Source organism: Meles meles, chromosome 8 (genome assembly GCF_922984935.1).
Source record: "Meles meles chromosome 8, mMelMel3.1 paternal haplotype, whole genome shotgun sequence".
Classification (NCBI taxonomy): domain Eukaryota; kingdom Metazoa; phylum Chordata; class Mammalia; order Carnivora; family Mustelidae; genus Meles; species Meles meles.
In genome coordinates this window covers 10,418,185-10,472,190 of record NC_060073.1, presented here as the reverse complement: position 1 = coordinate 10,472,190, position 54,006 = coordinate 10,418,185, and the positions used below count along the sequence as shown (strand labels likewise).

General features: G+C 51.9%; 1 protein-coding gene across 3 annotated transcripts; it reads left to right on the top strand.

Moving 5' to 3' along the window:
* The first annotated feature begins 8,517 nt into the window (after nt 1-8,517).
* Nucleotides 8,518-48,877, top strand: CD6 (CD6 molecule). 3 transcript variants are annotated; one of them, XM_046017848.1, is made up of 13 exons: nt 8,518-8,727; nt 37,086-37,154; nt 37,775-38,125; nt 38,559-38,870; nt 39,602-39,904; nt 41,103-41,168; nt 43,328-43,468; nt 43,798-43,896; nt 44,951-45,073; nt 46,640-46,711; nt 46,918-47,172; nt 47,475-47,576; nt 48,106-48,877. In XM_046017848.1, the coding sequence occupies exons 1-13, from the start codon at nt 8,667-8,669 to the stop codon at nt 48,168-48,170; spliced, it is 2,019 nt and encodes a 672-aa protein (XP_045873804.1). In that variant the 5' UTR covers nt 8,518-8,666; the 3' UTR covers nt 48,171-48,877. The 3 variants fall into 3 exon arrangements, with proteins under 3 accessions (XP_045873804.1, XP_045873806.1, XP_045873805.1); XM_046017850.1 differs by lacking the exon at nt 39,602-39,904; XM_046017849.1 differs by lacking the exon at nt 44,951-45,073.
* Nucleotides 48,878-54,006: the final 5,129 nt, after the last annotated feature.

Here is a 54,006-nt window from a genome sequence, read left to right as displayed (position 1 = left end):
ATTTTAAAAAAGCTCTTATCTGCCACCGTGCGCTTGACAGCTTCCCAGGACTTAAAAGTTTTCTGATGAGCTCACCGATGATATTAATGAATGTGATTGTTTTGATACCGTATAATGAAATATGTCAGCCTTCAGAAGATCCACGTAACTTTATCGAGCCAATATGTTCCAGAATGACCAACGCATGTTATTACAGAAACACGCGTGGATGAAAGACCCATTCAAAGTGTAAGATAAGCCAATGGATTTTAATTTAACCGTGGCTTAAAGTTCACTGATACAGTTTCAGATCTCATACTGCAACGAACCTTTAGAAAACATCACTTGTCAAATTTTGTTGCAGTATCAGAAATATCTAAAATTACCTAAAAAGGGTATGAAAATATTCCTCCTTTCCCCAATTGCATATTATGAGGCCAGATTTTTTTCCGTATACTTTGACCAAAGCAACACCATTCAACAGATTGAAGAAGCTGATATGTGAATCTAAGCGTCTTCTATAAAGCCAGACATGGAAGAGATTTGAAAATGTGTAAAACCATGCTCCTCTTCCCAATAATTTTTTTGGTTCGGAATATAGAGTGATTTTTCATTAAGTGCTATTTACATTGACATGTGGTGAGTTCGTTGTTACTATTTTTTTTTAAATATTTTATTTATTTAGTTCAGAGAGACACAGACGGCAAGAGGTGGGGGTGGTGCTCAGGGAGTCAGGGAGAGGAGAAGCAGGTTCCCGTAGAGCAGGGGGCCTGACTCAGGGCTTTGTCCCAGGCTCCTGGGATCATGACCTGAGCTGAAGGCAGATGCTTACCAACTGAGCTGCCCAGGTGTCCCGATTGTTGCTCTTTTTCAAATGAATTAAATAAATGTTTAAAGTTTATCAGTTTAACTTCCAATATGATAAGTATCAATAGACGCAAGCCACATAAACCACAATTCTTTGGGTCCTTGATAATTTTTAAGAATATAAAGGAGGCTTGAGACCGACAAGGTTGAGAACGGCTGCTCTCTGTGTGCTGAAAGGGGGAGACACGCCCCATAGAGATTTATGTGGTTGCTGTATTAGGGAAGATTTTAGGTATCCGAAGGTCTGGGCCATGCCGAGACACTGCCTCTATGGCGAAGACCCAGACCTCGTGCCTTGCAACCTCTCCCCAAGAACAGGGCTCAGTACGCAGTGGGCCTGTTTAGAATTTGGAGCATAGACTACCCTTAGCAATTCTGCTCTGACCCATTGATCATGTGACTTGAGGGGCTGCTCTGGAGCTGCCATTGATGGGAGGAGGAAAACCTCAGGCCTGGTTCACAAATGGGACAGTGGAGTAGGCAGTTCCTAACCAGAAACGGAAGTCCTTCCAGGGGTGGGAGAGCAGGGCAGAGATGTGAAAGTATGTTGGGTCATCTGCTGCCGGTGGAAGGAAGAGGGGCTGAAGACAAGGTTATTCATGACCCCCTGGGTGGGGCCTGGAGACCAAGCATGCAATGCTCTGTGTCTTATGTTAATGCCCAGCAGAGAAGGTTTACCCATGGGAGGCTCCAGCAAGCGGGGGAACAGGATGCCAGCTTCTCTCTCCCTCAGCGGTGGTGCAGCAGGAGGCAGGAATGGGGGCTGTCCCTGGGGCAGACCATTCTGAGAACCATCTCCTAAGTCTGATATCCAGTACTACCCGCTAAAGTGGGGCTAACTCAATGGTGTGCCCTTTGGCTGACTGTCCTTCTTCTCCTCTGTCATCCCTCTGTGTTCCTTTCTGTTCCCCGGGATTGCATTCCTTAGTGACCCACCTGCAAGCAAGGCTCTTCTGAGAGGGGCAAGCTGACCCCCTATTTACACACCCTCCGAGTACCCGGGACTCAACTCCACTCCTTTTCTTGTCTAATTTACTTATTTGTTACGTCTGTTGTTTATGGTATGACCAAGGACAGCAACGTTTGTCTGTTTTTTTCAGTGCTGTGTCCCCAGCACCTAGAACACATGACATCTGTGTTGAATGAGTGACCAAGTGATGACGGTTAATGTATGTACATTTAGGCGCTGGATGTTTAGACCGTGGAATAAAATGTTGGACCTCAGGAAAGACAAGGAACTGGCTGTGGCTGCAGTGAGGACAGTTTCAGGACTCCAGAGACAAGAGTTGGGCTTGACTCAAGCTGGGGCAGGGCTTGGTCCAAGATTCAGAGCCCCATACGGCCAGAGCCCTCCTGCCAGAGAGGCCATGGTTCAGCCAAAGCATTCATGCTGAAGGCTGAACTGCCTGTGGTTAAGAGTTCAGGGTCTTGGGGTGGACAGACCTGAGTTTGGAGCCTAACTCTACTCCAGGTCTTAGCTGTGGGATCTCGAGCAAACCGCATCTCTAACTTTCGTTTCCTGATCTGCATGGGCGTGTTAGGAAGAGCCCCTGTTTCCCTGCACTGCTGTGAGAATCAGGGCAGACTCCACACGAAGCATGGGTCACAGTAGGGTACACTCACTAGAGGTCAGTCAGCACGAGGCTTTCCCCTGTGCCATATGGGGGAGGGGGATGCAGGTCTAGGGCTCCCATTCCTTCTGGCCAGAGAGGCAGACTTACATCCCTCAATAATGTCACATGTTCTACTTTGCTGGGCCAAGGTCAGGAGAAAGACACAGTCTGGATGAAAGATGCCTGGGCTGTCCACAGCATGGGGGAGCACTAGGTGTCCTTGCAAATTGAGTTCAAAAGGGCTTGGCTCCGGGGTACCTCGCTGGCTCCTAGTTAGAGTATGTGACTCTTGATCTTGGAGTTGTAAGTTCAAGCTCCATGTTGGGCACAGAGTTTACTTAAAAAAAAAAAAATCCTAAAAAAAAAAGTATTGGCTCTAAGAGTTATACATAAAAATGAGCTCATTAAGGGGCACCTGGTGGCTCAGTCGATTAAACATCCAACTCTTGATTTCGCTCAGGCCGTGAACTCAATGTCATGAGATAGAGCCCCACATTGGGCTCTGTGCAGGGCGTGAAACCTGCTTAAGACGTAGAGTCTTGGGGCGCCTGGGTGGCTCAGTGGGTTAAAGTCTCTGCCTTCAGCTCAGGTCGTGATCTCAGGGTCCTGGGATGGAGCCCCGCATCAGGCTCTCTGCTCAGCAGGGAGCCTGCTTCTCTCTCTCTCTCTCTGCCTGCCTCTCTGCCTACTTGTGATCTCTCTCTCTCTGTCAAATAAATAAATAAATAAATAAATAAAGAAATAAATAAATAAATAAATAGACTTAGAGTCTCTCCCTGTCCCTCTGCCCTGCCCCAGTCACCCCTTCTCAGAAAAATAAAAAGAGTTCATTGAGTTGGGTACCCAGCCGGATGTGTCTTACTCTTCCTTCTCAGAGCATCACGTCCATGAAACACAGGTGACTGAGGGATGTCACATCAGTTCCCAGGGATGCTCCCCCCATGTTGTCCTGCCTCGACTTACCCTGTGCCCTTTTCTGGGAAACCTACCATCATTCTGTTTGTCCTTCATTTCTTTTCCTTTCCTGTCCTGACATCTTATGGCATTATTTTTTCTTAAGATTTCATTTATTTGCCAGAGAGAGAGAGACAGGTAGAGGGAGAAGCAGGCTCCCCATGGAGCAGGGAGCCCAACGTGGGACTCAATCTCAGGACTCTGAGACCATGACCTGAGCCAGAGGCAGAGGCTTAACCCACTGAGCCACCCAAGCACCCAACTATTTCTTGATCCATTCATTCATAGACGGATATTCAAGTTGTTTCTGTATCTTGGCTTTGGTAAATAATGCTCAAAGACTATGGAGCTGCATATACCTTTTTGAGTTAGTGTTTTCCTTTTCTTCAGAAAAATACCCCAAAGTGGAATTTCTGGGTCATATGGTACTTCTATTTTTAATTATTTGAGGAAACTCCATATTGTTTTCCATAGTGGTTGCAACAATTTCCATTCCCAGCAAAAGCATACAAGGATTCCCTCTTCCCTACATCCTCTATATCCTTTGTCCTTTTGATAATGGCCATTTTGACAGGTGGAAGGTAATAACCCATTGTGGTTTTAATTTGAATCTCCCTGGTGATTAGTGATGTTGGGCATCTTTTCATGTGCCTGTTGGCCATTCAAGGATCTTCTTCAGAAAATGTCTTTTCAAATCCTCTTCCCATTTTTAAATCAGATTTATTTTATTTTATTTTATTTTATTTTATCTTATTTGCTATTGAGTTGTTTGAGTTCTTTACATATTATGGATATTGACCCCTCATCAGATATATGATTTGCAAATCTGTTCTCCCTTTCTGTAGATTGTTCAATCTCATTCCTGGAGCATACTTAAAATTGACTGTTTTCCTAGCACTTTGAGATAGTGTTCCATTGTCTTCCAGCTTCTCTCTAACATGAAAAAGTCAGCTGTAAGTCTACTTCGCAGTTCTCTTTCCAGGGAGTAGCAATCTTGTTTCCACAAGTGACTGGTGTAGATCTATTTACTGATTGATGTGTGTATGAAACATTTTATTCCTTTTTTTATTATTCCACCCCCCAAGTTTTTTGTTTGTTTGTTTGTTTGTTTTTTAAAGATTTTATTTATTTATTTGACGGAGAGAGAGATCACAAGCAGGCAGAGAGGCAGGCAGAGAGAGAGGAGGAAGCAGGCTCCCTGTGGAGCAGAGAGCCTGATGCGGGGCTCGATCCCAGGACCCTGAGATCATGACCTGAGCCGAAGGCAGCGGCTTAATCCACTGAGCCACCCAGGCGCCCCCCACCCCCCAAGTTTTATTGAGAGAGATTTCTTTTTATTTAACAAGGCGGGGTTGGGGAAGCTTCTGGGATCTGAGGGCTATGTGTTTCATCAGTTCTGGATTTGACCTACTCACCTTGTTCCATCCTCTATGTCTCTTAACTTCTGTTTCATAGTCTTCTCTTAGACACTTCTTTGTCACTCTGTGCAGCATTCTGGGAAAGTTCTTCAGACCTACTGTCCAGCTCACTGTTTTCTCTTCCACTATATTAATCTGCTGCTTAATCTGTCATTGGATTGCTAGTTTTAAAGATTATATTTTTCATTTATAGAACTATTTTTTTTTTCTAAATCTTCCTGGTCACTTAGTTCCTTATCTATAGTCTCTTGTTCCTTAACTGCAGCCTCAATTACCAACTTTATTTTTTTAAGCATATGAAACATCCTTATTTTATATTATGTATAATATATGTATGTATATGTAAGTCCAGTAGCCAAAGTGTTTGATGGCCTGGATCTGTTGCTTACTGCTTTGTGCAATTTTCACTTACAGTGCCTTGTTGTAATGGTTACTTTTATGTGTCAGCTCGACTGAGGTGGGGTGCCCAGATATCTGGTTAAACATTATTCTGGGTGTGTTTGTGAGGGGCTTTTGAAGTGAGATTAGCCTTGAATCAAAAGGCTGGGTAAAGCAGATTACTCTCCCCACTGTGGATGAGCTTTGTTCACTGAAGGCCTGAATAGAATAAAAAGGAGTAAGAAAGAATTGTCTCTCGCTGCCTGTCTGCAGGTTAACACCCGTCTTCCCCCTGCCTTTTGACTTACACTCTGACTGGAACTTACCATTTGTTTTCTTGGTTCTCAGGCCTCTGGACCTATACTGAAATGATACCACCAACTCTCCTGAGTTTCCAGCTTGCCAAATGAGATCTTGAGACTTCATTTCCAAAATGACTTGAGACAATCCCTTATAATATATTTCATATGGGGGCTTCATGGGGGTTCAGTTGGTTGAGCATCTGACTCTAGGTTTTGGCTCCGGTCATGATCTCATGGGTCATGGGATCGAGTCCTGTGTCACTCTGTGCTCAGTGGGGAGTCTGCTTGAAGATTCTCTCCCTCCACCCCTCCCCAGCACACACACACACACACACACACACACACACACACACACTCTCTCTCTCTCTCTCTCTCTCAAGTAAATAAATCTTTTTTAAAAATTTCACATAAATTCCATTAATTCTGTTTCTCTGGAAAACCCTAATTAATACGCTTATGTCCTGTATTTTATTCTTTCTTTCTTTTTTTCTTTCTTTCTTTCTCCCTGTACATGTGACCTTATATTCCTGGGAACTTTTCTGTGGGAATTCTTTGAGGCATAAGTTTAAGGCGAGTTACTTTACTTCATAGAGGATTTCTGCATTTGTTTCTACAAAGTGCCCTGGGAACTGCTCTCTGCTTTATTTTATTTTATTTTAGATTTTATTTATTTGACAGGGAGAGACAGCAAGAGAGGGAACACAAGCAGGGGGGTAGTGGGAGAGGGAGAAGCAGGCTTCCTACTGAGCAGGGAGCCTGATGCAGGGCTTGATCCCAGGACCCTGGGATCATGACCTAAGCCAAAGGCAGACAATGAATGAGCCACCCAGGCTCCCCATGCCACCTGCTTTAAATTCTCCTGTCGTTCTTTGTGGTGGTGGTGGTGGTGTTTCGGCTCACGGTGGTGGTGTTTCTGTGAATTCCCTCAGACACAGTTGCAGGTGGATTTGTGGTTAAGAGCATTTAGGGTTAGCATTTCTTTTTCTTCCACTCAGAGTCAATGCTGAGCCAAGCACATTCTCTGTCCGATCCCTTTGAGAGTTTTTTTTCTGTCTTCATTTATTCACTGTGGGTGTTGTTTTTCATTGTTTGCTGTAGGAGGTAGGCCTCTGATTTTACTTTTCATTTGCTTGGGCTCTAGGTTTTGTCTCATTACACTGAAAATCTTGGCCACGTGGGATCAGCAGACACCTCAGGGCAAACTCGGCTTCTGCTCTCAACGATCTCTTTGGATTTGTGCTCTCCTGTTATTTTAGGCTCTGATAATTATCGTTACTTTCTTGCCACCTCAACTTTGCATTTCTAAAAATTCTTACAAATATTTTTGTTCCCCCCCATTCTTTTTTGTGTGTTTTGTATCAGGAGAACTTTCAGTATATGCTGCTTATCATATTGTCAGAAATGGAAGCCTAGCTATCCTCTCCAGCCCCTTCAGCTGTGTTCTCTTACACTGACCTGTGGTTTGGTCACCTGGGTTTGTGAATTCCATGCTCCTTGAGGGCAGGGATACGGTCTCCTGTGTTCACCTTCCACAGAGCCCATGCTAGAGTTCCCCACATCAAAGTCTACCCTAAGCATCAGTTGAATGGAAGTGAACCCAGGGGATGGAGGTCCCCATTGGCGGCTTGTACTACCAGTGACCTTCCACAAGAGGGCAGCCTCCACTGGTTCCAGAGTCAGGTTCACCCCACAGGTCTGGACCCGGTTTAAGGCAGAGGGCTTAGCTCTCTGTGGCTCCCAAACCTGCAACATCAGATGGCCCCTTGGACTGGGACCCAGTGGAGAAATCCTCCCCATTCCACAGATGGGGAAATGAAGTCAAACGGGGAGGAAGCAAGTGTCAGGCCAGGACAAGCAAACATGAGATGAGATCCTGTAGAGAAGGGCCAGGACGGAATCAGTCTCCTCTGGACTCAATTTCTTTGAGGGTCCTGCTTATACAACCAGACTAAGTTAACTGTCCCTTCATTCACTCCACAACATTCATTCAGCATCTACGGTGTGCCGCACAGCAGTACAGTGGTAAATTAAACATACGAGGGGCACCTGGGTGGCTCAGTCTGTTGAGCATCCGACTCTCAGTTTCTGGCTCAGGTCATGATCTCAGGGTTGTAAGATCGAGCCCTGACTCGGGCTTCGTGCTCAGTGCAGAGTCTGTTTGGGATTTTCTCCCTCTCCTTCTGCCTCTCCTCCCACTCATGCTCTTCCCCCCCTCTTTAAAATAACAAATAAAATCTTTAAAGAATAAAAACCCGCACAGTATCCACGGCAGACCAACTGAAAAACTCAGCGTTTCCCCAGCAGCCTGGCCTTTTGCTCCTGCTGTTCCTTCTGGCCCTTCCAGAGGCCTTCCACCACCTCTGTCTGTTGAAACCCTGCTCGTCCTGCCTGGACCAGTCCCCATGCCTGAGGAATGAACACCCAGCCCAATGCTCACCGGGGGGGGGGGGGGGGGGGGTGTCCTATAGTCTCCTGTCCCTTCTCAGGGAATACCTCCAGCCTGTAAGGAGATGGGGACCAACCATCTCTCAGGTCTTCTCCACTTAACAATTCTCTTAATGGAATCTGAGGCTTTCTCTTCTCAAAAGTATGAGACCACACCCTCCTGCCCAGCCATTAACACACTCAAGGACGAAGTTAAGTCTTGGGGTTTTATCCCAGAAGAGCTGGATTTCCAGGGACCAGGAGAGGCCTTGGGTCATGTGTCCACTCTTCCCACATGCATTGATTGAGCATCTACTATGAATCAGGTCTCCAGAAAGGAAGCATGCCCTCAGTTCCCTTTTCCTTAGGAGACACTAGGAGGAAATGTGTGTGTGTGTATGTATATGTATGTGTCCTACTCTGTGACTCCTGGGCTCAGCCAGTCTGGGTGGGCTCACAGCTGAGGCAGCTGGGCTCTCCCTCTCAGCCCCTGTGATACCAGCCTGGCTTCCTGGAGACCAAAACCACAAGTAGAGCGCAGAGGCGTGAGAGACACTCACAGACTGGGTTTGGTCGCATGCATGCAAAGGAGTGCTCTCTCTCTTGCAGACAGAAAGTTATAAACAGGAGCAGCAAAGGTCCGAGTGGGTACGAGGAGCTCATAGCAGCCACATCCCCCTCCGGACCCCAGGATGGCCCTTCCCATGGGCAGGCACGCATAGCCGTCAGAGATGGCATCGGACATGTGGTTCTTCTCCGCGATCGTCGGGTTGCTGGCAGCAGGCCTCTCAGGTAGGGCCCCTTTCCCACCCCTGCCACCCATGCTGGAGGACCTGGGTCCTGGCCTCTTGGCCCCCTTGCTGGTCATTTTCTCACTCACGTTTCTAGCCTTCTAGCCAAGACTGTCCCGGGGAGGCCCCAGCTCTGGCAACGGCGACTGGGACCTGGAGAGGGTCCAGGAAACTCCCGGAGGGGCCAGGGCTGTGCCTGGACAGTGCTAGAAGACTCCCAGGCATGAGATGGTGTGGGCAGCAGAAATGGTGTCTCCACAGAGGGCCCCAGGGCCTGAGGAGGGAGACGCCTCCCACCATCGATTTGGGAACTCCCCCAGCCCTATTTCTTGGCAGCTCTCAGTAGGGAGCAGACTGTCTTTCAGAGAAGTAGAACCACTGGTGATTGTATTCTCAACCCCGAAGCTGAGGCTCTCGACTCACGAGGCTTCTACCATTCACAGTAGAACTGTCCAGAAACAGAACTCAGGGAAGCCAACAGACATTGAGGACAGCCGATGGCTCCAGTCAGCCAGAGTAGGGGTAGTTTCGGGCAAACATGAACAGGATAGCTCTTCCTCCCCCATCCTGAGCTCCTCCTGGGTGCCAAGGCCCTTTGCAATCTGGACTGGGACATCAGGTGGCCAGAAAGTTCAGGGGCTGGCTGTGCTCATCGGAGGCTGTTGGCCTCTCTGGGCTCCAGACTGGCAGGAACTGAGCAGGGGCCCATCCTGCCTCTGTTAGAACCTTGCATTTGGGGGATGGGGGGAATGCATGGAAACAGAATTCTGGACCCAGGAGTCTGGGTCCACCTGGCAGTGGAGATACCAAGTGTTTTCACTTTACTTTCAGAAGGAGACTCAGAAAGTCCCCATCGGGCAGGGCACCCAAGTCAACTAGGAGAATGGGGAGAACTGGGGAGCTTTTTAGGGTGCAGGCAGCTCTTCTCTCCACCTCTACCTAGAGGCATGTGCTCCCGACCCCACCCTGATTCAGGGAAAGCCATTTCACTGTGGGAGCGGGAACATGTGAGCCTTCGGCTCCATGTGGAGTGGCTTGGCTTCGGCTCTGCCAAGAGCACCTGGAACTCAACCACCTTCTGCCCTGAGCTAAGACAGACAGATGGTCAGAGGGGCGTCCCTCCTTCCCCACCTCCATCACCGCCACCCTCTGTCCTTTTCCATGAGCCCCAGCCACCAGCCTCGGCTCAGAATGAAGTCTGGGACCGAGGGGTCTGCTGCCAGAGCCCCGGGGAACTGGCCTTGAGTGGTGCCTGACAGCAGGTGGGAACCCAGGGCCCCAGCAGAGCTCAGGAGGGTGGGATGAAGGGTCTCCTGGAGCCACGGTCCCTAACCCCCAGTCCTTTTCATCCCTTCCTCACACCCCTGCCTGGCCCACCCCACTCCCTGTACAGATATTTACTTCATGTTTCTGAAACTACGTTTATAGTCAATGGCCTTCCTTGTTACTAACAAGTGTTGAGAGGAAACTTTATGTCACTGTTGTAAGTGGAAAACTGACATCATATGTCATAAGGAAGAGGTGAAGGTAAACATAAAAATAAATGGGGATGGAAACCAATTTCTATTACGTGCTAGCAGAAAGTTAAAAGGATGCAAAGACCCTGAAGCCTGAAGCCTACACCTGAGCTCCCTGTTGAAGGGGACATGGGGGATGGCGATAGAGACACCCTGTCCCCAAGCTGTCATTTTCTTCTTGACTTTCCAGGGTGACTGATAGCATTTGGAGCAGGGAAGAGCTTCCCTGCCATGGAATTTCTTTTCACTACATGCTGCTTCTTTAAAGCCTCTGAAGGGCCCCCAGTGGTGTGTGTCTCCTGCTGAGAACTACAGCCTGGCAGGAAGGGCCTGGAAGGCGGGACCCTGTGCTCCAGAGCCCGGGGAATGGGGCAGGGAAGGCAAGGGCAGGCCGCTGTCAGGAGGGTGGTTCTTCTCTTCCTCCCAGGTCCAAAAGGCCCCAACCCCAGCAGAACCCAGCCCTCGGCGGGCAAGGTGGACCCCAGATCTGCTTGTGGCGTTCTCCCTGGCTAAATCAGTGTGCTGGGCAGATCAGGTTGCCTAAAGGAAGCAAGGGCCTCCCAGGAGAGAAAGAAAAGGAAAGAAAAACAATAGAGAAGAGGGAGGAAATGGAGCGGGTTATCCTGGACCTCCGGGCCCTGGCAGACCCGGTCATGGTCTCTCCTCGCCTGCTCTCCTTTGCAGTCCCAGTGTCAGGCTCCATCCAGGGCCTCACGACAGCTTTCTTGGGCCAGGCTGGCCTGGATTCTGGGCTGTTCTCTTCCCAGGCTTGGGTGTGTACTGCTTGATGAATGACGTGCGGGTTGGGGGGACCACATTGTCTCATTCTCCTGGTGCTCCCTGGAGGCCTGGGTCCAGGACCAGTTTGTCCCCCTACCCTCCAGGTTTGTGCATCCATTTCCTGATCAGCCAACTGGGGACAAAGAGGCAGAGAGAACAAACTTGAAGCCCTTGGTTGGGGAGGACAGGGTGGGGTCAGGAGACCGGGGCATTGCCTGGGCCTGGCCTCTAATTCACCGCGCGTTCTTCTCTGATCTGGTTTTTGCACCAGTGAAATGGGTTGCTTGGGGCAGAAAACTGCTAAGGGCTTGGTCAGATCTGACATTCTGTGTGTGAAATAGTAACAAATAACCAGACCTTTCCTCTGAGGGCCATGCCAAGGTCGATGACTCTAATTCCATCTGAACCGTGGTCGGTGAGGTCCTTGGGGGATGCCGTTGGGCACAAGGAAGGCCATTTGTGACTACTTTAAAAGTTTCTCGAACAATCAGATTTTTAAAAATCTGGTTTTTTCCTTCCCTTGTAAATTCATGATCCGAAACTCATTTTTATTTATAAGTCCGGTAATTTTTAACAGTGACTCTCAGGGAGCCTTTGATTAATATTTCAGCAGATCCGTTCGAACAGAATAAGCGTCCTTAAATAATAAATACCGCTCACAAAGGCAGCTAATTAAGTGCCCTTAGATCTGTGATATCCCGTGCAGCGACCAACAGATTAGGCATTTGAAACACGGTAGTCCGAGTGAACAAGGGTTGGGAAGGTGACATACAGAGCAGATTTTGAAGATGTGTTCAAAAAAAGAACATCAAATGTGTCATTAATAACTTATTTATGCATTACGTGTTGAAACGATATTTTGCATAGGTTGCGTTAAACACATTTTATTATTAAAATTCAGTTTGCCTTCTTCCTTTTTGACTTGTAAAAAACATGGCCACCAGAAAATTGTAAATGACCTGTGTGGCTTGTGGTTATGTTTCTACTGGAGAGCACTGCCTTAGATCGTCTGAACTGCATTTGCAAATTTAATGAATCTGATTCTCCTATAAATGCTTCAAATACCTCCAAGAAAAAGTGTTTTCTACGGATTTCAGGGAATACTTTCCACTCTAAAAAAACTGACGTTTAAACAGAGTGAATATTAAATTCTCTCAAGTGTTCTAATGTTTACAGACATTGCCAAATTTTCTTAAATTTTTAAATTAAAATTTCAACCGAGGTCAGGTACGCGGTCACACACGTGAGAAATGCCAACAGCCAAGTGTTGGTAAACATCACCCATCCAGGGCTCCATGCAATTGATCTGACACTGAGCATAAATGTGTAATTACGGGTTTTCATGCACTTCCACCACCTTTATTTTTAAAATCAAATCTTCTCGGGCTTCGAAGCCACTTACCATGGAGAAAAGGATTGTCCCACCCATAGCCATTAACTTGGCTGATCGCCAGCCGTTGGGAGTGTCTCTATCACCGTGGACTGCCGTGAGGTCAGCTTTTTTATTGTTTTGCTCTAATGTAAGAAATAATTCCCATGTGCGGTTGACTGGTATGCACGGCGCTTCTGGATAGCCTCAGGCCTCGGCTTGGGCTAGTCCCTCAAACCATGACCTCTGGACTCAAGTTCTACAAACCTAATTCTCAATGTCCCCCACGTCCAACTCAAGGGGCTTGACCACTTGATTGGGTTAAATGAAACAAACGTGTTTATGATTCTCTTCTTCTCTCCTTTCACTTCTTTCCCTGCTGGCAAGACTGCAACTGACAGATGTGTAAATAATGTATGACCGGCCTTTGTGTATTTCTTCCTGCTCAGTCTGGATCTCTGGTCCCGCGTCAGTGACTGGTGGGGGCATTAGCTTGGCGGTCACCCCCGTGGTGATGTGGGACGAGGCAGCTCCTGGGGTACTGTGGGTTATTACAGAGGCATCTAGAGCGAGTAAGAAACACTGTCCACAGACTCCCTCGTTTCGTTTGTATTGATCGAGGCCCGCTCTGAGCCAGCCTCACTTTCTGATAGGAAAGCTCAGGAATTAAACTGGGCCCCCAGCTGTTGGAGTCCAAGGCTGAAGCATCAGCCGTCTTCCTGGAGACAGGGAGGGATTCAGCTAACTGAGGCTCTGGGGCAGGGGCTTGGAAGAAAAGACCAGGCTTCCTCGACAGTCATGAAACCATCAACCACCACCCTTGCCATGCTCAGCCCTGCACTGGGGCTGGAACCCCCAGGCCCACCTCCTGTCTTCTCACTGTGTCCTCCAGACCCTCCATCCCACCCTCGGCACTGTCTCCCACCCCCACTCCCGGCCCTCCGGTGCCAGGGCAACCAGAGCTACTCAGGGCAGCACTTCTTGGGGGCCCTCGTTCCTGCCCTTTCCTTGTATTTTCGAAACCTGCCATCTATCTGACAATTTACTTAATACTTTTAATTGTTTTTTAAAGTGTAAATACACTCATTTTTAGAGAAAACTTCATGTTGCTCCCTTAAAGATAAAGCCATTGTATATCACTTCACGGTAGTAATGGTGAAAATAAATGTCATGGAAACAAAACAATGTCACTAAATTCAGATGTGTGGCTGCTTTCCCTTTGCTCAAACGGGAGGGTTTCTAGATGTCAGGCATTCAGGACAAGTGCCCTGGGAGATTTTCTCCTCAAATTCTCAGAATGGCTGAAAGGGAAATACAGGGCATAAGTTCCTTCATGTTGCTAACGTAAGACCAGGTCAGCGACCCCCTAAACCATTTCTCAAACCTTTGTGTGTGCGCCTCACACCTTGGAAACAGGGATCCAGAGAAAGGACAATGGGGCTAGACGGTCTGTTCCTCTTACCGGACACAGCCCAGGGAAGCCTTCTGTTCACCTTCCCAGGGGACAACACCCTGGACACGGGGGCCCCATATCAGGCTGTCCCCAGGCCCACTAGGAAGCCCCTGGATTCCTGGTGAGCCTTGAAGTCAGGGAGGGTGCCCAGACTCACGTCCCCCAATTCAGCTCTGGGAATTGAGCCCCTGCAGCATGGGGAGAAGGAAACAGGAGGACGGGTGAAGTGGGGGTGGATTCTTAGAACTCACTCTCCTCTCGATTGCTGGATAATCTTGGGCAGCCTCTTTCCTTTCTCTGGCCCTACTTTCTTCATTGAACACTAAAGACCTAGCCGAAAAATCCTTGTACTCTGTGTCTGTTCCTCAAGGCTTTTACCATTTATGGGCAGGGCAGTGGAGATCCGGCTGTTAGAAACCAGTCTGCGGGGCCGTCTGGGTGGCTCAGTTGGTTAAGCATCTGCCTTCTGCTCAGGTCATGATATCTGGGTCTTGGGATCGAGCCACAGGTCTTCCTGCTTCACGGGGAGTCTACGTCTCTCTCTCTCTCTCTCCCTCCCTCTGCCACTCCCCTCTGCTCATTCTCTCTCTCTCAAATAAATAAAACCTTTTTAAAAATGAAGGAAGGAAGGAAGGAAGGAAGGGAGGGAGGGAGGAAGAGAGGAAGGAAGGAAGGAACCAGCCCGTTTTGGCGCAACATGGTAACCCCAGCCTGCATTTGCCACGTAGAGTCAGGGACCCTGGCATCCATCAGATTTGGGTTCTCAGTCCCAGCTCTGTGTGACCCAGGGGTGATTTTTAGCTTCTGTCTGCCTGCCTGCTGCAGATAAAAACACACACCTCGGAGCACCTGGGGGCTCAATTAGTTAAAATCCGCCTTCAGCTTGGGTCATGATCTCAGGGTCCTGGGATCAAGCCCTGTGTGGGGCTCCCTGCTCAATGCGGAGTCTGCTTCTCCCTCTCCCTCTGCTCCTCACCATGGTGTGAAAGTTAATTTAGATAATGTGTCGGAAAGTGCCCAACCATAGCAGGGCTTTAAAATGTTAGCTTATAAATGCTACAGAGCAAGGAAAAGGCTCTTGCGTATGTGAATACAGGACTTAGTGGTTAACACGCAGTTTGCACGGCAAGTTCATTTACCCACATCAGAACCCCATGTATAGATGAGGAAAGGAGGGGCTCTCAGGGCTGAGAGACTGGCCCAAAAGTCTGTAGCTAGTAAGTGTCAGGACCTCAGCTTACGTGTCCCGACTAGCAGCTCTGAGTCTTTCCTAGCGAGGAGTGGCCTGGCCTGTTGCGGGGCTGGCTGCCCTTAGGGTTCCATGCAAATATGAGGCATCTCCCCCAGCTACTACGGCCCCCCCACTTGCAGCCAGTGGGGGCTCTGAGGTCCCCTGGAAGGCTTCTTGGGGACAAATGGGGTCAAATGGGGCTGTTCTTATCAAGGCCCAGCCCTCACGGGGTCTGCTGGGCACCTACCCTGCCTATCTGGGCCAGAAAGGAATGAGATCATAGCTAGAGAGGCTCCATGAGCCCCGGGAAAACCTGCCCGGCAGGAAGCTCCATCTAGGTCCATTTATTGAGCACCTGCTGTATGCCAGGGCCAATACGGCAGTGAGATGTGAGATACGAAGGTTTGCCCTTGAACACTTGAAGTGTCATGAGGAAGACGATAAAACTCCCAAGGGTCAGCCTGGGATAGGTGCAGCGACAGGTACAATCCCATGACAGCTATAAGCGCCAGCCACTGCAGGGCACTCTCCATTCTCTGAGCAGCAGCTACGCTGAGCCCGTCCCGCCCTGACATTGGGGCAATCACCCCATTTTACAGGTGGGTCAACTAAGGCTCAGAAGTTTATGTATTTTGTCCCAGGCTGGTGGCTGATGTGGAGTTTAAATCCAGGTCTGTAGGTCTCCAAAACCCACATTCTCCATCACAGGGCTACACTGCCCTCAGGAGCTGGGAGTTCGAGGAGGGAGAGCTCAGGCCTCCTGGAGACACAGGGTGACTTCCCAGACAGGGAACACGGATGTCTCAGAGGGCTAGACAGATAGAGAAGGACGGCACAAAGGCAGTTGGAAATGAGAGCACGCAGAAACTGCTGGGGTCTGAGTGAATGTATGTCGGTTAGTTGTGTTGCATCAATACGAACTTCCTGGTTTTTGTCATTTACCCTAGTTAGTTCCCTAATATGTCACTATCAGGTGAGGTCAGCCAGTAGGTCCATGGGCCTTCTCTGTGCTGTTTTGCAGTTTCTTGTGAGTCAAGTTCAAGAGGGGAGAAAAGCATTCCAGGCAGAAGGGCTGATTTGAGTAGGAGCCTGGAGGTCCAACAGGCAAGGCAAAGTGTAAAGGGCTGACTGCAGGGAGGGGTTGGCCAGCCCGCCCCGCTGGTCCCGTAGGGCCCGTCTTCTTCCTCCTGACTCACCCGCACTGCTGTGTGAGGAGGCTTTGAAGAGCTAATACTCATGAGAATGCCAAGCACAGTGACCGGCACACAGAAATCACACACATAAACTATACATCTCAAGAAGTTTGCTGGGCGATTATAGGCGTAACGGCCTCCTGGGCCACACTCTGTAAATTCGTAAGTATCTCTTCATGCAGCCCTATGACATGTGAGTCGTTACCTCCATTTTACTGAGGGAGTCACGGTGGCCCAGAGAGGTGAAGTGACTCTTCCGAGATCACACAGCTAATAGATGCCCAGCTGGTAGATGGTTAACCGGACCTTATGACTCCTAATCCATGTTCTTTCCCAACCCTGGAAAATAGGCAGAGTTTGGGCCACGGACCCCATCCACCTTAAGATTTCTCAGGAAAGTTCTCTGCATTCTCTGGAGGCTTTCATCTCATCCACCGCCCGCTGGGCTGTCATGGAACCGGGATAAAAACAAACAAACAAACAAAAAAACCTTGAAGCTACTCTTGAGTCAGAAATCACTTCCTGGATGAACAGCCTCTCTGAACCTCAGTTTCCCCAGCTGTGAAACAGGGTTGATGGAAACCTCCAGAACCCAGGTCTGAGATGAGGCTCCATGAGACATTGGCTATGAGGTAATTTGGGGGGAAATCTGTGGCTCCTTAGGGGTATTGAAAAGCCCCATGGCCATAACTGCTGCTGGGCTTGGGGCCACGGCAAGAGCTCACGGGGACAGCAGAGAAAGACGAGAGGGAAGCCCCAGTTTCCGCCCACCATTTTGTAGATTTCTGTGGCCTGACTGCCTTCTGCCAGAAAATGGCCGCCAAGGGAGACTCCGAGAGGCCGGCCTCAGCAGGAAGGCAGCGTGGAGGCAGCATGGAGGGGCTGTGAGAGCCCTGGGGAGACACAGACTGGGATCCCATTGTAGGAAAGTGACCCCCTGGCTTTTCCCTGGCCTCTACCTGTGTTAGGAGGTGGTGGGGCACATTAGGAGGTCCACCCTGTGTTCCAGGCTTCCCCCCACCACTCCATCATGGCCGAGTTGGGCTGGGCTCTCCCGGCAGTCCTGGCAGATGCCCAGGGCGCCTCTGCTGGGGGCCACAGGCTGTGTGGGCAAGGAGCTTACACAGGTCTTGGGGATCTCACCTGAGCACCCCACTTCTAATATGGAAGTCACCTGCGGAGCCCTGAGCGAGGGAGGACACAGAGAAGTCACTCTGTCCTCACAGCTCTGCACAAAGCCCAGCACAGCTTTGGCCTTTATAGAAGCACATTTTATAGAAGCACTAACTGGTGCTCAGAGAGCTCCTGCCATGTCAGAAGTGGGACCAGAGTCACGTTCTGGTCACGGCCCATCCTCCCACCACCCCACTGCCTCTTTCTAAATGGAGCTTAGGGAAAGGATTTTATCCACGCTTTAGTATGAGTTTTGGTAGCGTGCTTGCCTTGCCTGGGAGAAGTGCACGGGGGAGCTGGGCTGGGTGGGGGGGCAGAGGTGGGAAACCATGACCCGGACGGGGAGGAAGTCCATCCCCCGCTCTGCGCCCAGAGATTCACTTTCCCTCCTTCCATCGGCTGCATTAAAGTAAAGGCACTCTCCAAACGAAGTAAACTCCTTAGAGAAATGTGCCACACTCTCCAGACAGGATGCTAGAAATATCATGACAGTATCTGGGTTGGAAGAAACCCCAGAGGGCTGCCAGTCATTGACTCCTCTTTGTCAAAGGAGAAAACCGAGGTGCAGAGTGCGGGTGGGGGGGGTGGGGATGACTCACCCAAGGTCAGAGAGCCAGAGCTGGGGTGGGCAGCCTGGTGGGCAGGGGCTGTTTTGGAGGGGGAGGGGTGGTGCTGTGCTATGTTCTTGCTGCCTCGGGCTGTGGTCCACCATGGTCTGAGGTGAGTATAGGTGACCTGGGCTCTGAGATGTCAGCTTGGTGAGGCGAGGAGCTGGCTTCCTACACCCACTCTTCCTGCACACCTCGATGGCAACCCGTCCTCAGCCTCTGTCTTCTTTTTCTCTCAGGTTTTTTTTTTTTTCTCCCCAACATTTTATTTTAAAATAATTTCAGACCGGCTGAGAAGTTGCAAGTTCCATATGCTCGTCACTCAGATTCCCCAACTGTTAACATTTTACCACAATTGCTTTACATTTTCTCAGCCTACCCGTTTTTTGGGTCTGTCTGTCTCTTACTCTTGGCCTGAATTCCTTGGGAGTAGGTTTTAGACATAAGGCCCCTTTCTCCTAAATACTTCCATCTGTCTTTTTTTTTTTTTTAAAAAAAAAGGACAGTCTCTCATCTAACTGCAATACACATGTCAAAATGGGGTAGTTGACATCAATACAACATTAGTAGATAATCCACAGACCTTTTCAGATTTTTCCAATTGTCCCAATAATGACCATTGAGGCAAAAGAAAATTCTAGTTGGTGTACCATGCTTTATTCTTGTCTCTCTTTATTTTCCTTTAACCTAGACCATTTTCTCAGATTTTCTTTCTCTTTCATGACATTGATCCTTCTAAAGAGTATAGACCAGTTACTCCTTTTTTTTTTTAAATTTTATCCATTTATTTGAGAAAGAGTACGTGGGGTCAGGGGGTGGGGAAGCAGAGGGAGGAGCAGACTCCCTGCTGAGCAGGGAGCCAAACACAGGGCTGGATCCCAGCACCCTGGGATCATGATCTGAACCAAAGGCAGACACTTAATGACTGAGCCACCCAGGCGTCCCAATAGTCCAGTTAATCCGTGTGGTATCCCTAGTCATATTTGGTTTGATGGTTCCTCAGGATTAGTCATGCCTCCTGTGGCAGGAATAGCACAGACGTGCTCAGTGTTCTTCTCAGTGCGCTCTATCAAGAGGCATGCCGAATCAGCTTGTCCCATCGTGGTGTTCTAATTTTGAGTGCTTGGCTAAGGAGATGTCTGCTAGGTCAAGTGACTCTGTTCTCCTTTGTAACGCATGTGTATCTTGTGGGCACATTCTTTGAGACTATGTAAAAATTTTAGCCCCCCTGCAAACTTTTACCCACTAGTTGTAACATGATCGGTGATTCTGGCCTGAGCTGGTTATTATCACCATCATTTCTGGATGGTGATGTTAGATCTCCATCACTCCTAATACAAGTTTAGTCACTGACTGGCTTGCTTTGCTGATTCAGGGGTAGGAGCCAACTGGCTCAGTGTTTGGAAGGCTGGAGCTGATGAGGCCCCTCCGGTCGAGCCTCTAGTGGCCGCCATCTTGCCCAGTCTCAGACACTGGCTCTTGGTTCACTCCTCTTTGCTCCCAGGGCCACTTCTCTCCCCACCTGCAATTGCTGCTATTGATTTGTTGAGCTCCAGCTCCATGTGGGGCAGCATTTTCAGTCACTAAAGATACAGGACAAAGCCTCAGACTTCAAGGAGCTTCTATTCTAGTAGGGAAAGTAGAGAAATGAGCAAGCATGTTTTAAACCAGTATCATATCGGGACGCCTGGGTGGCTCAGTGGGTTAAAGCCTCTGCCTTCAGCTCAGGTCATGATCCCAGGGTCCTGGGATTGAGCCCCGTATCGGGCTCTCTGCTCAGCGGGGAGCCTGCTTCCCCCTCTCTCTGCCTGCCTCTCTGCCTACTTGAGATCTCTCTCTCTCTCTGTCAAATAAGTAAATAAAATCTTAAAAAAAAACCAACAGTATCATATCAGAGAGATATATGCAGCAAAGGAAATAAAACAAAGCAAGGCAGACCGAGAGTGAGTGGGATGGGGGTCCCCATAAGGCTTCTGGGAGGCATTTGAGCAGAGATGTGAGTAATGAGATTAGTCTGGAACCCCGAGAGATGGAGAGATCGGTGAGAAGGACCTTCCAGGTGGAGGGAGCACAGGCTGGAGGCCCTGAAGTGGAACGGTTGGTTGATGGGCGTGTGGGACGAGATTGCAGAGAGTGAGGGAGAGCAGAGGGGATGGAGGTGGACAGGCTGCAGGTGTCGGCGGACACAGAGCACATAGGGGCTTGGAATGAACCCTTGGGAAACGGGAAATTATTGGAGAGTTTTAGGTATCGAAGGACGTGATCTGATTCGCCTTTATGCATATACAATTATTAAACGACCTTTGTCTATGATCAACTCCATATTTCAGCCTAAGTCAGTTTATTTAAGCCTAGAAACCTTCTATCATCATTGTACTGCTCCAACAAATATTACTTCAGTAAATAGAATAAGTCCATATAAACAAAATACTGGAAACACGGTGGTGTCGAAGAGCCTGTTCCCCAAGCCTGGGCCACTCTCCCCTTGCACAGGGTGTTGGGTGTTCAAAGGTGAGCCGCACCAGCCCGGACCTGTAACCCCAAGCCTTGGAGAGCTGCAAAAGGATGAAGCTGCTTGCCGTGGGATTCAGTGCTATTTGTTAACCCATCTTAAGTTGTCTGGTTTGGGAAACGAGGCGCTGGTGGCAGGGTCGGGTCAGGCGGCGGCAGTGGGGACAGAGGAGGCAGTGTTGTGACAGAGGGAAGGGTAGTCCGTGGAGGACCCCCAAACCAGGAGCAGGCAGAGGCCAGAGAGCTGCCTCCTGCTCCGGCAGGCAGCCCGCAGCTGGCCCATTTTAGCCTCGAGAAACTGAGGCCCCCGAAAGGGGCAGGGATGTCCCTAAGGTCCTAATAAAGGCTGATCTTAATTCCACCATCTCCCCTTGTGGCTCCCACCCGATTCCAGCTGCAAATTCACACCCGCCGTCCACACCCCTCATCCTGATTGTAAAAACGTTCCCACACCACTTGTAAAGAGATCTCGCACAGCTCGGCGGCTCATTCTGGATGGCGGGAGTTTGCAAGTCCCCCGAGCGATGGGGGCGTTCAGTCCCGTCAGCCTGAGGGTGGGGGCAGGGTGTGCGGACCGGCATGGTGCTGGCCTCGAACCATGTCCGTCAGGGTGGCGGTGATAACGTGGACGCTGGGGTCTGGCAGACGAGTGTCTGATCCCAGGAGCCAGCACCTTCTCACTGGCCTGGGGCAAGTTCCTGAACCTTCCTGAGGGAGAACGGGTCCACCCAAATGCCAGCGCCTCCGTTCGTACACTCTGGATGGACTGTACATCCTCCCCGTAGAGCCTCACAGGCCCTTTCCAGCCACCTGTCCGGTCTCGGGTCCAGCCACATCAGCATAAGCCATGAAACAGTCCCAGGCAGCGCTTGAGAGGTCAGAGTCTGTCCATCTGAAGTGAAGGAGGGGTTCATGCATGCGTCTTGCGAGTTCCTCTCTTCTCCCTCCCAGAATTCTCTAGAAGTTCTCACGGGGTCTCCCCAACCCCTGCCTCTTGCAGGCAACCTTTGTTACAAGTGTGGGTGACTCAGTTTTCTAGAGCCACAATAACTCAGTACCACAGATTGGTGTGTGAGCAACAGAAAGGTATTGTCTCAATTCTGGAGGCTGAGAGTTCGAGATCAGGGCGTCTGCTGGGTTGGTTCCTTCTCAGGACTGTGAGGGAGCGTCTGTTCTGGCCTCTCTGCTAGCTTCTGATTTGCTGGTGTTCCTTGAGTCCCTTGGCTTGTAGAAGCTCCATTCCGATCTCTGCCTTCTTCTTCACACGGCATTCTTCCTAGGTGCACACGCCTGTGTCCACATTTCCCCTTTTCATGAGGACCCCAGTCCTGTCGGATTGGAGCCCACCCTAACGACCTTATTTTAACTTGATTACCTCTCTCCAAATAAAGTCACATTCTTAGGTATTGAGGTCAGGATGCCCACATATCTTTTTTGTGAGACACAACTCACTCCATAATTCAACCCAGCAGTGTGTGTGTGTGTGTGCGTGTGTGTGTGTGTGTGTGTGTGTGTGCGTGTGTGTGTGTGTGTGTGTGCGTGCACGCCTCTCAGGGGTGGCATTTCTGGGCCACGACTAAGTGGTTGTCCCGACTTTGCTTCCTCCAGCAATGTTCAAAGTCCCTGCTGACCTCCATTCTTAACACTCAGTGTTACCCCACTTCTTAATTATAGACAGTCTAGTGGGTGTAAGATCGTATCTCCCTGTGGCCTCACTTTGCATTTGGCTGATGACTGTGAGGCTGGATACTTTCTACAAGTTTATGGGTCTTGTGTGTTTCCCCTTCCCTGAAACACCTCTTCTGGCCGTTTGCCCATTTTTCTATTGCTTGCCTTTTCCTTATTGATTTATACACAAACTTCTTTTTGGAGGAGGGTTTCCATTAGGAAAGGTAAGGAGGTGGGGGCAGTTAGGGCAAATTTCCTGGCCTTAAATTTGGAGGACTGACCTGCACAGTTACTCTTTCAGTAACTGTGAAACAGAGAACCACATCAGGTCCTCCACCTCTCTCTCTGGAATCCACGCAGCCAGGTACAACGCAGAATCTACAATATTTGGATTTCAGAAAGGGGACACGGTGTCCTTTGGTTTGCTTTGTAATTTCACAGCCAGAGCCTGATCAGCCACTGGAACCAAATACGTTAATATTTCTGCAGCAAAATGTATGATTTTCCATACCACGTGGAGTAAACAAAGACTATGGGTACCTTGCATCAGGAGTTGCCGCCAACAGTTACGAAAACACTTTTACTTTGAGGGTCTCTGGGGCTTTTGAATGGCAGTAAGGGATTGTGCTTGCAAACCTGTGCCCCCTTTCTCTGCTACTCTCTTGGCTGCTCCATGAAGGTGATATTACCACCCCCATTTATGTGGAGAAAGACCACCGGAGCTCAGAGAGGTTAAGAAATCCAGATCCTGGTATGAAGGGGAAGAGATGGGATTTGAACACACATCAGTCTGACTCCAAAGCTCCCCCACCTCCAATTTTGCCGTGCTGCCCCCCAACCCCATGGGGGTGACTTCTTGGTTTCTCTGATCCCCAAGACTCTGGAGGTTGGAAACAGAGTCACAAGCCAGAGGAATGGATTGGGAAGGCAGAGTGCGGCTGGGAGTGAGTGGGTACGAGATGAGCTGGCTGAGCCAGACCCTCAGCCCAAAGCAGTGGGTGCTGGTGACCTGAGCCTGGGTCACCTGGGTCAAACCTCTGCAAAACTTTCCAAGGGTCCATCATACCTTGGTACTGATCAAACATTCAGCCAGTCCTCTACTCATCCTGGATTGAAGTCTAAAGCCATGACACCATGCAGAGAGGCACTGACTGGAGATCTTAGCCATCAATGGGGCAGGGGGCTGAGGCTTCCCTGTATTAAAGTCAGGACTTGAGCACCTTTGCAGAGAATGATGGGGAAGCCCCGTGATGCTAGGCCACTGGCAGGGAGAACGAGTGGTGTGGAGAGAGAGGAGGGTCGCTGCTGCTTCTCCTGACCCACTCACCTCTGGAAAGAGGCAGGTTAGGTCTCCCAGGTCATCTAAGCCTTGGATAACTCTGTCTCCATCACTTTCTCATTCCTGCAAACTCCTACTCATCCTCTAAGACCCTTTCCAACTGTCCCCCTCTTTGGACTCAAAGTTATTTTTTCCCACTTCTACTTTTCCGAGAGTCCTTTGCTCTGACCCCTGTGATCGCCATTATACTTGAGTATAATCAGCTGTGAGAACATCTGTGTCCCCCACCACAGTGGGAGGTTTGGCACGGAGCTGGGCCGAGAGTGAGAATGAATAAAGGAATGAATGAATGCACATTCTTGATTAAGGGTTAAGATAGGCAGAAATGTGGGAGGTCTTATGAGCTGCCTCAAAAAGCACCTTGCATGTGACTTGTGGAGGGGGACATGGGGCGACCGTGATGTCTGGCAGTTTAACAATGTGGGCTTGGACTTGGACCTGAAATCATACTCTGGTCCCAGCCTGAAGTCACCTGCTTGGGAAACCCTGGTTCCTTCCTCAGAGGGAGGCTGATGACTCCCAGCAGCTCTGGGGTCTAAGGTTCTCCTATCTTAGGGGGCTTTAGCCCACCTCTGAAAGTTCTTAGCCCCGCCCCTAAGAGCGGGGGGATTTTCATCCTGTGCCCACACTTGAGCTTCATTCACCCAGAAACTGCTGCTCCAGCAGCTCTCAGAGACTCGAACCAGAGTCCCTCCAGAGAGCCAGTGGGTGGGGACAGGCCCCCTGGAAAACCCTGTGTGGCCCAGCAGGGTTTTGGCTTCCACTGAAACCCCGAAACCTAGCCCTGCCCCTGCACATGGGGCCGAGCTCTGGGGGATTTTATTCTTGAATTTCTCCCTAGCTTAGCACACTGGTCCCTGCCCTGCCTCCAGGCTCGTGCTGGAGATCCTACCCAGAATGCCATTCTGCCTCCTCTCAGGGAGGCTGCCCGCAGTAGGGGAAAGAGAGAATATGGGGAACAAACTTGGATTTGAATTCTGGGTCTGTCAAGTCCCAGCTTTGGAACCTTGGGCAGAGATTTCACAGGGCTGTCACAAGGATTCTGTACAACAATGTCTGTGAAACACACGGCACAGAGGAAATCCTCAGTCACTGTGGGCCGGGTCGACTCCCCCTGCCCCCGTGAGACACCCCTGGACCATTAAGGCCTGGCCCACAGGTCGCCTCCCCAGCAGTCACTTTCTGGACTCTCTCTCCTCTGGGTTCCTTGAAGACCCTTCTTGCCGCCAGAGAGATAGGGGTTTAGCTAGCTCTTGGCACCTGGGCCTCCTGGCTGGGCTCCTAGCTACAGGCCAGCCTGGGGCTCCCTCACCACCACCACCCGACACCCCCCCCTGCTTCCCACAGCAGAGCCCAGAGCAGGTCTGGCCATGGCACGATCCCAGAACTGTGGGTGGAGGTGAGTCTCTACAGAGACTTCTATTAAAAATAACGGTAACTGGGATTTGTTGAGCACTTACTATATGTTATGCTTCCAAGGTCTATCCAAGTGGATACAGATCATGCTTTTAATTAAACAATGCTTTTTAAACAATGCTAATTAAACAATGAACAATGCTAGTTCATGCTTTTAATTAAACAATCCGGTCTATGAATATAATATCTTTAATTATTTCCTGCTGGTGGGCTGTTAGATTACTTTCTTTTTTTAAGATTTTTTAATTCATTTTAGAAAGAGAGTGCATGAGCTGGGGTGGGGGGGTGGGCAGAAGGAGAGGGAGAAGCAGACTCCCCACCAAGGAGAGGAGCCCCATGCAGGGCTCGAGCCCAAGACCCTGAGATCATGACTGAGCCGAAGACAGACTTTTTTTTTTTCAAAGATTTTATTTATTTATTTGACAGAAAGAGATTGAGAGATCACAAGCAGGTAGAGAGGCAGGCAGAGAGACAGGAGGAAGTAGGCTCCCCGCTGAGCAGAGAGCCCCATGCGGGGCTCGATCCCAGGACCCTGAGATCATGACCCGAGCCGAAGGCAGAGGCTTAACCCACTGAGCCACCCAGGCACCCCTGCTAGATTACTTCTAATTTTCTTCCAGTACAAACAGAGCCACAGTAAAAATCAATGTGCACGTCTGCATGTGAACACACCAGAGAAGTTTTTCTAGGATATATACGGAAAGATATAGTTTTGGGGTCCAGGTGTGACCGTCTTCAACTTTTTAAGGTATTATTGGCCGTGTTACTATTCATTCTATTTTTAAGGATATGATCTTCATGTATAATTTCTTTGTAATCTGCTTTATCCATCTACTACATGTATGTGCACACACCCAAGTCTATCGCACACACACTTTTGTACACGTTGACTCAGCAAGATCTTGGAGACTTACTGTGAGCTGGGTGTTGGGTCTTTCTTGTCATGGGACTTCAGTCCTGGGAGGGTCTCGCACCTGTGAAGCAAGCCTGGCATGTAATGAGATTTGCCCAACATCCCCATAGCGTGGAGGAAGCTGGGTGTCCAACCCGGGCAAGTTTGATTCAAGCACCCCACCCCAGACTGCTGAATCAGAGTTCTAGAGGAGGGGCTCGACACCTACCTCCTGCACTCAGTGGTCTGAATTCTATGGGGAATCAAGCAAATGGGGCCCGTGAAAAGTCAGTGTCTCTGGCCCACTGGTCTCTCTTGGAACCCCATCTTTCTGTTATCCCTTGGGATTTATTTATTTATTTTTAAAGATTTTATTTATTTATTTGATAGAGATCACAAGTAGGCAGAGAGGCAGGCAGAGAGAGAGAGAGAGAAGCAGGCTCCTCGCTGAGCAGGGAGCCCGATGCGGGGCTCCATCCCAGGACGCTGGGATCATGACCTGAGCCGAAGGCAGAGGCTTTAACCCACTGAGCCACCCAGGCGCCCCTCCCTTGGGATTTATATTGAGTTGCCCATGATTCTCTATTCTCAGCAGTGTCTCGTCTCACCGTCTGGAACCTGCAGAGAAGGTAGAGTCTGGTATGGGAGCCTGAGCGAGCCTTGGGGTCAGAACCGCAGAAGCCTTTGCTTTTGGAGGAACTCCTGTTCCCATGGCAACCGCAGGCCACATCTCATCTCCAGGACCACCGGGGACCATGCTTATAGAGCCAGGGCAGAGGGCCGCCAGATGTGAGTGTGGGACAGCTCTGTGAAGGTTCCTAAGAAATAGGGGGAGGAAGGAAGAAAGAATGCAGTCTCTGGGGCAACTGGAATAGTCCCTCTGGTGAGGAGAAGCCTGAAGGGTCCTTGGAGTCATCTTTATGCCTGGGATGGAATGTGCATCTGAGGACCAGATACCTTCCCCTGTCCATACACGGCACCATACCTGCCAGAAGTCTGGCAGGGCTCAGGGACCTTCCCAAAGTCACACAGCCAGTGATCAGCAGAGAGGGCTTGGGGCACTATTCTGTCTGTCTCCCAAATCTGCATTCCGGATAATGAAAAAAAGAATTTCTGGAGAGGTGTCCTCGTGCGTGGGAAAGGCCACGGACCCTCCCACTCCCAGAATCTTCCCGGCCTCACACATCTTCCCGGCACCTGCCCTAGTCACACACTTGGTGAATGGTCCGTGGGCGTTCATGGCATTGAATGCAGGTCAGTCACAGACTCATTTCTCGGCTCCCAGCCTAACGTCACTCACACTCCCTCGCTTTCTTGAGCAAGAGAGACTAGGCTAGTTCCAGAACTCTGGCAGACCCCGGAGCTGGTTATGTTGCGTTATTCTTATGATAGCTCTTCTCTTTCGGTGAAGGTTATGAGTTGCTGCTGCCCTTGACCTCCCCTTGGATTTGGTGGGGGAGGGGATGGAAATTCCACCCTGGGCATGCAGGGAGGATGCCAGCAGGCGAATATCCTCTGTCGTGTGGCAGGGCGACCCAAGAAAGGTAAAAAGGCTGGATTTCTCTGCAACCCAACCCTGCTTCCCTCCCAAAGGCCCCCCCCCAATCCCATCACACTGGGGAACAGGGCTTCAATATATGGATTGGGGGGGACACGAATGTCCCATTCATAGCATGCACATTGAGTTTCCTTTGTGTCCCCAAGCTTTTTCGAGGTAGAAGACAAAAGAATGAAAACAACAAAAACTGTCAAATAAAGTAACCTAGGGCCAAAACACCAAGTCACTAACTTGCCTCCAGGTTCCAAGGGGAGAGAGATCACCCCAACCTTCCTGGGCTTGGAGATTCCCAGCAGGTGCAGCCTGGTCCATTTCTCACAGCTGCCCAACACCAGTCACCTCTGTGAACAAGGACCATGCTGTCCAGCCAAGTCTCCCAGCCAGCCTCAGTCTCTGGGACAAAGTAAACTCAGCCCAGCTGGGTGTCACAACTCCTCCAAGTTCCTTCAAAGATAGAACCCCACTGGCTGTTCAGGATCAGGTTCGAAGTTACTTGTGTGAGTCTGCACCACACTTCTTTCCAATTTTAATGGAATTATACATTGTTCCTTTTTCTTTTCAATTCTATGGATCACCCCCCATTAACAACCTCAAGGAAAGTTCTTGAAAGAAAAACATGCACACGGTCCCGGCCCCCTCCCTGTCAGGACACCTCCCCCGAATGCCCTGCTTCTGTTGGTGGTTGGTTCTCTTCTTTTTTTTTTTTTTTTAATTTTTATTTGTTTATTTACAGTATAACAGTGTTCATTGTTTTGGCATCACACCCAGTGCTCCATGCAGTACGTGCCCTCCCTATTACCCACCACCTGGTTCCTCAACCTCCCACCCCCCCACCCCCCCACCCCCACCACCCCTTCATAGCCCTCTGGTTGTTTTTCAGAGTCCATAGTCTCTCATGGTTCATCTCCCCTTCCAGTTTCCCTCAACTCCCTCTCCTCTCCATCTCCCCATGTCCTCCATGTTATTTGTTATGCTCCACAAATAAGTGAGACCATATGATACTTGACTGTCTCTGCTTGACTTATTTTGCTCAGCATAATTTCTTCCAGTCCCGTCCATGTTGCTACAAAAGTTGGGTATTCGTCCTTTCTGATGGAGGCATAATACTCCATTGTGTATATGGACCATATCTTCCTTATCCATTCATCCGTTGAAGGGCATCTTGGTTCTTTCCACAGTTTGGCGACCGTAGCCATTGCTGCAATAAACATTGGGGTACAGATGGCCCTTCTTTTCACTACATCTGTATCTTTGGGGTAAATACCCAGCAGTGCGATTGCAGGGTCATAGGGAAGCTCTATTTTTAATTTCTTCAGGAATCTCCACACTGTTCTCCAAAGTGGCTGCACTAACTTGCATTCCCACCAACAGTGTAAGAGGGTTCCCCTTTCTCCACATCCTCTCCAACACACGTTGTTTCCTGTCTTGCTAATTTTGGCCATTCTAACTGGTGTTAGGTGGTATCTCAATGTTGTTTTAATTTGAATCTCCCTGATGGCTAGTGATGATGAACATTTTTTCATGTGTCTGATAGCCATTTGTATGTCTTCGTTGGAGAAGTGTCTGTTCATATCTTCGGCCCATTTTTCGATATGATTATCTGTTTTGTGTGTGTTGAGTTTGAGAAGTTCTTTATAGATCCTGGATATCAACCTTTTGTCTATACTGTCATTTGCAAATATCTTCTCCCATTCCGTGGGTTGCCTCTTTGTTTTGTTGACTGTTTCCTTTGCTGTGCAGAAGCTTTTGATCTTGATGAAGTCCCAAAAGTTCATTTTTGCTTTTGTTTCCTTGGCCTTTGGAGACATATCTTGAAAGAAGTTGCTGTGGCTGATATCGAAGAGGTTACTGCCTATGTTCTCCTCTAGGATTCTGATAGATTCCTGTCTCACGTTGAGGTCTTTTATCCATTTCGAGTTTATCTTTGTGTACGGTGTAAGAGAATGGTCGAGTTTCATTCTTCTACATATTGCTGTCCAGTTTTCCCAGCACCATTTATTGAAGAGACTGTCTTTTTTCCATTGAATATTTTATATGGAAAACCCCAAAGACTCCACCCCCAAACTACTAGAACTCATACAGCAATTCAGTAACGTGGCAGGATACAAAGTCAATGTACAGAAATCAGTGGCTTTCTTATACACTAACAATGAAAATACAGAAAGGGAAATTAGAGAATTGATTCCATTTACTATAGCACCAAGAACCATAAGATACCTGGGCATAAACCTAACCAAAGAAGTAAAGGACCTGTACTCGAGGAACTACAGAACACTCATGAAAGAAATTGAAGAAGACACAAAAAGATGGAAGACTGTTCTATGCTCTTGGATTGGAAGAATAAACATTGTTAAAATGTCTATACTGCCTAGAGCAATCTATACTTTTAATGCCATTCCGATCAAAATTCCACCGATATTTTTCAAAGTGCTGGAGCAAATAATCCTAAAATTTGTATGGAATCAGAAGAGACCCCGAATTGCTAAGGAAATGTTGAAAAACAAAAACAAAACTGGCGGCATCATGTTACCCGATTTCAAGCTTTACTACAAAGCTGTGATCACCAAGACAGCGTGGTACTGGCATAAAAACAGACACATAGACCAGTGGAACAAAGTGGAGAGCCCAGATATGGACCTTCAACTCTATGGTCAAATAATCTTCGACAAAACAGGAAAAAATATTCAATGGTTGGTTCTCTTCTAATCGTCCCTTTCTCCTCCAAATTGAAACAGGGGCTTCCGAGGGGGCTGGAGCCAGCCCGTGTTGGAGAGCTGGTGCGGAAGGGGGGGTGGGCAGCTCATGGCTAAGCTGTCAAGGCCCATGGTCTCCACCGCACCACGCTGTCTGATGCAAATATGATAAGAGCCACATTTGTCATTTTAAATTTTCCTGGAATCACATTTTAAAAAGTAAAAGCCAACGGACGAAGTTAACATAATGATATATTTTATTTAACCCAGATGTCCAAAATATCTTTCCAGCATGCTGTCAATATAAAACGTTATCAATGAGCTATTTTACATTCTTTGTGGTATTGGTTTTTCTTCTTACCAAGTCTTCGAAACACGGTGTATGCTTGGTGCTTAAAGCCCACCTCAATCCAGACACTAAAGTTTCATCAGCAGGACTTAATCTGTATTTAGATTTCATAAAATTTACTATGGTAAAGGTGGATTTGCAGGTCTATGTGGCTCAAACATCTCATTGACGTTTTCCAATGACTGGATTGAACATCAGTTTTTAAAATTCAATTTAAATGAATTGAACTGAATAAAATGAAAATTTCCACCATATTGGACAGCCCAGCACTACACAAGCCTCCCTTTCAGACAAAACGATCTCTAATGTGTCCAGATTTCTATTTCTTTTTTTAAGATTTTATTTATTTATTTGACAGAGGGAGATCACAAGTAGGCAGAAAAGCAGGCAGAGAGAGAGGAGGAAGCAGGCTCCCTGCTGAGCAGAGAGCCCGATGTGGGGCTCGATCCCAGGACCCTGGGATCGTGACCTGAGCCAAAGGCAGAGGCTTTAACTCACTGAGCCACCCAGGTGCCCCAGATTTCTATTTCTCTGCTGCATTTATACATAAAAACTCTTTGCATATGATGAACCCACCCCGAACTAATAGACTGAGAGTAGAGGACAGATTTCCCACCTAGCTCGATAAGATGTTGGAAGTTGTACAATATAATGGTTTAAAAGAGTGGATGCTAGAGCCAGACTGCCCAGGTTCTAGTCTTGCCTCCAATACTGACCAGCTGGGTGACCTTGGGTGACTTACTTAACCTCTCTGTGTTGGAGTTTTCTCCGCTATGCCACTTCACTGAGTAGTTGCGAGGATTCAAATAACCAGTACAGTGGATAAAGCACAAGGCTACCACCTATGAGGGCATACAGTGAGCGCTCAACAGATGTCATATTTCATTACATATTTTATCTAATTATAATAGAAGGACGGAAGGACTAGAAGAGACCAGAAAACTATCAGCCTGTTGTTTTGCAAGTGAGAAAACAGGTCCGGGGTGTATAAAAGACCGATCAAAGGTCACACAGAAAGCTAATGATAGAAACCAGCTGAGACCCCCTTCCTTAACGCTCAGCCCAATGACCTCTCCACTCTGCCCCCGGCAACGCTGACATTTACAGGAGAGGAAACACTTTGGCCCACTGAGCACCTGAGCTCCTCATTTCACCCCCAGGAGCAAGCCAAACCATCCGCCAGGCCCTCTCCGCAGGCTCAGGGGAGCAGAATGCAGGGACAGTTGGTTTAAAACTCATTGTATTGGTGCTGCTGGATAGCCATGTATCCCCAGGAAAAAAGGCCCATTTGTTTCTTTGGAGACTTTTAATTTTTATTTTGTTGTAGATGTTAAAAATTTAGAGCAACAAAAGGAGAACTCCAAAACTCACTGTATGGGTATATTTCTTGCTAGTGTTTATATTTTTCTGAAGCTTTTTTTTTTCTGTAGTAGAGATTGGGTTTCATTTATTTATATCCTTTAAGCATCTCTTCTGGGCAAGGCACTGTGCCAGGTGCCAGGGATATGGGAGTGAAAATAGAAACTAGAAACAGTCCCTGTCCCCGTGGCCCTGAGAATCCAACTGGATAGATGGGAATCAACAGTTCATCACCAAACGAACTGTACTTGTATGTGGCCGGGGCCACAGAGGGAAAAAGGTCCCAGGGTTCGAGGAGAGGGCAGAATGGGGGACCGAACTCCGGCTCCCTCTAGGTCCTGAAAGATCTTCAGAAGCTTGAAACCCGGCTGGGCGGGGGCAGGGGCTGTAGGAGAGAGCATATTCATATTTATAGCATTCCCTACATCATTAAAAACTCTTTGCAAATATAGTTTTTAAAGATTTTATGTATTTATTTGTCAGAGAGAGAGACAGAGAAAGCGCACACAAGCAAGGGAGGGGCAGAAGGAGAGGGAGAAACGGGCTCACCGTTGAGCCCCATGCGGTACTGGATTCTAGGACCCTGGGATCATGACCTGAGCCGAAGGCAGATGCTTAACTGACTGAGCCACTCAGGTGTCCCTCTTTGTGAACTTTTTTGCAAAGATTTTTAATGTGGATCTTCCTAACCAATCCCCAACATGCTTTTAAGATAATTCCGTCGTCTCCAGCTTGGGGGATTTTTAATGTTTTTACTATTAGAGATGACAGGGAAGACAGTCTTCTGTGCAGTGTCTCTAAGTCTTGGCTGCAGGAAGGTCCAGGGAGTCATCTCACTTCATGTTTCTGATGATCTGCGGTGGGGAATCCTATTGTTCCCTATCTGCAGCGCGAGTTCCCAACCCTAGGAGACACTGAATGATCTGCCTGAGTCACACGGTTTGAAAGGGGTCCAGCTGGAGAAAGGAATCTAGAACAGTCCAGTTCTGACATGTGGACTCTAATCTCTATGCAGTCGTCACGGTTATTTCTAGAGGACAGGTTCCCAGAAGTGAAACGGCTGGCTCAGACGGGCTTTGTTTGTTGCTGCGGTCCTTAGGGCTGTTGACTTACCGGCTCACGACACCCCACACAAATGTTAAAAAGAAAACAACATGCTTTGTGGCAGCGGACGCTTGCCACACTCTGCACGCTGGTTCTCTCTGTGGGGGCCTCCCTCCACGTGGCTGTAAGTCTGCCCTGTCCACCCTGCCTTGCCCCCCAAGTGCAACCCGGCAGCATCTTTCCCCCATCAGCCACTCGGCAAGCACTTATTATGGGCCTATGCTTTCCCCAGCACGTCTGTCGGAGCGGGGCCGGCAAGTGTTTCTCGCACCCCTGGATGGCCGTGCTGGGTGCGGTGTACGGGACCCCCGGGTGGTGTTCGGCTGAGCCCCTGACGGGACCTGAGAGCTTCCGGGCCGGCCAGCAGGGCCTCAGCCTCTCCTTCAGTGCTGATGTCTCCTTCCTTTCCATGTCCCCCAGTTCTCAAAGCCTCCAGGAATCCCATGGGCCTGGGAGACTCTAGAGGATGAGTGTCCCATTTTCTTAGGCTCCAGGCAATGTGACTTCACTTTTCCCGTCCTCAGTCACCTCCGTTTCATGTCCCCTTGGCCTCTTGCCCAGGCTACCCAGACCGAGGTCCTGTCCTATTCTGCTTGGGGCTGTGGCCTGAAAAGCTGCCACCCCCTTGGGCTGGGGGGAAGCTTTCTCTTCTCCCATGTGGACACCCACCCCTGCATTTCCTATCCTTTGCAGAATGGGGGGCACAACTCAAGATGATTTTCTGGGGGCACACAGGATAACTGAACTTAGTGGATGAACTTAGTATTGAATAATGCGTGGTAAGAAAAATATTTAGGAGTGCCTGGTGGCTCCATTGGTTGGGGTTTTTCGACCATTGCTTTAGAAAAGTTGTAACAGACTACGTTTTCTTCTCCATATCTTGCTCCATTCCTCAACATAGCATGGGAATCCCTCCAACTGGTGTAACTCCATTTTACTCTTTATAAAGGCTACAGAAGCTGACATGCTGTAAATGGACCACAATTCATTCCATTTTCCCAACGAATGAGCACTCGGTCTGTTTCCAGTGATTAATTATCTGACAACCATGGATGCTTTTTTAAAGCAATGAACACTTAAAATAATTTTTTTATTTATTTGTGGGGGAGGGGCAGAGGGGAGAGAGAGACTATCAAGTAGACTGTGGGCTGAGTGCAGAGCCCGACATGGGGCTTGGTGCCACGTCCCTGAGATTATGACCTGAGCTGAAACCAAGCATCGGATACTTAACTGACTGAGCCACCCAGATGCCCCTGCAATGAATGCTTTTATATTCAAGTATCTTAACTCTGTAAAGCAAACTCCCAGGAAAAGGTAGAAGTTCCCTTTCAAATAAATTTACTGCATCAAAAAGTGAATCGATCTAAAGAAAACTGTAAAGTATGCAAGCAGGCAAAGGCAGTAAGGCTCCTGGGGGAGCACCCATCCTACATTGGGCCCTCGGGGAACAGAGGCTCGGATGGAAGGGGAGGGGAAGGTAAATTCCGCTCTGAGGCACAGGGCTCAGAGAACACAAATGCCAGGATCCCTTCTTGGGATGGGGACAGGAAAATGCTTGTGACCCAGAAAACAAACCCCCGAGTATGCATAAACGGCTTTGATGACAGCTGTCCTTGCAGCTCATGGTTCCTGCTGGCTCTTCCAACAGTCAGTCAATCAACAATCACTGAGGTGGGCACGGGGGTGGGGGTGGGGGGGGGGACACAGGGCTGGTTCAGCCTGGGGCCCTGTTCTCTAGAGTTCTGTGGTCTAGCAGAAGGTGAGTATGCTTTCACCCATAAGAAAGTGGTTCCCCAGACCCAGAGAGCCCTCTACACACACACACACACACACACACACACACACATACACACACACGATCACACACACACAGACACACAGAGACACTCACACACAAATGGTCACAGTTACCCACTCACACGCCCCCCCACAACCACACACACACGCGCACGCAAACACACTGCAGCCAGCACCCCAGTCTCCTCCGTGCCCCACCCCGTGCGTGGATTGAAAACCACTCTGGGGCTCTGGGGCCGTTGCTGTGGGAACCGGGATTCTGCCAACCTAATTCGTGGGCCTCTGAATTCTTGCTCTGAATATTGCATTAGCCATGGAGTCTGTGCTCTGAATTCTGAGTCCCCTCCAGGGGGTCAGGCTGGGCAGCCAAGCAGGGCGTTGGTGAGGACAGGCAATCCTAGGCCTGATTACTTTCTGTCTGAGTGATGGAGTGGCCCCGATGGATGCTTGTAGGGGAGCCGCGCCAGCCGGCAGGTGTGAGCGCAGAGTATCCGCTCGGGGTGGGGGAGGGGCTGAGACTAGTAGCAGCTGCCAGAGCCTATGGTTTCTATCTGTCAAGCCAGGCCAGGCTGGGCTTGGGTAACAAGCACAGGCTGAAATCTTTATGGCTTACCTCACAAAGGTTCACTTTCTGGTTTTAGGCTTTTGGGGGTTCTTTTTTAGTTTTGGGGGGCTTGGGGGGGCACCCAGATCTGAACTGGAATACAGGTTCACTTCTTATGCAAGATGCTGGTGCGCCAGCATCCCCTGCCCTCGTGCAGTCGCATTAGGGCCTCAAATAGGGGCACGTCAGAGAAAAAAGAGGGGGAGGACACTCACCACCACTTACCTCCATCGACCCGGCAGGGAGTGCACGTCCTTCTTCCCAGACAGCAATGGCCCAGCCTAAGAGGAGACCCTGCGTGGAGGGGAGCTCTTCTGGGAGCACGACGGTCTCTGCCACGGCCCCCTCTTTGTGCTTCTGCTCTGGACAGTCCCTGCCCAGTGTGGAGCCGATCCCCTGAAGACAGTTCAGACCCACGTTCTGCTTCTTGCTGAGCTGGGTGGCCTCAGGCTGTGGATTGTCAGGGACCCATGAGGAAATGGGTGGTGCGATCAAGATAGGAGCATTTGAAGGGGCTTATTTACAAAGGGTGAGGTCCGCAGGAACTGGAAGCCAAGGAGCTCTTGCCACCCAGGGCCCAAGGAGGCGAGAGCAGGGAGTGGTCAGTGAGACCCGAAGGAGAGAGTCCAGGCGAGGAGCCACTACCTTCAGTGGGGGACTTCACAGAGAAGGAGTCAGGGGAATGAGCACCGCCACTCCCCTCTCCTCCCTCCCTCCTAGGTCCGCTGTGGCTCCCCATTGGCTGAGCCAAACCAAAACCAAAGTCCAAAAAAATCAGCGCACCATGGCCATGTAGACAGCAGCTCCGGAGGGACGAAGGGACATCCCTTGGCATGGGAGATGGTCTTCTGTCTTTGGGCCTCGCTTTGCGTTTGTAAAAAGTGAATGTTCCTATCTAATGGCGTGGTTGAAGGGAAACGGAATAATAAATGTGAAAAACATACATACTGGCATGTGTTCAGCCCTCAGCAAATGTGAGTTTTTCAGTATCTGAAAGTGCTGTACAGTGGGACGGTCCCACCCCAGGATGCACCAATCGCCCTAAAGTCTGGTATGAGTGTCTCAAACAAATTTCCCAAATGAAATGTTTTTCCTAACTATATTGTCTCCTAACGATAACCCCTATTTGGAACTTCTGTACGTCAAGTATAGTACAGACGTTGACTTCTCTTAGCAAAACACAACTTCCTTAGGTGTCGTGGCCAACAAACTGGGACTCTGGCCGAGAGAGATTGGTAACCCATCCATGGTCACTCAGCCAGTAAGTAGGTCTGGCCCCAAAGCCCACCGTTGTTCCTCCACTCAGATCTCCGAGGGCATTCGTACAATCCAAAGACAAAGTAGATGTGGCAACAAAAACAGAGCTTGAGGGCACCTGGGTGGCTCAGTGGGTTAAGCCGCTGCCTTCGGCTCAGGTCATGATCTCAGGGTCCTGGGATCGAGTCCTGCATCGGGCTCTCTGCTCAGCGGAGAGCCTGCTTCCCTTCCTCTCTCTCTGCCTGCCTCTCTGTGATTTCTCTCTGTCAAATAAATAAAAATCTTTAAAAAAAAAAACAAAAAAAAACAGAGCTTGAGAATTTCCCTACCCTGAATGGAGGCAACTCTGCCCGAGGCCCAGGACCGTGGTGTTTCAAAATCCCCATGTAGCTCCTGCTCTAGAAAGTGGCCCTTGACCTTCAAGGCGCCTCTGTGCCCTCTACCCCTGAGCTTGCTCACCCACCACGCCTGCTGCTGGTTGCTTTCAGGTCACCCATCTCCAGCACCATCTGACCAGCCCAACACCAGCCGTGCAGAGAGCCAGCGCTTGGAGCCAGGTGAGGAAAGAATCTTTCTGGGGGTCCGCAGCCCACTTTCAGAGACCAAGCAGATGGTGCCCTGGGGGATGGGAAAGGGAGATGGACTTTGAAGGGATCAGGGAGGCTCCCTAACTTCAGACAACACTTCTTCCTGAATCAATGCCCAAAGTGCCACTGTTCCATTCACTCTGAGAGCTTAGAGCCACCATTTTCGAAAGGCCACTGATCAAGTGTCACATACGCAGGGGCAAAAGGTTCAGTGAGCCTTTTAAAGGGATTTGTTGCGATCAAGCTAAAGGACTCTTGGTGGGGGTGGGGCGGGGTTCCATCAAGTGGGTCCTTGATTAACTCAACAGATGTCTATTAAGCTCCTCCTCTGTACAAAGCTGTGTACCACTATAGTTGCCCTTAGAACCCTTCTCCTGACTCTAAGGAGAACCAGGTTCAGGCCTGAAAGGGGGCTCAGGGATGAACCAGCCCAGCCCCATTCTGCAGATTGGAAGGCTGAGGTTTAGAGCCCAGTGGGATATTGTCCAAGATAAGGCAGTGGAGCCCCTGGCAGCCGGGCATGCCACCCCCATCCCTGAGACCTGCTGTCCCGATGGGTGGAGGCCTCAGCTGGCATCCTACACCTCCAGGACAGCGGCTTGGGGTCCGCCTGGTGAACGGGAGCAGCCACTGCAGCGGGACCGTGGAGGTCTGGCTCGAGCTGTCCTGGGAGCCCGTGTGCGGGGCGCTCTGGGACAGCCTGGCCTCTGAAGCCGTGTGTCTTGCACTGGGCTGCGGAGGGGCCTGGGAAACGACCCAGCCCACCTTGCCATTCCTGGAGAAGCTGCCTGGGCCAGGTGTGGGGAACTCCAGTGCGGCCCCAAACTCCACGCTGGCCCTGGCACCCGCCGTCCTGTGCAGAAGTCCCGACTGGAAGCTGTGCAAAGTGGTGGAACATGCGTGCAACAGCAGCGGGATGCCAGCCAAGGTCACCTGCGCAGGTACCGGCGGACCGCCACCGGCGGACTGCCCTGCCAACACTTGGGTCCCCAATCCTTAGTGGGTCTCTGGTCCTTACTGGTCCAGCACCTTCTCTCAAATAGGACCTCGATCTCTGCCCCTACCTCCCATGTACAGGTTCTGCAGTGTCCCTTAGCTTTGTCACTTTCCAGTCCCAACCTGCTCTTCAGGCCCCGCCCACCAGGTTACTAGCCCCTCCCACCGGCTCCGGCAGCCCAGCCGCGGGTATCCAGCCCCGCCCCCAGGTCCCTAGTCCTGAGGAGTTCCCCACCTCTGCCCAGCAGGACCCCAGTCCTAACAGGGTTCCCCAGTCCTACCCACCGATCCTCTCATTGGATTCACAGCCGCCGCCACCCTCCCAGCCCTCCCTTCCTCCACCACCCGCGAACCCGAACCCTTTCCCGCCTCCCGCAGAGAACCGCGCCCTGCGGTTGGTGGGCGGCAGCAGTCGGTGCGCAGGCCGCGTGGAGATGCTGGAGCAAGGCCAGTGGGGCTCGGTGTGCGACGACACGTGGGACCTGGAGGATTCCCACGTGGTGTGCAGGCAGCTCAACTGCGGCTGGGCGATTCAGGCCGTGCCCGGCTTACACTTCGCCCCTGGCCAAGGACCCATCCACCGGGACCAGGTGAACTGTTCAGGGGAAGAGACCTACCTGTGGGACTGCCCGGGCCTGCCAGGAGACGGGTACTGCGGCCACAAGGAGGACGCTGGCGTGGTGTGCTCAGGTCAGGAAGAGGGGGGTGGGGGTCAGAACCTCGGGCAGCCCCCAACCCATACAGAAGGCTTGGGTGTGGGGAGGGATGGCCCCTGCTGATGTGAGGTCCAGTCCTCCAGGGAGGGTAAGACCCAGGCAAGCGCAATCCGGGAAACAGAGGGATAAACATCCTGGGAAAGGAAGCCGGGTGGAGTTTAGAGGTACCGGGGGATCCAGAGTTGGAGGGACGAGCCTGCCCACCTCCTGGAGGAAATGACATGAGAGGGGAGACTCTTCCCCAGTACGAGTTGGTCACCTGATTCAGAACAACATGGGGAGACGGAGGCAGGGAGGCCCCTGAGGAGGCTGTGGGCAGTGCAGAGGAGGCCATGAAGTTCTGGTTGGTCCAGTGAGAACTTCTCTTTGATGTGCATAGGAATGGGGAGTGGGGGTCTCAGTAAAGATGCATTCTGACAGCAGGAGGTCCGAGCAGAGCTTGAGACTGCATTTCTCAACAGATTTCACGCCATGCTGACGCTGCCGGTCCGCGGCCCACAGTTTGAGTAGCCGGCCTGCCATGCCGGCCAGAGTGGGCAGAGCAGATTAGATGGGGAGGTAGACATAGGAGGGAAAGCACTCGGGATCGGGATCCGGAGGCTGACCGGCTGGGGGTGTTTGCATTCATGAGTCCTGTCTGGTGGGGGGATGGGCCCAAAGGACCCCGACCTGACTCTGCCCCCGTGCCCCACCTCTCCCCTGCAGAGCACCAGTCCTGGCGCCTGACTGGGGGCCGCGACCCCTGCGAGGGGCAGGTGGAGGTACAGTTCCGTGGGGTCTGGAGCACAGTGTGTAACAGTGAGTGGTACTCACAGGAGGCCCACGTGCTCTGCCAGGCCTTGGGCTGTGGCACCGTGGTCAGAACCCCCATCGGGCAGCCCCACTCCCTGCCGGGCAGAATGTACTACTCGTGCACGGGGAATGAGTCCACCCTGTCCGACTGCTCCTGGCGGTTCAACAACTCCAACCTCTGTAGCCAGTCAAGCGCAGCCCAAGTCCTCTGCTCAGGTACCCCTCTTCCCTGCCCCCGCCTCACCCCCTCCCCAGACTTGCACTTGAATCGGAAGCCCAAGAACTTGCACTAGGTCAGGAATGACAACAGTGCCCGCATTAGAGGGACCATTGTCTGCCGGCACTTAGCACGTGCAGGCAGACAGGGCTAATCAAGCAGGACATTCTTGCCCACAGAACCTCAACTCAGCCCTCAGATACTTACTAAGGCTTTATCATATGTTAAGCGGTGGTCCCTGTTGACTGGAATTGGCTCAGGAGATGAAACCAGCTGCTGTCCCAGGGCTGGGCTGGTGATCGTAGGTGGGCACAGGAAAATAATATTGGGGGACAAGAGTCTGGAGCCCTGATCACATGGCAGGCCCTGGGGAGTACCTGATACCTCTTCCCTCATCGAAGCTTCATGTCCACGTTACGAATTGGATCCTGCCCTATTTCACCAGATCTAAGGGGGCATGGATATGTCACACTATTATTATTTTATGTACCATAAAGGGCAAAAATGCTGCCAAAATAAAGTCACAGCATGTCCTCGGTTGTAGCAATTGACGCCATCTCCCCAGTTTCAGAGATGTTAAAACGTGAAAAAGCCCGAGCATAAGACCCAGAGAAACATGGCGTTCAAGTCCCTGTGGAGTTGAGGCACCTGGCCGTGAACTCCTGCTGTACCGCTCACCCAGGGGGGGCTTCCGTGCCATGAGTATGTGGACGCCGATCCTAGCCACTCCGCAGGGGAGCGGGAAAATCAGGGAATGTCTACCAAGGGACTTTGCAAGCTCCATCCCTTGCCTGTTAAATGATTGTGGTAATGATCATCATGTCAGTTTCCCGGCTCCCAAAGCCAATGGGAAGAGCGAACCCAAGACTTCACAGAAAAAGGCATCTGTGGTCTGTAGCAGAGTTTTTACAGAAAGAAGAGTTGCTTCTTTTTATTACCTCTTATTCTAACCAAAGAAACTTCCCAGCATCTAATCCACGAGATCTTCCTTTTTGTTGGGGGTGGAAAAGGCAGGTTTCCTTAACCGTATGCGCCACCACCCCCCCCCCCCCGCCCCACTTCCCTTGGGACTACGCCCAAGGTCACTCCAAAGTCACTCCAGGTCACGTGTCTGTCTTGGTCAGTGTCTAACACAAGGGCTGGCGCACAGGAGGTGCTGTAATATGTGTTGAGGGCATGACCTGTGCTTTCTGACAGGCTCCCGGAGTCTGCTCAACCTGTCCACTCCTGAAGTCCCTGCAAGTGTTGAGCCGGTCACCGTAGGTGAGCCTCACTTGTTCTCGGTTTCTCAGAGAGGTGGGTGTATGCGTGCAAGTGTGCATATGTGTGTGAGCGTGTGTGTGCACCTGGGAGGGCCTGGAGGTGGATTCCCCATCCCCCACCTCCAGGCAGTGGGCCCCACCCTGCTGCACGGCTGTTTTGGTCCTCTCCCCTCACCTTCCTGCATTGTCAGAGCCCCAGCCCCCCGAATCCTGGTACTTCATGGGCAGGAGCCCACTCTCCGTCAGCTCCTGCTCAGCAGGAGGATAGAGCTGAAGAAAGCCCGAGCTGGTCTGGTCTGCCCTTGGCCAGTGGCAGGTGCACCAAGGGTGTCAGTGCGTTTCTCACATCCCAGCCACTGGCCCAGAGCTGTCCCCGACACTCTTTCCCGGCCCTGTAACCCTCCTGGCGTCCCCATGGGGGAGGTCTCCTTAGATCCCTTACACAGAAAAAGAGGTTCAGGCTCAGGGGGTGAAGGTATGAGCAGCATTGGCTGGAGTGTGTACCAATGGAGTGGTGGGCTGTCTGCCAGCCAGCTGCAGATCGCTTGGTTGCCTCCCAGGAAGACTCCTGAGGCTCAAATTCCAGCTGTGACTCCCACTAGCTGGGGATAGTGGGCAAGTCTCCACCTCTCGGAGCCACAGATCCCGCGGCTGTAAAATGGGAGTGATAATCATGGTAGCTTTCTCCTAGCGCTGCTCTGAATCTCCAGTGAATTAATTTCTCTAAAGCCCTTGGAAGAGGGCAGAGTTTGCAATAAGCCGTGTCTGAGCACTAGTTATTCTCCTGATTATTGAGTCCGGGCGTGGAGCCCCTCGGCAACCCCAGGATGGCCTCAGGGCCTGGCCCAGGTTCACGGGCTCTATGCCGTCCCCTGCTTTCACCAGAGGAGGGTGGACGGGGGCTTGGGTGTGGAGTGGAGGGGCACCTCGTCCTGACAGAGAACCTGGTCGTGGATGAGGGCACGGAGAGGGAACAAAATGCCGGGGATGGCACAGTCTGTGGGGAGCTCCAGGCAGGACCACAGGCACCCGCTGGCATGCTCTCTCTCACTGAGGTCAGGGCAGGGAGCCCATCTCCCCAGACCACACTCTATCTAGCCCTTGGCCCAACAGCCCTGCCCTCAGCCCTGGTCCTTCATTCCCTGTATCCCCTACCACCCAGCCTCTCTCTTGCACCCACTTCCTGGGAACGTCCAGTTCCCAGGCTGGTCCAAGTCACCCCCTTGGCCTATGGAGAAGAGGGAAGAAAATGAGAAGAAGGAGGGAGTCATTTCTGGGGAGGAGCAGACACTGTCCCCAGCCAGGGAGTCAGGACGATCACATCCCTCTGGCTCCCTGTGATGCTGTCACTACCTTCCGTCCAGCCCTGTGGGCTACATAGCCCAGGCCTTATTTCCTGAGCGGGAGGTGGTTCCCGTCTCCTCTCTGACAAGGGCTCTGTGCACCTGCCTCCTGCAGCCTCTATCCAGGCTTTGGGCTCTTTTAAGCAGGGATACAGTCGAGAGAGAAGATAGTGACCCACACCAAGGCTGCAGGGCTGGGAGGTCCAGAATCACAGCCCTCACCCCTACCCTCAGGAAATACAGGTCCTGTAGGAAGGAGGCATCCAGGGCAGAGAAAGGAGATCTTGCTCTCCTGATGGCCTGTTCACTGCCAGAGAATGTCCACAAGTCACCTTCTCTGGGAAGCCAGCCTTGGTTTGCCCCCCAGAGAATTAGGTGCCCCTTGTAAGTCCTCATGCCCGCCCAAACCTCCATCCCTGCAAGCGTGGCACCATAGTGGATTGAGCCGACATATCGATCCCTCCACTAGGCAGTGCCCTCAAGGCCTGTGATGCCGATGGCACATTTGTATCCCTAGGGCTTAGAGGGCACACAGTAGACACTCAATAACTGCTGAGCGGAGAGAGAGAGCCCTGTGGACTGGTGGCCAGGGGAAAGTTTCCTTCCATCAACTATTCATTCACTATGCATTTCTTGAGCACCTATTATATGCAAAGCTCCTAAAAGAAAATGGGCAAATTAAAAAAAAAAGAAGAGGGGTGGAGGATAGGTCCAGAAAAGGAGAGGGTGAGCTGCAGAGAGGCTGGATAGGCAAGAAGAGCAAGGAGAAGTGTATGTCCATTCCTCTTTCTCCCTGACTTGGGGTTCTTGCTTCCAGAATCTTCTGTGACCGTGAAAACAGAGGACTGGAAGTCACGGGAACTAATGCTCCTCATCCTTTGCGTCATTCTGGGGATTCTCCTCCTTGGCTTACTCATCTTCACAGCCTTCATCTTCTTGAAAGTTAAGGGAAGATACGGTAGGTTCAGAGTTCTGGGAGCCACGGGAAAGACCCAGAGAGGGAAAGGAGGCCAGAGGTGTGGCCCTCTCAGGGGGATGTGGGCCTTGTGGGACTCCAGCAGGAGTGGCCGTGATCCAGCAATGGCCACCCAGCCCTGGCCCCAGGGGGCACCTCCTGATGGGAAGGATTTTCCCACGTGCCCAGCAGAAGTGGTCAGACCTCTGTGTGTACATGAGTGTGTGTTTGGGGTAGGGGACGAGGAGGAAGGTGTCTCAATGAGAATAGGACCAAGAAGGCTGGGACAGAGCAAAAAATGACTTGTAGAATCTTTGGCTCCCTTCCCTCAGCCCTGCCCGTAATGGTGAACAACCACTGCCTACTCACCACCACCCCAGACGGGATCAACAGCTATCAGGATGTTCCCATCACCGTTCCCAAAGAAGAAGGTAAGATGTCAGCCACCCTGGGGGTGGGGAGGGCTGGGGAGGACAAGAAGGGTATCCTTTCTGGAGGGTCAGTACTATTTAGATCAAAACAGTGCCCCGGGGGGCGGGGGGGGGGGGAGGAGACCTCAGCCAGCCCACTGGGGCCTGTGCGACCTTGAATGTCTCCATCTGGGCCCTGAGGGGCAGAAGACCTTCCAGGGTAGTCATTCCAGGCTAGGTTTTGGAGAGTTCTGGAACAATACAGGCTCAGGGCATTTCTCAGAGGACAGTTCCACCCCGCTCCTCAGCTGGTAGGTTTGGGATAGTATGGCCCCTTCCAATGGCCCGCCCCATCGGCCTTCCTGCAGAGCCCCATCAAGATTTTCCTGGAACATAATTTTATTTCATATCTTCGGAATGAAAGAAAAATGGAATCGGTCATCCATCTTTTACAACATGGGGGTTTGCGGTTCTTGAAATTCTTGTAAAGAAACTTAGTCAAGCTCAGTTATATTACATTGTGACTATGAAGTCACCCTTATTTGAAAGCATTCAATGACAGGAAAACCAATACAAAACTCAGCCAAATAATATAAACATTCCCTGTGCATGGTGTCCAAGTGTTCAAAGGAAGAATATGAACACAGAACCTTGCCCACAGTTTGGGCTCAAGGCACCTGCTCCATGACTATTACAGGCTAGGGGTTAGGAGCCACACTGCCTGCTTCTCTGGGCAAGGCGAGGACCCCCCAGGGCCTGAGTTCCTTCAACTGTAAAATGGGGACACGGGTGTATGTATTTCATAGAGTCACTGTGAGAATCCCAATGAGATAGTTTCTTAAATGTCAGAACAGAGCCCTGCATGCAATGACTGCTTTGTGTTTGGGAAAGAAACAGATGTTATTAGTTCCCCGTGTTTGAAATGGGTGGGGGGAGCTTGGAAAACCCAGGCTGGATGGTCTTGTACAAGATGGGCTCTCCCTGCCCCTCTGTCCCTGGTCCCCACTCCCTGCTGCCTCTCCCTGTGCCTTTCTGCCACCACCTGGCCACGCCCCCAACTCTGCTCTCTCCCCAGTTCCCCAGCTGCCCATCCAGGTCCAGGCCCCACTTCCCAAGGACTCGGACTCCAGCTCGGACTCAGATTATGAGCACTATGACTTCAGCGCCCAGCCTCCCGTGGCCTTGACCACCTTCTACAGTGAGTGCCTGGGTGGGGCTCCCCAGGGGGCACACCTGCCCCAACCAGGGAGAGGGTCCTGTTGGCTGGGGGCCTTCCATGGGGCCCATCTCCTCACCCCTGCACGCCCAGTGACCTAGACGTGGTCCTGCACTGAAGCTTTCCAAGCGCTTTGTGACCCTAGAGACAACTCCATGTCTGTAGCCCCATTCTTTTCTACCTTTGTCTTTGGCCACGTGGGGTCTTAAGACCCCCCCCCCACCCCCGCCGCCGACCTTCACCTACAGGTGGCTGCGTCTGTGTTGGACCAGGAAGTCCAGGAAAGAGACACACTCAGATGGCTTCTCACATGCTCACACCCCTTCTGTGTCGCATCCTGCCCCTCCGCCTCACCCCTTCCCCTCCCTTCACGGCAAGCCCAGCTTGAACCTCTTAGCCGGCTTTTCCAGCTCTCCTCCCTGCCTGCCGGGGATAGGAGCAGGACAGACAGAACTTAAGGCAGAGCCCATGCAATGCCAGAGGTTAGAGCAGAGAATCTCACACCTATGGTGTGACTCCTTTGGGAGCTTGTCAAATTCCTCCCAGCTCGCCCCAGGACCCAAGATGTAAGTTGGGATGAGAGTTTGACTGTGTGTGACCGAGGCCCCAAACGGCAGTGCCCTGAGCAGTCGGCAGGGGCCCCGGCTCCGGCTTTCTTGCTTTTGTGCAGCCCCTGGGATGTTGTCCTCCTCCACATGGTCCAGAATGGTTCACTGCCATGCCCACATCCTGGGCAGCAGAAGGGCAAGGGAAGGTGGGGCAGGGCATGCCCCAAAAGGCAGGATGCCAGAGACACTCACTCCCACTCATAGACACACACACACACACACACACACCAGAACTTAAACACACCAGCTGCAAGAGAGGCCAGCAGACAAAGCCTCTGTCCTGAGCAGCTATGTACCCAGATAAAGGCCAGAGGCTCTCCTGCTCCAGGAGGGGAGAATGGATATGGGGGATAGCTAGTCGTCTGTGCCCCACCTGCTGAACCAGGGTCTCTGGGGTGGGAAATGAGTAATTCCATCGGCCATGCCATGAAGCAGGTCCTGAGAACCTGCTGTTCCGCGCCCAGGCCTGTAAGAGGCAGGACCAAGAGTCCAAAACCCTACGACACTGTGACTCAGATTCAGTGGTACAGGTCCGAGAGCAGACTCCAAGATCCCAGACACTCACCAAATGCACGTCATCTCTGTTCTGAAGCGAGGGTGCCCCAGAGCCTGGGAGGAGAGGATTCCAGACCTTCTGGCTTCTGCTCGGGGAAGGCTCCTAGACGGGGCACTATCTGCCCAGAACCTCCAGGGCGCAAAGCCAGGATTTGCCCTGTTTCCTTAAGCAGAAGGCGGGGTGGCTGCCTGACCCTGGGCTGATTAGATACTGAACTAGGACAAGAGCCGGGGTCTGATGGCAAATGCTAAGCCCCTCTGTACAGCCTGAGGGCATCGTCCCAAGTCACCGTCCCCAGTCCGGGCTCCCGGGAGGAAGAGGTGGACCTACCCCCCTCCTCACTGCCCGCCCCCCCCCCCCCCCCCCCCCCCCCCCCGCCTGTAGATTCTCAGCGTCACCGCGTGACAGAGGAGGAGGCCCAGCAGAACCGGTTCCGGATGCCCCCCCTGGAGGAAGGTGAGTGGGGCGGGGGAGGGGCGCATGGAGACAGTGGTAACAGCTCACCCTGACAAATGCCAGTGGGAACCCCTGCCCCTCCGCCCAACAGGTCCTTCCTGATTTTAAAAGTTCCTCTTGGCAATTAGTTCTTCCTTGAGTCTAATTTAAAGCTCTCTGGAGGCATTGCTGCTGCTCTCCTCACCGTTCTTCCTTTCCTGGGCCAGGACAGGAAGAGATGCATCCTTCCGAGATCGCACCGGTTGGCACCGGACGCTACACGGTGGACGCCCCGTCCGTGGGCTCCCAGCACCGCGCCAGGAGCAACAGTGGGTCCAGCACCTCCTCCGGGGAAGATTACTGTAACAGCCCCAGCAGCAAGCTCCCTCCGTGGACGCCTCAGGTGTTCTCTGCGGAGAGGAGCCCCCTTGTGGAGCAGCCCCCCAACCTGGAGCTGGCTGGCTCCCGCGGTACTTTTTCAGGTAATCTGGGCTGGGAGGATTCTGCGCGCACCCCAGCCTCCCGTCCTACAGCTGACCTGGCCGGAGCAAGCATAAAGCCAGATGCCCTGAGCCAGGCTGAGTCCAGGATTCTGGCCCCAGGCTCTGTGGTCCCTTGCTGTGAGACCTGGGGCAAGTCTCCACCCCTCTCTGGGCCTTCATTTCCTCAGTCATGGTCAAGCCAGGAACTTGACTCTTGTGAGCCATCAGGGCCTCCCAGCTCTGGCAGCTCCCGAGCTGGCTGTCTGCAGCAGAGAGTGACTGGCTCTGGGTGTCTCCGGCAGGGCCCTCGGCCGATGACAGCTCCAGCACCTCCTCGGGAGAGTGGTACCAGAACTTCCAGCCGCCGCCCCAGCCCCCCTCGACGGAGCAGTTCAAGTGTCCAGGTGCCAGCAGCAAGGGAGGTGGTCCTGGAAGGGGGAGAATGGACAGGAAGTAGGGGTGTATGTGTGAGGGAACTCTGGATCCATTAGATTCATTAGCCCAAGAGGAAAAGTAGACAAGGAAAGGGATTTTTTTAAAAACAAGAATGTGAGGAGGTGGGAAAAATGGATGTGGATGGGACGGAGAACGTTCCAAAGAATGCCTTGAGAGGGAGTGAGCTCCCCATTAGTAGAGGCATTCAAGGAGAGGTAACTGATGGCCCCTTGGGGGAGACTGTGGTAGCAGGCAGTGTGCCAGCAGTCAGGTCTCCTGTCATTTCCTGTGCGAGCGTGGAGACTACAGCCCTAAACGTCACGGCGGAGGCTCTGCCTTCTGGACTGACATTCTAGCAAGGGAGATGGTAATGAACAAGATGACATGAAGGGGGTCTGGTCACTGCACTGCACACAGCATTGCAGGGGAGGGGTGTGTCCCGTGGGACAGGAGGGGCCGTGACCAGCCTCCCACTGACCCGAGCCTCCCGCCACACAGGGTCCCCCACCACGCGGCCTGACTCCCTTGACAGTGAGGACTACGACGACATCAGTGCAGCCTAGGCTGGGCCCAGCGAGGCCCCAGGGGGCTCCCTTCTGTGGGACTCCAGCTCTCCCTGCCCCCACTCTCCCGCCCTGCCCTCCCACATCGTCCCCCAGGGGCTCGCAGGCCTTCCCTGGAGAGATCTAGGGAAAGTGCTCACCCTGCCGTCACCGCTCAGTCTCCATCCATGGAACAGAAGCTACTGGCCCAGCCCTCCCTCGGCCCCAAACAGCCCCAAGGTGGAGGGTGCTGCCTCCGAGAGGTAGTGAGACAGCTCAGGGCCCGGAGGGACTGAGAGAGCAGAAAGGGGCCCCATCCCAGGGCTACTCCCTGGACTCCCTCTGGAGGCCCTGGGAACCCACCAGAGCACAGCCCAGCTCTGCACGGACAGTCCCTGGACCGAAGATCCTTACTCTGAGCTTCCTGTGGCTTCCAAAGATGGCCCTAGCCCAGCTGCCCCAGAGACTCAGAGTCGGGCCCCCGGCCCCGCAGGAGCAAAAGCACAGAGTCGTCTGCCAGCAGGGACCCAGAGGCTGCCCTAAGCCCCCGTGCTCATCTGTCTGCTTGGATTCCTGGGGGCTTCCCCGAGGAGCACGTGACTATGCACTGTCTCTCCTGAAGCCACGGACGTGTCCAGGCGGCCTCCAGAGAGAGGTCGGACGGCTCAGAGCTGGCTGCCGGTGTCCTGGTCTGAGTGTCCTGAGATTAAAGTCATTGCTGAATAAAACCGGGCCGCAGAGTGACACGTTCTTGAGCTTCTACAGTGCCCAGGCCTCTGTGTGTGTGCGTGTGTGTGTGTGTGTCGGTCGGATAGGGGCAGCCCTATCCATCAAGCTGGAAATGTTAGGGACCTGGAAACCTCCCATGGCCCAGGGCCATGAAAAATGCTGGGGACACAGGAACAGGAGGACACGGGGCCTGCCTTCCTGGAGGAGGTGGAGGAGGACTCACAGGCCTGTGCGTTCAGCGGCCTGCTCACCGCCTCTTCTCTGCCCCACTCAGGCCCTGGCTCACTGGCTCCAAGAGTTTCAGAGACAGGGTCATGCCGGGGGATTTTTATGCCCAGAGTCGCCTGGCCAAGAATGGGTCCCAGGCCAGGAGGAAGGAGCTGACCAAGAGGCGGGCATATGGACAGCAGGGATGGATTGGGATTGTGTCCTCCTCCATGGGCTCTGAGGCTGGGAATTCAGCCCGGCTGCAAAGGCCAATGCCCAGCTCTGCCTTCTGGGTGAGGGCTGGGGGTTGGGCTTCCTCAGAGCAGGCAGGTGCTGGAGGAGGCCGGGCTGTGGATCCTGCCCTGCCGGGCTGATTAAGGCCCGTTTTCCGTTCACCTGTCCCAGAGGTGGAGACTAAGCTCGCGCTCCCCAGGGCAACCGTCACAGGATGTGGTTGCCGGCGATGGCCCCCTTCTGGCCCTCTGCACCCTCCCCAGCCAGGCGGGGGGATTCCTAGGGGAGGAACCTGTGCTGGGGTGGCGGGGGTGGCCAGGACAGAGTCCCAGGACGGTTTGCACAGCCTTTTTTGTCAGACAGCCGGGGTTCAAATCCCATCTCCTCCCCGTGTGGCCGCTGGCAAGCCACTCGACATCTCTGAGCCTTTGCTGTGAGGTCTGTCTGTGAGGCGGGCACCGCGGTGCCACACAGCTGTTCGCAAGGGGTAGAGGCTTAGCAATCAATGTTCTCTCTCGGTAGAGGTGAGAAAGCTGCTTGAAGGGAGAAAGAGGAGAAGAGAAGACAGCCAGCGATCCCCAGAGGGGTGTCCGTGCTCTGGTGCCGTTTGAGGAGGCACGGGGAGCATCTCACTTTCCAGATGAGGACACAGAGGCCCGGGAGGCAAAGGACTTGTCCAAGGTCACTCAGAATTAATAACCAAGTCCCTATTCAGCCCTCCCTCTCCTTCCCCCGCCCCCCAGGGCTCAGACCTGGAGATGGAGACACCTTCTGAGCTCTCTCTCAAGCCACCTCCCCTTCCCTCTCCACCCATACACACTGGTCTGAGAGAAAATGGGAGACTCTGAGACAAGTCCTCCCTTGCCCAGGGAGCCTGGCGGCGCCAGGGTCACATAAGTCAGGGGGGCTTTCTGACGGCTACTGGCCAGAGCCAGTCCCCTGCGTTGGGTGATGGGGGCTGCTCACAGACAAGGCCTTTCCCAGCCATCTCTATGCCTCCAGGGGACTCAGACCATTGCTTCTGGAGCCAGACCCTCTGCTGGAGGTGGACAGGCAGAGATCAAGGACATTGGCTGTGATCCAAAGCAGGGAGGGAACAGGAGCTGGGCAGGGAAGTCCCAAACCTAGGCGGGTGTGCTCACCTCCACTCTTACGAGACCAGGCATTATAATAGGCCTCTAGGATCTAGGAAAGGAAACACCAAGATGTTAAATGGGTGTGGCAGCTGAATCAATTTCAGAAACATCCATGGGGGCGGGGGTTACTCCATCTGAGCAGGGAGGCCCTGCAGGAATTTTATGGCTCTGCAAGACAGTGAGACAATGCGCCCAGGAAATGGGGTCCAGGAGAGCCCCTGCCCCAGCTGGAGAGAGGCCATTTGGAAAGACCTTTGTCTGGGGTAGGGGTGTGGGCAGTGATGTCTGAGGTGGGTTGTAAAGGATGAATAGGAGTTTGCTGTCAGTGGGAAAGGGCGTTCCCAGTCAGTGAAATGGCATGAGTAAAGACAGCACAAGAAACCAGGTAGCTCACACGGTAAAGGGTGGTCCAGCCTGATAAGAGCAGAGGCTGAGGACCGTCCGTTCTCATACTGGCTCTATTTTGTAGGTAAGAAAACGGAAGCCCAGAGAGGTTAAGTAAAATGCCCAAATTGCACAGCTAAAAAGCGATAGCTGTTCCGTGCTGTCTGGATTCAGAGTCTGAGCATTAACCATGGTGCTTCCAGCAGAAACCTGTTCCTGTTCCTGTGCCCATGGGAGCTGCACTGCTGGGCCCAGCTAGAGCCCCAACCTCGCTCTGAGATCTGGAGACACCGGCCTGTCTGTCCACCGACAGCACAGACACGCTGGCTAGAGGGATTCTGGGCTCAGGGATGGAGACTAACTCACGATCTGGGCCCCTCTATGGGACCATGGTCTACGCCGGCCCTGGAGCACGAGAGGAGAGAGACTGAGCCCTCGCCTTGGGGAGACACACAGACGCCAGCAGCTGTGGTGTACGTGGGTGCCAGGGTGGCGGTGATGGTGGCCATGAGGAGCTTTGGCTACCTGCCAGGCATACGTTATTTCCCACAATCCCCAAACGGGCTCTCAGAGAAGGTATTATCCTCCCTACCCTGTAAGTAAGGAAACGAGGTCCAGAGAAGCTAAGTGACCAGCCAGAAGCCACACAGCTGGGCAGGTAGCACAAGTTTTCTGCCTAACTCCAGAGCCCCGTGTGGAAACACCGCACTGCACAATGGGGGCCTCTCGTGGGCACATTTAACCCACACACCCTTCCCCGTATGTGCTCAGCAGCAAAAGAGAAAGGAAAGAACAATGGAGCCCACAGTCCCCCTCAGTGAACAGACACCGGAGGAAGGAGGGACGTGGGAGCTGGGGGCCTCTCTTTCCCCAGACCGCCTGGGCATCTCGCCACTTTAGTCACTAACAGCTCGACTTGTTCATGCACGGTGCACTTGAACATGAACCTGTCCCTTCATCTGGGGATCCATCGCTGGAGGGAGAGAATTCTCTGTTGGATACAAGCAGGACAGACTCAGACACCAGAGCCTTCCTCAGGGAGCCTGCTTTTTCTTTTCCACCCTCCATCACTCCTTTCCTCCCTTCTTTCCTCTTTCTTTCTCTCCTCCTTTCCTCTTCTTCCTTTTAAATAGTAAACAGTTGCTTGGTTCAAAACTCCAAACGGCACACAAATGCTGAGCATGAGAATCTTGTCACTGCCCCCCATCTGTCCTCTCCCCTTGCTCTTCCTCCTCCCCAGGTAAACAGTCTGGTTTCTCTGATGCAAAGACAAGCAAACACACGTATCTCTTGCTTCCCCTCACCCCTGCTTACTAAAGAAGAAAGAAAGAGAGAAAAAGAAAGAAAGAAAGAAAGACATTCTAACCACACTCCTAGGCTCCTTGCTCCTTCTCACTTCTCAAGGCATGCCAGAGAATTCTCCTGAGGGATTATCAGAAGTAATGTTGGCCACGTTCAAAGTTTGTTCCCCAGGCTAGCCAAGCTCACAACCTCTGCTTCTCGTGAGACTCCGACACAGTGCTCCAGGGGGCTGTGTGGACAGAGAGGAGGAAGCCACCAGCTCTGACAGAGTTGGCTGGGGAGAGCAGGACAAAAGAGAGAACAAATGAGTCGGCCATTGGAGGATGAGTAGGAGTTCTCTGGGCAGGAAAGAGAGTGAAGGGCGTTCCCAGCGGCAACATGGGCCAGCATGGTGCTCGTTGGCCAAAGCCTGGGCGTGGGGGGTAGGGACAGGGAGTCCACACGTGGGAAAACACCCTGGGGAGCATCTCCGAGGGTCTATAACCTTAGCCAAGGCTTTGGTCGTCATCCTCCAGGTGCCGGGGAATCCTGAGGAGTTTCTAAGGCAGGGAAGTGATTGGATGAGACGGATTCTCTAGAAAGATCACTGTTGTGTTGGAGGGATACCAGTTGGGGCTGGTCCCCAAGCACTGATGGCTGGGACTGGGGTGGGGGGGGGTGTTGGGGAAGGTGGTGGCAGGTGGCCACGTACACAGGAGACGACTTTCTTACATGGCACCTCCAGCCACAGTCATGCTATGACCGTGACATTAACACAGCTCCCATCCCCCAGTACTTACCATGCATCAGGCGCAGTTCTGGGAATATTCCAGGTACTGACGCGTCAATGCTCACAGTGGCCCCGTGAGCATCATCTCCATCTCGGGCTAAGGAAACCTAGGATTAGGAAGGTTCGGGGTTTTCTGCCTGGGCTGGCAACTGGTCATGGTGTGGCCAGGCCCTGGCCACCACTCCACGTGGCCTCCTGAGGTGGGAAGGGCCACGCCAAAGTCTCATGTCTGTGGTTACTGACCCGATGCCCAGCCAGGAGGGCCATACCCTTCATGCCTCAGACCTCTCAACTCATGGCATCCTCCAAACCTCCAGGAAAGCCCGAGGGTGGAGGCCAGGAGGAGGCTTGGGCACAATTCTCCCTCCAGAGGCCCATCTCCGGTCTGCTCCCCGGGCTGCCGAAGGTGGTTCTGCGGGGGCATGGGCTCAGGCTTCCCTGCCATGGCCGGACATCTCCTGTGGGTACCTGACTTTTTCCACTGGAAACCTCACCCCCAGGGCACATCTGCCAAGCCCAGCTCAGGTTCCCATCCCGGCCCACCGCCCCCTCTGCTGTTTCCACTTCTACCCCTCCCTGAGACCCTCCCGACAGTCCCCAAGGTGGGCAGAGGTAGCCAGAGCCCCGCGTGGCCGCTCGGCATGGACCGCACTTGGCCATGCCCCTGGACCCCAATTCTGGCTTTGTAAAGATGGGATGGAGTCTCCAAAACGGGGAGGAACAGGGGAGACCCGTCGAAGAAGGGATGAGTTCAAAGTAGCCTCAGTGGAAAGTTCATCTCCCACCACATCCTTCAGCTGTTTACCAGTTTGACGCGGCTCTGGCATCCTGACATGAAAAGAGGCTCACCCCTCACCAGCATCATCGAGGAAGGACCGAAATAGCAGCAGAGGAAGACAAAGACGAGGGAGACAGAGGCAGGGAGGAGAGAGAGGGTCATGATGGGACAGCGAGGAAGGTAAGCGGGAGGCAGCGTGCTGCTGTGCAGACAGACAGTGGGAGAGATAGCAAGGTCAAAGCCTCCTCTATCCCCTGCCACCCCCCACCCCCCCGGAGCTGGGCACTGCCCTGAGTCCCTGACCCATGCAGGGTCACT

Excerpts from the sequence above, each read along its gene's own strand:
- CD6 (XM_046017848.1), top strand. The coding sequence starts at position 8,667 with ATGGCATCGGACATGTGGTTCTTCTCCGCGATCGTCGGGTTGCTGGCA. Across the intron at positions 41,169-43,327 it reads TGTTGAGCCGGTCACCGTAG|AATCTTCTGTGACCGTGAAA; the intron begins GTGAGCCTCACT and ends TCTTGCTTCCAG. Across the intron at positions 45,074-46,639 it reads GGCCTTGACCACCTTCTACA|ATTCTCAGCGTCACCGCGTG; the intron begins GTGAGTGCCTGG and ends CCCCGCCTGTAG.